This window comes from Panthera pardus, unplaced genomic scaffold (assembly GCF_024362965.1).
Source record: "Panthera pardus isolate Hobbes unplaced genomic scaffold, ASM2436296v1 HiC_scaffold_2, whole genome shotgun sequence".
Lineage (NCBI taxonomy): Eukaryota > Metazoa > Chordata > Mammalia > Carnivora > Felidae > Panthera > Panthera pardus.
In genome coordinates this window covers 146,163,021-146,235,109 of record NW_026526765.1, presented here as the reverse complement: position 1 = coordinate 146,235,109, position 72,089 = coordinate 146,163,021, and the positions used below count along the sequence as shown (strand labels likewise).

Below are 72,089 nucleotides of genomic sequence, written 5' to 3'. Positions count from 1 at the left end.
TGAAGATGCTGGCCTTGAAGATTGGAAAGCTGTGGCCATAAGCCAAGGAAATCCAGCAGCTACCGTAAATTAAAAGAGGCAAGGAGTGGATTCTCCCCTAGAGCCTTCAGAAAGGCTCACCGATGCCATAATTTGGGCTCATTGGTACTGATTCCAGCCAGACTTTTGACCTTCTGAACTGTGAGAGAAGTAATTTCTGTTATTTTAAGCCACTGAGTTTGTGGTGATTTTCATTGTAATTGTCAACCTTGGTATGTTGGTGAGTTTAGTGATTGAAGCCAGACCTTGGCCCGAGTTTAGTGATCCTTGATCATTTTTTACATCTCAGTGGGTACACAACTCAAAATGGTGTCAATCATGTTAATTACAAAGATTCAAACATACACTATCCCACCAATATGGAACTTAAGTGGGTTGCAAATGGCCTAGTTCGGTTCAGAGTTTTGGAAGAATTAGTGATAGTTGAGGTGTCTCTCTTGTGAAACACAAGGTATATAAAGGAAGTGGTGGGAAAAAAGGCTTAAAGAGAACTGGAAGCTCTACTACTCAGCTCTTTGATACTTGAATAGTAGCAACCTAACAACTGCATTGTGTATTAATCAATACATGATTCATTTTGGGCAGAGGGTTTGCACAATTCTTGGAGGGAAGAGGCATAATTACCAACCACAACCTGCACTAGGATGGATGCTTACACTGCAGTCAGATTTGGTTCAACTCAGAACCACGTATATACCCATCCCCTAGCGTATCAGACATTCTGCCAGGCACGGGGGATACAAGTTGGGTAACACGTGGTTCATTCTTCCGAAAATTAAGGGAGTCATATATTGAGCCAATGTTTAGTTCTGAAGTCATGATTAAGGTGAACTAACCCATGAGATCAAAATTACTCTCAAGAATTCCCTAGAAAGGCCCCATGTTTGTCGTCAATACATCATCTGTCAATTCAACCACGAGGTTTTCTTCCAGCATTCGATCAGGCAACTATTTCCTTAGTTAAGCACTTGAAGAAATATCTGGCTTGTATATAGGGACTATATCATGAAAGGATAGTTTTTATTTTTATTTTTTATTTTAGAGAAAGAGAGAATCTTAAGCAGACTCCACGCTCAGTGCAGAGCCCAACGACTGTGGGATCATGACCTGAGCCAAGATCAAGAGTTGGAAGCTCAACTGACTGAGCCACCCAGGCACCCCAGAAGGATAGCTGTTAACATTAGGGGCATACCTGGTGAGACTTAGACTGACAAAAGAGCATAACACATCCCTTGTTCTCTTCACTTCTAGGATATTCATGAATGACAGGTTGGGTGTCCCTGCCATATGTAAATTGTAGTCTGTCTCCCTATACTTTGCCAATTGTGGCTGGTGAATCTGTGATGGGATGACACTATCTGCCATTGTATTTGTTCATCCATTCACATTTGCTAATAGCTAGTAGGGTTGAGTAGTTACAGGTATTGCAGAAAAACTGATTTCTGTGTGTAAGGAGATTACTGTTTAGGAGGGAGATAAAATCCGTGCATATTTTGCTATGTGACAGAGTGTGGGCCTTGCCAACAAAATTCAGAGAAGGGAGATTACTTCTGGTGGATGCAGGAAAGACTTCACAGGGGAAGGTGGTGTTTCAGCTGGGTCTTACCTGCAGGATAGGATCTGAAGACGGGAGGAAGGGTGAGAAACAACTTTCTGGTTGGAGGTAACTGTGAGGGAGGCATGGAACACAGGTAAGCTCCAGGCTTGCTTGGGAAACAGCATTTTTAAGAGAAAAAGAAACATCTACTTTTTTTTTAAACATTTATTTATTTTTGAGACAGAGAGAGAGAGAGAGAGAGAGCGTGTGTGCACGTGGGGGAGGCGCAGAGAGAGAGGGAGAGAGAAAGAATCCCAAGCATGCTCCTTACCATCAGCACAGAGCTAGATGAGAGGCTCGAACCCACAAACTGTGAGATCATGACCTGAGCTGAAGCCAAGAGTGTGACGCTTAACCGGCTGAGCCACCCAAGTGCCCGGAAACAACAGAGACAGACAGAGCGTGAGTGGGGGAGGGGCAGAGACAGAGAATCCGAAGCAGAGGCTCCGGGCTCCGAGCTGTCGGCACAGAGCCCAACATGGGGCTTGAACTCACAAACTGTGATGTCATGACTTGAGCCAAGGTCAGACACTGAACCAACTGTGCCACCCCGGCACCCTGTAAAACATCTACTTCTAATTGAGGATGGGTAAAGGGATAAGGTTTGCCTGGAACAACTAATCAATGGGACAAGATGTAATAACACAATGGTTCTCAAGATATCAAACACAGGCATTGAAGAATAGTCCTTGAGAGAGGTGGTCCCAGATGATTGCTTGGAGGGTTTCCAGTCAGAAGTGCAGAGAGAGGTACTCAGGCTGAGCCTGCTGGTCTGCCTACTTTGAGAAGATGCACCTCTGAGTTCAGGGTGGTTAAAAGGGACAGAATTCTTAAAGGAGAGTCCTGGAAAGATAAAACTGCACAGAGCAACGCTGGATCTCTGTAGACAGTCAGTCTGGTACACAGGAGAGTACCGATTCACACATATGTGTAAGGGAACTGTCACGGCTGGGAAAGAACCAGCCTAACAGATCAGAGGGACAAATCCTAGGTGCTCACATTTGGTCAGGGGATACTGCCTATTCCCAATGCCCCTACTTGACAGTCTCATAAATCATAGGGTTTTGGCATACTGGGCCCAGGGGATCATGTTTCATGTGTCATGGAACAAAATTAACTGTAGACCACATGTTGGTCTGGTTTTTGCCAAAGCTTAGCTGTAAGAGCCCTGATAGTCATGGTGCCGCCAGGAAACTTACCTGTATCCCAGAATAAAGCTCAAGAACATGGACAGAAATCCGTAAATATCAGCACCCAACAAGGTAAGGCCGGTGTCGTGTGCTCTGTACCGCCGGATGTATCTCCTCCTTCTCTGTTCTCCATCCATCCCCAAACGGCTCTAGCTTCAAGGCCCTGTGGCTTGACCCAACTAAGCCCCAGGGTGATATCCGTGGCTTACTTTTAGCAATGGCGGCACAGACCATTTCTGTGGTAGATGCACTTCCTGGTTCATGAAACGGACTGGCACTCTGTTCACCTGTTCTTGGCTTCTGCTGCCTGCAGAATTGTATGAGTTGGCCCGCAGAGGTGGTGTGCTCTGACAGCGCTCCGGAACGGGAGCATTGAATTTAGTGATGTATTGGTACTGGGAACAGAGGATGCTCTGGCAGAGCATTCCCATTTCCTTTTATTATTCCAACGTTATAGGCATGCAGACCATCGGTCTTCACAAGGAAAACTTAATGGAGAAGCTGGAACAGTTATGAAGGCATGAAGATCTTGTAAAACAGCTATCGGGGGCAGCAAGGGGCAGCGCTTGCAACATTGGAAGGAATACGAGGCTGTAAAGCCTGCAGATGGGTCCTCTTCAAGCCTAAGGACGCCACTTAGCTCATTTACATACTTGTTGGCAGTTCATTTTGAAAGTATTGTGGGAGAGAGAGCAGTGTGAGGTATTTTTAAGGGGAATGGCTATTGGCAGGAGGTTCTAATAAATCCAACTGTATTGACTGGGGAGATAACACGCACAGGTGCAGAAATAAAAAAAAAAAAAGAGGGAGAAAAGTAAGAAGAGTGGTGAGGGCACAGGTGACAGTCAGTCCAGCCTGGCTTTGAGTCCTTGCACAGCCATTTATTACCTGTGTGAACTTGGCCAGTTTATTGAACCTTGCTGAGCCTCAGTCTCCTCATCTGTAAAGTTAAGGCATAATTGTTTATCTCAGAGTACTGCTGCAGAGATTCAGTGAGGTCCTACAAATAAAGCACTTAGCTGGGGACTTCGTAACAAATATTTTCTAATAACAATTTTTCTTGAATTTTTTAAAATGTTTTTATTTATTATTTTTGAGACAGAGACAGAGCATGCGACAGAGAGGGGGAGACACAGAATCCGAAGCAGGCTCCAGGCTCTAAGCTGTCAGCACAGAGCCTGACGTGGGGTTCCATCCCACGAACCATGAGATCGTGACCTGAGCTGAAACCAAGAGCTGGCCGCTTAACCGACTGAGCCACCCAGGCACCCCTCTAATAACAATTATTAAAGGAGAAATCCTACAAGCCTGTGTTCATTGATATTTGGGTATGCAATCACAATAATAAAAAAAAATAAAGGGCTTCACATTGTGTCTCATTCCATTTTACTGATGTTGCTGTATTAGAATTTTCTTGGAACCCGGCTTTGTTACAGGTAACATTATAAATTTTTTTTAACATTTATTTTTTTTGAGAGACAGAGTATGAGTGGAGGAGGGGCAGAGAGAGAGGGAGTCACAGATTCCAAAGCAGGCTCCAGGCTCTGAGCTGTCAGCACAGAGACCCACACGGGGCTCAAACTCATGAACCGCGAGATCATGACCTGAGCAGAAGTCAGATGCTTAACGGACTGAGCCATCCAGGCGCCTCACAGGGGCCATTATAAACAAGCCAGAAGGGGTAAACCTGGCAGAAATGCCTTTCTTAAATCTTTGTTGCTTTGCTTTAAAAATTTTGTCTTCACGGGGTATCCTGTTTTTGGGTAGAGTAGGTGGTTGGCCCGTGTTGGTAGCCTAGTAGAAGTCCAGAGCCTCTGATGTGTCTTATGGCTTGTCACTCAAGAGACAGACACTGACACAGGAGCAAGATGGTGTGTCATCACAGATGTCATGTTGATCTTTCAACGGTGAGTCTAACCCAGGTTAGAACAATGGGGAAGTGATAACGTAAGATTTCTACCAACCAAATGAATCTGTAGTGCTGCTCTCACAAAGAGCCAGAGTCTACACTTCTAGGAAAGAGAACTGAACAAAGAAACAGGCCAGAGGACTTGACACGAGAAGTCATAAACATCAGTTTTGAATGTCGTGTGGCCTGGAAAGAGGCCAGTTACATTCATTTGGCATGCACCTGGGTGGCTCAGTCAGTTGAGTATCTGACTTCTGCTCAGGTCATGATCTTGTGGCTGGTGAGTTCGAGCCCCACCTAAGGGCTCTATGCTGATAACTCAGAGCCTGAAGCCTGCTTCAGATTCTGTGTCTCCCCCACTCTCTCTGGCCCTCCCCAGCTTGTGCTGTGTCTCAAAAATAAATAAATAAACATTAAAAAAAAATTCAGCTGGATCTTGATATGATATTTGGAAGCCAGTGTACAAACTCCTAAAACTCAGGCCAATTCATTACTTGCTGTTCCTGGTTTTATTTCCTTTCTTGTTTATTATGAAATGACATATCTGGGAATTGAGAGAAAGGGATCCTTTTACTTTTCCAGATCTGTAATTAAAAAAGGTTCCAGGGTGCTCACCTTGGACTGGAATCATGAGTGCCTATTTGGGACCTTGCTTCCAAAACTTTGCCTTGGTTGGAAGAGAATTATGGAAGAGAAATGCAACTGTCTGCAAAATGAGCAAGGTTGGCTCGTGAGGGCCGAAAAGGATGATAGGCTTAAAAATTGCTAACAAACGACTCACAATGTCTGGAACTGAAGGAGAAACATGATCTGTGGTGCCAAGAACCAAAGAGGGGAAGAATTTGGGAGGGAGGCAGATTAGCAGACCCGAGTCTGAGGACATGAGCCTTGGGGATATGTGAATCAGAGTAAGATGGGGACTTCAGGAAAAGACTTGGGGAGCAACAGGACAGGTTTGGCCACATAGGGTTGGCAAACATTTAGTGATGGCTTTGTCAGAGAGGAGCAGGCAGGATAGTAAGTCAAGGGGGATCAGACCCCCTAGAGATGAGAGATGAACAGTTGGTCATAGAGGATTGGGAGAGCAGCACCAGACAGCAAAAGAGGGGCCAGGGAAATAAATGCGTGGTCTGAACATGGAAGCTATTCATTCTCTGAGCCCCACCCCCACCCTCACTTCCCTTCCTATTGGTCGTGGAGCCTCCTGGCCCATGGCTGTTAACTATGGCCAGGGATGAGCCAGAGGCCTTGGAAGAGCTCCACCCCTTATCAGGACAGAGGATGGAACCACATTACTGCCATCACTGCGAATCCTGAATTTGTAAATGCTTTCTCCTTGGAGCCCAGGTTACCATCTAAGAGTTCAAGGTTCACTTTTATGTACTTGCATCTAACTCGAAGCCAGCTGGCCATTATTTGGGTTTGGATTTTGGTGTTTGCATGGAGGGGTGGGAAGTGTATCTGTTTGTTTCGAGTTATGACTTCTATTCTAATTTGCTTATTATTATTTAGGATATCACCATTTTTGGTTCACAGATGTCCCTCATTATTTTCTCCTGTGGCTGTTATTGATTAAAAAAAAAAAAACAGACTCATTTTCTTTTTTGTAATTTCTGAAGATTTTAGATATGAGGACGAGGTAGGTGCCATCTTGATCCAATCTGCTTAGCTACTTAAAATTGTTTTTTTCTATTAAAAATTGTTTTTTTAAGTTTATTTATTTTAAGAGACAGAAAGAGTGAGCAGGGGAGGGGCAGAGAGAGAGGGAGACAGAATCGGAAGCAGGCTCCGCGCCATTGGCATGGAGCCCCATGACGGAGTGGAACTCACGAACCGTGAGCCAAAACCAAGAGTTGGATGCTCAACCAACTGAGCCACCCAGGCACCCCTACTTAAAATAGTTTTTATTTGTAAATAAGAAATAGTACACAGAATTTCAGCACACCCTTTTCCCAGATTCACCTATTGTTAACATTTTGGCACATTTTGATTTATTTGGTTTGACATTTGCCCTTTGAATATATGTGTGTGTGTATATATATATGTATGTATGTATTTCTGTATGTATATATGTATGTATGTATGTATCTAATTTTGGAACCAATTGAAAGCTGCATAGAGTATAACTAAATACTTCACTGTAGATTTCCGAAGAATAAGATCCCCTGCACTACGGGATCCAGCTTAAGATGAAGTAATGCATTTAACAGTCATGTCTTTTTAGTATCCACAATCTGGAACAATTCTTCAGTCTTTCCTTTTCTTCTATGACATTGAAATTTGTAAGACTGTGGTCCCCTTTCAAAGCAGAACGTTCCTCATTTATGGTTTGTGTATGTTTTGTCTTGATCAGTTTTAGGTTATGCACCGCTCCCCCCACCCCCAGTCAGAATACTACAAAAGTGGGGCGCCTGGGTGGCTCAGTTGGTTAAGCGTCCAACTTGGGCTCAGGTCATGATCTCATGGTTGGATTGGTTCCAGCCCTGCATCAGGCTCTGTGCTGACAACTCAGAGCCTGGAGCCTGTTTTGGATTCTGTGTCTCCCTCTCTCTCTGCCCCTCCTCCACTTGTGCTCTTTCTCTCTCTGAAATAATAATTAAATAATAAATTGTATTTTTAAAAAAAGGAATACTACAAAAGTGATACTGTGTGCTTCCCAGGGTGTGTCATCCAGAGACAACAGTTTCCATTGCCTTTCACTTACAATGCTTTTGATCAGTGTAGCTTGATTTCTCTACTAGATGATATTATTTTCTCCCTGGCTCCTAATAAGCAATCTTTGGTGAGGCGTTTTCAGACCATGCAGATATCCTGTTCCTCATCAAAGTTTACTCCCTACACACCCACTAGAAATGACTAAAATTAAAAAAAAAAAAAAAAAAAAAGAGTGACAATACCAAGGATACAGAGCAACTGTAACTTTCCTATATTACTGTGGGAATGTAAAATGGTGCAACCACTTTGCAAAATATCTGGGAGTTTTTAAGAAAGTTAAACATGCACTTTCCATATGACCTAGGACTTTGCTCTCTGTTATTTATCCCGGAGAAATGAAAGCCTACGTCCATACAAAGGCTTGTGCAGAAATACATACGTGGCAGCTTTGCTCATCATTGGCCCAAACTGGAAACAACTGTAATGTCCATCAGTAGGTGACCACAGATACAAATTGTGGTGTATTCATACCATGGAATAAGACTCAGCAATGAAAAGAAACAATATTCTGATACATGCCACAGAATGTATGAATCTCCAAAATGGTATGCTCCATGAAAGAAGCCAGAGACCAAAGAATATGGGATGTGTGGTTCCATTTACGTGAAATTTTAGAAAAGGGAAAACTAATATCTACTGAGAGAAAACATATCCGTGGTTGCCTGAGGCTGGGAGTGTGGGGGGCGTTGACTGCCAAGGGGCACGTGGGAATTTTTAAGGTGATGGAAAAGATTTTAATCTTGATTTTAGTCGTGGCCACCTAGGTATATAAATCTGTCACAACTCCTCAAACTCTACAAATAATGGGTACATCTTATTATGTGGCAATTTTGCCTTTATAAAGTTGGCAATTTCCCTCCTATATTTAGCACCCATTTATGATTCTGCCCTGAGCCGGTCTTCATTGTTAGGGTTAGAAAATGATGGTTTGTTGGGGAGTCTGGGTGGCTCAGTTGGCTAAGCGTCTGACTCTTGATTTCCGCTCAGGTCATGATCTCAGGGTTTGGTTAGTGAGTTTGAGCCCCAAGTCGGGCTTTGCACTAACAGCACAGAGCCTGCTTGGGATTCTCTCTCCTTCTCTCTCTCTCTGCCCCTCTCCTCTCTCACACATACGTTCTCACTCTCATAAATAAATAAATAAACATGAAAAAAATTTAAAAAAAAACAAGAAAATTATTTGCTAACTCCAACATTCTCTCCATGTTTGCTACTTGGTACTTGGCTTTCTTCTATTAGCAAGTGTCCGCCCTTGTGCCAGTATCATTCTTGCCTTGTTTGTTATCATTTTCAACTCACTGAGTCCCATTTCCCCATGAAAGGCTTATGATTTATTAATGCCTTTAACTCTTTTTGGCGCTTACATTGTCTTGTCTTTGTCTCGAGGTTGCCCCGACAGGCTGATGCCTGTGTCCTTGGGACACGCTCCATCCTTTGTTTTTGAGGACTTCTTTCTGGTGTAAGATGAAGTTTCAGACTCATCTTGTACTTTCTCTGCGATAGACCGGGAATAGCTATTTTTTAAGCCATCTTGCTTTCTCTTAGTGAGGAATAGTAATAATAGAAACCAGGATCTGGCTGTTAGATGTGCTCAATGCTCCTGGGCCACTTGTGCTTCTAGGCTCTTTCAGAGCTATTAAGTTTGTTTCCTTTCCTTCCTTCCTTCCTTCCATCCTTCCTTCCTTCCTTCCTTGTAGGCTCCATGCCCAGCATGGAGCCCAGTGTGGGGCTTGAACTGACAATCCTGAGATCAAGAGCTGAGCTGAGATCAAGATTCAGATGTGTAACCAACTGAGCCACCTAGGTGCCCCCATGTTTTCTACTAGAGTTCTTTTAGAAAGGAATGAAAGGAATAGGGATTAATTGCACTAGAACTCTCTGCAAAGAAGGTGAGGAAGAGGAATAAGTCCAAAAGGGGAGAAAATAATTCTTAAAAAAACCCTTTTTCTAGAAATCCTCTAAAATCCTAACCTAAAGCCATAATCACTTAATATTTGTGTGCTCTAGACTTTGCTTTAGCCCCTTTTACTAATTGCCATCACCTTGTATTCTTCATTTACTTTGTCTATTTTCATGTTTATTGTCTTGGCCAGAAAGCAAATACCATATTTTCATCAGAGCTCTGTTGGCCACACTGCTTCTCAGGAAGGCAGCTGCCTCTGTGGGGTGTGCATGTATGAATGTGGTTGAAAGTGTGTGTGTAATTTATTTTTTTTAATGTTTATTTATTTCTGAGAGAGAGAGACGGAGCATGAGTAGGGGAAGGGCAGAGAGAGGGAGACACAGAATCTGAAGCAGGCTCCAGGTTCTGAGCTGTCAGCACAGAGGCCAACATGGGGCTCGAACCCATGAACCATGAGATCATGACCTGAGCTGAAGTCGGAGAGTTGACTGACTGAGCCACCCAGGCGCGCTTTGTGTGTGTGTAATTTAGGAAGGAGACACAATGTGATCAGAAAATGGAGGTGGGATCTAGGACAGCAGGCTTTGGAATTCTGCTTCCAAGTAAGGTAGGGCAAAGAGAGAATCTGAATAACTATAATTTCACAAGCTTCTCCATACTGTTAACAAGGCAGCCTGACCAAGGATATATGAATGTTAAGAGAGGTGGTTCCTAGATTTTCTTCTTGTTACTTAAAATATCCATCAATGAGTCTAATCTATGGTACCATTGTTGCTTAATCAGATACCCAGGGAACTGTGGCATGCCAGGAGGTCCTCTTAGAACTCAATAATAAGGCACAGATGACCTTTCCTCACATCATAGCGTATTTGTCACCCTGTAGATGTAAGAGAATGGTTGGCTTCTATAATGGGAAATAGATGAAACCCTGACACTTGAGTCATTTAATACTGAACTAAGAGAACCCCGGAGAATACACACAGGAAACATTGACAGGAGATGGGGAGGCCTTCTCCAGATATAATTGGTATTATTGAATAAGAAGAAGACAGGGATGCCCATTAAGTGATTGGAATGGCTGTCTCAGCTCGTGTTTCCTGTAGCGAAATCAAATTTACAGAATGGAAACTCCATTATAGTGTTTTCTTTGACTCATCCAACAGACACACTGAGCACATTATAATGGAAACTCATCATGGTAATGCTAATTGTTTTCTTCTCATTTTACTCCTATTCTTATTTTTCATTTTGCAGACAGTGGACTTTATTGGTTTTGTAAAAAGGATATAAACTTTATTAGAAATTCAAGTCATAAAGAAAAGGAAAATGGAACCGCTTAAAGCCCCATTTAGGATTGTTCTTAATATTTGGTGAACCCTATTCTACAGGGGTTTTAACTCACATATTCAGGCAGGATAGATAGGAATCATCTGGAAAACTGAGATCATATGTTACATACTAATTTAAATAAGATATATCAAATAAACTTCCCTTGACTTTCACTTCATTCTGCAGAAGAGACACTAACGTTAAATGAAGGAATTGCTGAAATCCAGTAAATATTTTTTCACTCTGTGGGATTTGGAAAAATAAAGATGTACATGTATGTATGTATCTGTGTATGCACTTGGCACATGTGATGTTGTGTTTGCACGTGTCTGTATGAATGTATGCCTGTATATGTGTACATGTGTATGCAGGTATGTTTCTGTGTGTGTGTGTGTGTGTGTGTGTGTGTGTGTGTGTGTGTGTGTGTGTAGGTATGTGCACATGCATATTTGTAAAAATGAGTGTTTGGAACTGGAATCCCTAATTCTTACATACATTGAAAATGCCTTTTGGGGCACCTGGGTGGCTCATTTGGTTGGGCGTCCGACTCTTGATTTCTGCTCAGGTTATGATCTCACAGTTGTGAGACTGAGCCCCGCATTGGGCTCCATCCCGAATGTGGAGCCTGCTTGGGATTATCTCTCTCCCTCTCTGCCTCTCTCTCTCTCTCTCTCTCTGTCTCTCAAAATAAATAAATAAAACTTAAAAAAAAAAGAAAGTACCTTTCTTGCAAGAAGTCTTGAGTCAAACTTTCTTTCCTTGGGAGATTTATGGACATCACTAACAATAATCTGTTTTTTCACTCTGTAGGGCTTGCTTCATAGGTGTAAATGTCTATACAATTTTTTTTTATGTACTTGAAGCCCAGAAACTCCTTCGATAGTCTATCATTCACTGTTTTTCACAGCACTTGGTATAGGCTTTTGAGTTGCACATTCAAACATTTCTTGCTTTCAGGAGAAATACTAACGTACATTTGCTAGGTCAGTGTTGATTTTGGTAGATTGTCATATTTCAGGAGTTTCCTCCTATTCCTGTTTCACCTCAGTTTTTATCTGAAATAACTATTGGATTTTATAAATTTTCTTTCCTTCAGTTTGCTGATGTAATCATTGCACTGGTGTCTTATATGTGTTTGCATCCCTCCAACAAAATACTTCTTGGTCATGGTGTCTTGTTGTTTCAATATGCTGCTGGATTTAATTAGATGATGTTTTATTTTGAATTTTTGTACCTACATTCACGAGTGGAGTTTACATACTTTTAACTAATATTGATGTGAAGGTATTATTAACTTTACAAATAACTCTCTTTTTGTGCTGTTGTCTGAACTAGTTTCACTATTATAAGACTAGGAATTGTCTGTTTAATGAAGTTTTATTTTAACCTGCTCACAAAGCCCACTGATAAGAATACTTGAGGCGAGGATCTTAAATGGCAGATCTTAAAAATTGCTTTTCATGGGGCGCTCCATTGGTTAAACATCTGACTCTTGATCTCAGCTCAGGTCTTGATCTCAGGGACTTGAGTTCAAGCCCCGCATTGGGCTCCACCCTGGGAATGAAGCTTACTTAAAAACGAAGCAAAACAAAACAAAAACAAACCCTTCTTTTCAGACCTACTATTTTTTTTTCTAGAAAATCATCCAAGTCCTTTGGCTCTTCAGCAATGTTGATGTAGAATTGCAGATGATATTCTTTTGTAAGTCTTCTGATATCTTCTATACTTTATAGCATTCTTTTTTTGTAGTTAATATTGTTAATTTTGTGTTCTCCCTTTTCTAGGAATTGATTTAATTCACTTTCTTTGTGGTGCACCCAGCTGGCTCAGTTCGTGGAACATGCGACTCTTACTCTCAGGGTCATGAGTTCAAGCCACATGTTGGGGGTAGAGGTTACTGAAAAAAAATCTTTTTTTAAAAAAAAATTTTTTTAACGTTTATTTATTTTTGAGACAGAGAGAGACAGAGCATGAACGGGGGAGGGTCAGAGAGAGGGAGACACAGAATCTGAAACAGGCTCCAGACTCTGAGCTGTCAGCACAGAGCCTGACGCAGGGCTCGAACCCATGGACCGTGAAATCATGACCTGAGCCAAAGCCGGCCACTTAACCAACTGAGCCACCTAGGCGCCCCTGAAAAAAAAATCTTTAATTCACTTTCTTTTCTAGAGCTTTTGTTTTGTTTATCCTTTCTACTGTTTGTATTTTCTCTTTTCTTAAATCAGCTTTTAAACACTTTATTAATCTCTTCCTACCTATGTGTACTTTCTTTTTCCTTATTATATATATTTCCAGTTTGTTATTTTGCATGTTTAAGTTATTCTTTTATTTTTTCTCATCAATTCTAGTCTCTGGCTTGAGTAATGAACACAAATTATGTGTATGTTGAATCCAGTTTATGTGTGGCTTTTCTTTGTAATATTTTTATCTCTTTTCCCCCTTTCTTTCTCAAATTCTACCTGCTTGCCTTTTCATCCATTCATGCTAACTCATAATATCTTCTTTGAACTATGGAATCTCTAATTTGAGCTCTTTTTTTTTTAAGTTTATTTATTTTGAGAGAGAGAAAGAGAAAGAGTACGAGTGGGGGATGAGTAGAGAGATAGGACGAGAGAGAATCCCAAGCAGGCTTCGTGCCGAGTATGGAGCCTGATGTGGGGTTTGATCTCACAAACCATGAGATTATGACCTGAGCTGAAATCAACAGTCAGATGCTTAACTGACAGAGCCACCCAGGTACCCCTGACCTCTTTTTCAATAATCAGTAAGCTTTCTGCAGTTTCTTTGAGGCTATGAATGACTATTACTCTGGATTCATTTTGGCTTTCTTTTCAGCTGTTCCCCTTTTAAATGTGTTCTCTACTTGCCTGTTGCTTGTGTTTTATTCCACCTTTACTCTCTCCTCCTTTTTTTTTTCAGATTAAAAAAAATTAGAGAGAATGCAAGTGAGGGAGAGGGGTGGATGGAGAGAGAGAGAATCCTAAGCAGGCTCCATGCCCAGTGTGGAGCCTGACATGGGACATGATCCCATGACCCTGGGATTATGACCTTACCTGAAATCAAGAGTCAGATGCTCAGACGACTGAGCCACTCAGGTGCCCCACAGAGTTTTAAATGCACATGTCCAGGTTGGTTCTTTTGTGATTGTTATTCATCTCTGAGTTTGCCTGGCCACCTGTACGGGGTGTGGGGAAGGAGTGGGTTGGTGCCCAAGAGGAGGAAAAATTATCCGGATAGTCCTAAATGTCTACTGTGTTTTTCTATCTTAAAATGTCCCCCTGAAATGTGTTATTTCTCGTTTTTTCCCATGAGTCCTTTAGGTGAGAGTCTTTCAGTACTGTGATTTGTCAGCTCCTGACCCCTGCCTTGTCTTCACGCAGCCTCGTCTATGGGAGCTTCCTTGGCTCGGATGCTAGAAGTAGCCTGGCAACATGGTTCCTCCTTCAGCCCCGCCTCCCCTGCCAGGTGTCTATAGGAGCTTTCACAGTTCCTCCATGGTGTTGGGCATGTCCCATGTCACACACATGTCAATGTGTGTGCTGGCTGTAAACTTTTGAGGAAATCTGTACTGTAGGGGCCAAGGGCAGGCTGCCCCAAGATGGGCCACTTTGGCATGGAACTTTACTCTGAGTTAAAAGCAATCAAAACCCAGCAGACTCAGGAAAAGCTCTTTACCTCCCCCTCAACTGCCTGCTTCTACCAGGAAAAGAGCTAGTAACACAGACTCCCCTTTACCGAAGCAACGTATCTACGTAACAGGGCAGAACCTCTTTGTTTTCTAAACATTTCCCTTCACCTTCCTGCTCATGGTCTTTCTCCTGTTTGTGTCCTTGGGCCCCAACCCCTCTCCTTAGCTCATGGAAGCATCATATTGCCTCATTGGTTTTGCAATTTCCATGTCTGTGTAGATTCCCTTTACATATGCTATTACATTTGATTTTCCCTTGTTAATTGTTCTCATGTCGATTTGACTCATGGTCCAGCTGGAAGGACCTTGAAGAGTAGAGGCAATTCTTCCCCCCAAGACAGTATGTTGCTTGAGACATGGGTAGGGTATTTTGCACACTCCCTTGTCTTAATCCTGACTTCACGGGATTTGGCTGGTAGGCCTCTGAGTTTGTAGTCAGTGGTTCTGTGATCGTTCCCACTGAGCCTTTCAGAGAGCCCAGGATGAAGCAGCTGAGTGGGTGTTCAGGTCTGCCAAAGAGAAAGGCAGTAGGGGAGAAGAGAAATAAACTGTGAAAATCTACCACCCAGTTCATCAGTCCTTGAATTACTGAGCCATCTGTATTCACTTTAGAGCAGAGAGGAGAGGCAGACCATTTATACTGGGACGAAGTGACTTACTGGGATTGATTTTGTTATTCTTTGAAGTCTCAGAGTGGTACAGCCCAATTTATATTTATATTTTGGCAGGTAAGATGCTTCATATGCTCAAGGTTGTGTTTATCTATCTCTGGCGTCAGCCTCCTTGCTTCTGTTGGTGGAGATTTAGTGAGTGACTCGTGTGCCCTGTTTCAACATTAATAACTAGAAGTCCACATCTGTTTCCAGAGGTAAACAAGTTGAACTCTTCAACCAAACGCCCTCAAGTAGCTGCCAAGCAGCCACCAGAGTGAACACGTATCTGAGACCTGAGATCAGGTGGGAGAGGGGTGTGCTGTCGTTTCCCAGTTCCAAATGCACCTGTCTGTACCCCTGCTTTGTGATGCTGTGGAACAGCTTTCTCTTTTGGATGCTAGCTTTCCCGTAGGTCTGCCTATAGGAGGCACTAGAGAGCAACCGGAAGGCTGGTGGAGGGAGAAGGTGTACATTGTCCAGTTGGCTCCTTGTGCCTGCCAGCAAGGCCTCTTCATCTTGGCAGTGCACTTAGTTCAGGTCTCCAGCTGTTTTTTCCCAGCTTTCCAAGAACGAGCCTCATCATGCCTCTTGGGATATAGTAGCACCAGCCAGGCGGCTCCCTTCCTGAGGGGATTTGAGTTCTAAGAAGTAAAGTTGGCGTTGTGCATTTCACGTGACATATTTATATTGTAACCAAAGTTTATCATTGAAGGTCGATGCTTTACTGACCTTAAAAGGAGTCATGAGTAGGGAGCTCTAGGAAGACTTAAATTAATAAATAATAAGGGAGAAAGGGAAAGAGGGTGGTCGGATTCTGATACTGAAGTTCTTTGGCTCTTCAGCTGGTTGTGGTACAAACCCAACAAATAAATGCTTTATATATATTTATAATATATATTATTATAATATATGTTACATATTATATAATATATGACATAATAATATACATTATTATATTGTATATATACAATATACATAATTCATAATATAATATATAATTTGTGACATATAATATATAATAATATAATATATATTATATATAATGTGTAATATATAATATAAATAATATATAAATAATTATATACAATATATATAAATGTATATTTATATAAAATATATATTTATATATTTACATATACATATATATAACATATATAATATATATTTCTTTTTTTTGCTTATAGCTGCTAGCAATTGCATTGTTATACTTGGGGTGATGTTTGAGTATACTGTAAAAGAAATGCAGCACTATAGCTGAAGGTGAGTGTAGTGTGTGCAGCTAGGGGAAGAGTAGGATCTAGATTCAGAAACAAAATCTTCATACAAACTGAAAGTATGAAAAGTGTCAGTAATTGCACAGGCTACCCCCCCCTCCCCCACCACGTGTGAAACACTTGACTAAGACACAAGGGTCCTAGTTCAGGGAAACACCCTTTCCAGAGTGTCTGGGTATCAAAGCCACCATTTTGTGGTGGAGCAGTGGCCATACGCCCAAGGGCCTTATGGGCTTGGAAGTTTGATATTGTTACTTTTTAAAGACACATTTTAAGCATTTTTGTTCCCAGTGAAATTTGTCAGATAGTAGTTTAAGGTTCTCACATGAGAGGTGTGACCTTTCCTTCTGTATCTAGACTGCTGTTGTGTGGCAGGCAGTGTTGTAACTTGGAAATTCTTGTCTTGCACATGTACAGACACAAAAACACATCTATGTCTGTTTTTTTAAAAGTTTATTATTTATTTTGAGAGACAGAGAAAGAGAGAGAGAACCAGTGAGGGAGGGGACAGAGGATCCAAAACTGGCTCTGCACGGACAACAGAGAGCCTGATATGGCGCTCGAACCCACTAACCATGAGATTATGACCTGAGCCAAAGTTGGATGCTTAACCAACTGAACCACCCAGGTGCCCTACATCTGTGTGTATTTAGTGAGAATTTGACGACTTTCCCAATGACCTTCCTTTGTGGTAATTCATCGTTAATAATTTAACTTTCCTCGAGGGCATGATATTTACAGGGTCCTTTGGAACAATTTTGATTTTCTTTGTAATATCAGCTTGGTGGAAGTGATTTATAAAATGTTCGCTTTTATGAAAACATCCAAATTGTTTGTGCTGATATGGAAATGAGACCAGTCTGTGTTACTTTCCTGGATGAATTGGAAGAGTGCAGACCGACTGCCTTCATCTGGCAAACTGGGTTGTTTGTGTGGCTTAATCAATGAGGTCAGTATATTGGCTGATTTCTACATCCCGCTCCATTTCAGAACTTGGGGAGCTCATACTTCTCTGTCTCTATATTGACTACTCTAAATAGCTCAGGCTATGTGATTACATTTGAAATTTCTGGAGGGTACAGTTTGAATAATGCCTCCTTATGGAGAATGTCTTGCTTTATGGATTTTTTACTTAATTTATGCAACAAATCTGGTCAGTTGTAGTTGTGTGTTAGGAACTATGTGGGAAGCAGACAACACACAGATAAGATCTCTGTGCTTATGGAACTAATGTTCTAGTGGAAAGTAGTAAAAAGCATACTAAAAAGATTAATGATTGGGGCACCTGGGTGGCTCAGTTGGTTGAGCACTGACTTCGGCTCAGGTCATGATCTTGTGGTTTGTGGGTTCAAGCCCCGTGTTGGGCTCTGTGCTGACAGTGCAGAGCCTGGAGTCTGCTTCAGATTCTGTGTTTCCCTCTCTCTCTGCTCCTTCCCCACTCATACTTTGTCTTTGTCTCTCTCTCTCAAAAATAAATAAACATTAAAATTAAAAAAAAAAACCAAAAAGGTTAATGATAATTGTAATAAGTTCTTGAAAGGAAAGGAAATATGGTCTTGGGAATAACTATGTGGTGACATGATGGTCTGGGAGGTCTCTCTGAAGAGGTGCCAGTAGAGCAAAGGCCTGAGAACAGGAGGACTCAGTCATGCTGAAAAACCTTAAGGAAGACTATTCTAGTGCAGGCTGAAGAAAGAGCAAATTCTAGGATATCAAGGCAAGAAAGAGCTTGGGATACTTCAGTAACATGAGATAGGGAGACAGAGCATGGGAAGCAAGGAGGAACATGAGAAATAACAACCATCATGCAGGAACTTCTAGAAATTTAGAGTTTACTTGTAGGGCAGTAAAATGCCAATAAAGGAGTGTAAGCTGGTGAAGGACAAAATCTGACACATGGCAGCAGTTTTGTTCCTAATCAAAGCAGAAGGGTAGCAAGTGGACGTTTGTCCATGTTTTCATAATTGAGGAACATAACTATTAAGTTTCTATTCCCTAAAATGTGTTTAAGATCATTATTATTTCATGTAAAGTCTAAAATCGGGTTGGGACGCTTGAGTGGCTCAATCGGTTAAGTGTCTGACTCTTGAATTCTGCTCAGATCATGATCCCAGGGTTGTGAGATTGAGCCCTGTGTTGGACTGAGCATGGAGCCTACTTAAGATTCATTCTCTCTCTCTCTGTCTCTCTCCCCCCCACCCCCCTGCTCCTCCCTTGCTTGTGCACTCTTTCTCTCAAAAAAAAAAGGTCTAAATTCAGATTGGATGAGATCTTGAAAAACTGAGGACTGTGGGTAATGCATGAATATTTTTTCCATTGCCTATCTTCTGTGTTTTAAAAGTAGAAACATCCATTATAGAGCAGGCATTGCTAATGCTTAATACTCTGATGAGGACCTCAAGGAAGCCTCGGAATTCTCTGGAATAACTTGTTTACCTGTGGGTTGAGGGGTGGGGGAGCATGGGAAGTGGCAGATTTATCCTCATGTTGACAGCTGCTCCCTGCTAAGAGTGTACCCTTGGCGTAGCTGGTAGGACTTTGAATCAGGACATTATGTCAATACCCCCTTTCCTTCTTCCTCCTTTCTCCACTAGGTCTATTCCCAGGCCTTGGAAGCTTCTGACTGATGCTGTAGAATGTCCTTCAAGGAAGACATGGTCTAGTCTCCAGTTTCTTTGGAAATACAAATACATATAAAAAAGAAGTTTACTTCCTGTTTATTGTCATCAGGCACACAAATGTGCCAGCTGGGCATTAGAATTAGGTTGGATTGGGGAATTAGCTTGTATGGTGGAGCTGGGGGCAGAAGACGGGTGACCAGCAATCTGCTGTCTAACTTTGACGTTGTGGAAGCGTGATGGCATTGTGGAAACTTTAGTCCTACTTGTTGACCATGGTAAGGAGGAACCCAAAAGGTCAACTTTCCCCACACATTTAGGGGAAGTAAAATAGACAGGAGCAGCACCCTGAATCTTTTAGAACAGGGTTTCCCAGCCTTGACATTTGGGGCCATATAATTCTCTGTTTGGTGGGTGAAACTGTCTTGTGCATCGTAGGATACTTAGCAACATCCTTGAGAAGGACCTGCTAGGAGCATCTATGTCATTGTGACAAAAATGTCTCCAGCCACCGCTGTTTTAGATCCTCAGCCAGGTTATCCCCAGGCCCACCCCTCTTCCTCCTGTGTCTTGACTCCTTAAGCTGTCACTTAATGTTGGTGAACATCCAGGACTTTGTCAACTTTTTTCATCAATCCCTTCTCTTATATCCAGTAAACCTGGGCATTGGTGCAATGTGTCTGCGCTTGAAGTCATTCCAGCTGCTCTCTATTTAGTTTATTTTGTAGGTTCAAGGCCCTGAATTTTCTCCGATTATCAGCAAGGAGAATTTAGAAAAAAAAAAATTGCTTCCAAAGGTGTTAAGTGTTATCACTGGTAAACATGAGGTGAGAGTGAAGAGAACGAGGTGGGGGAAGCATCTTTTTTATCTTATCAAATAGAGCTAACATTTGGTCATAAATTCCTTAGGGTGAATGGAACCAAATTTTTATTTTTATAGACTTCACTTCTATCAGATGAAAGAAAGAGAAAGCAACTTGAAAGATGAACTCCAAGGTTCTAGAATATTTTGATAAAGCCAACCGTAGCTTCCTAATTTTATAACAACAAAATTCATCCCTGAATATGTTTAGAAATTGATGGCATTCAACTGATGACCTTAAATGTGTAATATGAGGATATTCTGAAATGACAAAATGGGAAAACCTGATTCTGATGAAATGTGATTTGGGGACTTAGTAGCTGGGTGACCTTGGACTTTCATTTTTCAATTTAGGGATAAAAAGTTACTCATTAGGTATGCATATACATAATACCTTTGGTTTGGATAACCATCCTTTAGAGGCTCTTAGTAGAGGTCATATATGTAATATTTCCTAACTAGTGAATATGTAATAATATGGAGAGAAATTTACTTTCTGTGTATGTCAGGAGCAGGACTTCGAGGATTTAGTGTCTAATTGACTTCACCGGAGTCAAACATTGGCAGTATCATAGACAAAAGTCTTATTGGATTGACTCAATAAAATCAAACTTTAGTTTTTCAATTAATTTTTTAAGCTCAATTATCTTAATAAGTATGCACATTTAACTGATCAGCAATCTAGGTGAGAGATTTAAAGTTTTTCTAGTTCCAACCTTGATAACCAAGTTCAAATAATGCCACTAGGCAGTTCTGACTTGGAAGGAGCTTTATCGCTCTTCCTGAGGTACGCTTACTTCATTCAAAGATTTAGTTTTTCTTTTCTCAACAGGATAATTATGTTTGTTACTATGGAAAATGAGATACCCCTTAGTTTCCTCCAGGCCAAGTCTTTGTGTTTCTAGTTATCTTATTGGGGAATTTGGTTTTCCAACATGGCGACATGAGTTTGTGAAGTCAATGAAATCAAATGGGAACCTGACCTGTTGGTGGCTTGGCAATTGTAGGCCATTAAGAAATTCCCTCCCACCTGGCACTGTATGGCCTTTGGGTATCTGACCCTTACCCTAAGCATTCCATACTCTATCTATTCTATTCCCTCTCAACTCTCTTGGCTTCCCAACCATGGCTAGTTTTATCAATGCATTCATGGTTATTCCAGTACCTCATTTCCTTGACAAATGCTCCAGTCTGTCTCAACTGTCACTTGACTCTCCTTCTGCCACACTCTTACCACCTCCCCCAGTTTCCCTCCCTCTTCTCCCTCAGCTCTGATGGTATGTTTCACCCCATGGCCTATTCTGGTGATTGTGCAAAAGGGGCAGGAATTCTCACTTAGCACAGTGGCCAAGTTAGCCATTCATTATGAAATACTCACAAGTTCTTAGCATGTTTCATGCACTGTGGGTGATTTAGTGGCTCGTCCTGGAGCCTATGCGTAGTGGGGAAAACAGAAATCAAACAGGCATGCAAATAACATATATAATGACAAAGTATGTGGGTGGAGGAAGACATCACTACAAAAAGAATAGCACAGATAATGGCCCTGAGGTGGGACTCAGGATAAGGAGAGAGGCCAACTTAGTTGTGCTGTAGTGAGCAGGGGAGGGCAAGTTATATTCCACTGTAGACTGTCCCCCTTACTCATTTCACCTGGCTGTCAGTCAAGTAAACTCAGATTCAACAAAGCAAAGAGATTCTGAAGGATGGACAGGTACCCTGGGAGATGGGGCATCTTTGGGGAGCCCTCGCTATGGCTCTGTCAGGGCTCTGCTTTTATGTGAGGCTTAACACAATCTTGGCCAAATGTCCTAAATGGTATTCCTGTCTGCTTTGTACCTCACATTCTGAATCCATTTCTCTGTGAATCCATTTCTCTCTCTCCTTTCTACCCCCTCTCTGTCCCTCCCTTCCTTCTTTCTTCAAGTGATAATACCTTAAAACTTCCCAAAATTTATAACAGAAACCAAACTACAAATTCAGGAAGCTCAGAGAATGAGAAGCAGGATAAATAATTAAAAAAAAAAATCGATGCATAAACATACCGTATTCAAGCTGCAGAAAGCCAAAGCCAAAGAAAGAATATTGAGTGAAGCCAGAGTGGGGGAAACTTTACCTGTTGTAATATTGTGATTTATAATAAGAAATATATTGGGGACACCTGGATGGCTCAGTCAGTGAAGCTGAGGCTCAGGTCATGTCTTTGGCTCAGGTCATAATCTCACGATTCATGAGTTCAAGCCATGCATTAGGCTCTGTGCTGACAGCTCAGAGCCTGGAGCCTGCTTTGGATTCTAAAAAATAAACAAAACAAATAAACAACTTTATAATAAATATATTAGGGCGCCTGGGTGGCTCAGTCTGTTAAGTGTGTGACTCTTTTTTTTTTTTTACTGTTTATTTTAGAGAAAGAGAGAGAGAGAGACAGAGTGGAGGCAGAGGAGGGGCAGAGAGAGAGGAAGACACAGATTCCAAAGCAGGCTCCATGCTCTGAGCTGTCAGCACAGAGGCCAACGTGGGGCTCGAGCCCATGGACTGTAAGATCATGACCTGTGCTGAAGTCAGTTGCTCAACCGACTGAGCCACCCAGGCATCTGACTCTTGATATTGGGTCAGGTTATGATCTCATGGTTTGTGAGATCAAGCCCCATGTTGGGCTCTGTGCTGACAGCATGGAGCCTGCTTAGGATTCTGTCCCTCTCTCTCTCTGTACCTCCCCTGCACACTCTCTTTCAAAATAAATAAACTTAAAAAAAAAAAGAAATATCTATTTGGTCTTCACCCCATATAGAGAAGAGTCTTTTGCTATGTTAATTAGGTGACTTTTGGACCCCAAATGAGGGGGGAGGCTGGTTGCTGGGGAAACCAACCATGGGACTAGGAACAGGGCTGGATTTCGAATCAGTCACCAGTGGCCGATGATTTTAAGCAACAATGCCAATTGAAGCCTCCATAGAAACCCAAAAGGGTGTGGTTTGGAGAGTTCCAGATGGGGAGCTTACAGAACTCCGGAAACTCATTTACTCACTAGAGTACCCATTTAGTACAAATGATATTAGATGATATGAATCAATAGCCACATAAAGAGATACATAGGGCAGGGTCCCGACCAAAGGAGCTTCTGCCCTCTTGGAATTTAGGGCCCATAACGTGGCATGTGGAATGTGTTTTGGTTCATCCACCAGAAGTGTAGAAGATAGTCTAATAGATAACTGCTCAAGGTAATTATAGCATAATGTATTAGTTGAATATAGGATATGGATAAGTGGAAGGATGGAGACCATGTTGCAAGGGATGGGAAGGAGGATTGTGAATGCTCTCTTATGAGATACCCTCCATAAGGTGCCGTTTGAGAGTGGACTTCGATTAGTTGAACATGTATACTGCAAACTCTAGGGAAACCACTAACAAAATTTTTTTAAAAAGCTACAGAAGTTGATATAATTCAAACATTTATTTTATCTGCTGCTCATACATGAGAAATACCTTTAAATTTAAGTGTGAGCTCTTTTTAAGAGTGAACCCTTGTCGGGTAGTGGAAAGTGACGTACCTGGCTTTGGGGAATGTGGGCTCCTGTTTGGTCTGCATTTTATGTTTCAAGGATTAGGATGTAAAGAGGAAATGGAAGACGGTACATTTCTCTCTGTGTGCTCTGATGTTGTCACTTTCACCTTTCCGAGCCCTGATTCCTCGCTTGCCAGTGCACTACCTGCAGAGGTAGCCCAACGATGCTGTTGTCAGCTTACATGAAACAACAGATATTTAAGCTTTTGAGGAATCCTAGGACTTCCCTCAATTCTTTTTTCTGTTTTATATTCAGTTTTTAAAAAGAAAAATGCTTTTCGGGCAAAGGGAAGTTCTCAACAAATAATCACCAAGCTGTCTATCTTTTATGGTTGCTAAGCAACTGTTAATTATTTCCTTCCATGCCGAACATGGAAGCCATATTCATGAAAGAAATGCACTGTTTTGTCTGGAAAGTTTTTGCCACCTGTTCCCCCCTCAGCTTAAACTATAAATGCTAAGGGTCCTGGGGTCTAACAGTCTAGTTGTTGGCTTTGCTGCAGAAGTTTTGTTCCTCATTTCCTAATGAAATATGTGATGAGTTCAAATGGGATTGAAAATCTCTTGGGGGACCTGGGGGGCTCAGTCGGGTAAGCATCCAACTTCGGCTCAGGTCATGATCTCATGGTTCATGAGTTCAAGCCCCATGTCTCAGGGCTCTGAGGAGCCTGCCTCAGATTCTGTGTATCCCTTTCTCTCTGCCCCTCCCCCACTCATACTCTGTCTCTCTCTCTCAAAAATAAGTAAAACATTAAAATTTTTTTTTAAGTATCCAGTGAGTTTTCAAGGATAAATTCTTTACTTGTCAAAATGAATCAGGAATAACTACTCCCATTTGGTTTTGTTTGGTTTGTTTCAACTGTTAATGGAAAGAAAATCTTTCAGAAAGGCATATTAGTCATCAAGACACTCTACTCCCACTTTATTAGATACATACCTTGTTTCTTGAGTATGATGGTGACATCACAGAGAGCGGAAGTTTGCCTTTCCAAGTGCTGGCTACCAGCCAGATGGGGCCACGCACAAGTTCACAGGCTCTGCACCTAGGAGGTAGTGCACTGAAGGATTGAAGGAGGAGGACACGATCAAGTAGGTAGGTCAAACTTTTTGCATATTTAGGGAGCTCTAAAGTCAGAGCTCACAGGCTTGCAGCCCCTAAGTCTCATTTCCATGTTCCCAGTGAAGGAAATGGGGTGGAGAGTGACCCTGAGCAGGGCAGAGCTACTCTGCTATTCCTCTCAGATGTGGGCATGCAGACAGCTGCCCAAGGAGCAGAGCCTAGACATGCTTGGAGATGCCAGCTGCTGTGGGTCATGATCTCCACCAGGGAGGTGATATCATCCAAAGGATATGTAAATATACAACAGTCCCATTGCAAAGCCATGGGGTCTCAAGGGACCCTGAGGCAAGGAGCATGAAGAACTGGGGAAGGTCCAAAGTCAGTCTCAGGAAACAGCTCAGATCAGAATAACTGTGGAGACAGAAAATACAGGGAGAACAGAGGGTGCCTTTTAAGTACGTCTTGTTTTGTAATTTCGAAGTTACTGGATTTCAAAACAGCTGCTTATGTCTTATTAGCTAAGCAGACACCTCATTTTGTAAATGCTGGAGTGACTTAATTAAGCCAATGGATTTTAATGTTTGATGATGGAAGAGGCTGAAGTTACGGGCATCGATTGTAGGGAAAATGAAAAGCTATAGTCAGGGACCTGGGAAATAATTACCAGTCCTGTCCAGGATATTCCCTGAAATCAATGGGTGGAAGCGTGGTGTTCGTGAGATGTATTCAATTCTGTTAACAGGGAAACTCTCCCTCATCATAAACGCAGACCTGAGTCCCTAGCATGAAATAATAACTAAAGCTTTGCCCAAGAGCTGCCGTGACTGCAGAGGTCACGCAATCCCGGGAAACTCCCACAGTGATCCTAAATTTTAGGATACTGATAAGATAATCCCTACAGGTTTTTTTTTAATGTTTATTCATTTTTGAGAAAGAGAGAGCATAAGTGGGGGAGGGGCAGAGAGAAGGAGAGGGAGAGAGAGAGAGAGAGAGAGAAAGAGAGAGAGAGAGAATCCCAAACAGGCCCTGCACTGTCAGTGCAGAGCCCGACGTGAGGCTCAAACTCACAAACCATGAGATCATGACCTGAGCTGAAGTCAGACACTCAACCAACTGAACCACCCAGGTGCCCCTCCCCACAGTTTTTAAAGCAGCCTCCCATATGATTGCAGAAGTATTCGGACACAGGACATCATCAGACTCATGACATAGTACTGTTTATTGACAATACTTTATTTTGTAATTTTTTAAAATATTTATTTATTTATTTTAGAGTGGGGAGGAGGGCAGAGAGAGAGGGAGAGAGAAAGAATCCCAAGCAGACTCTGTGCTGTCAGCCCAGAGCCCGATGTGGGGCTTGAACTCATAAACCGCGATACCATGACCTGAGCTGAGATCAAGAGTGAGCCAAGTGAGCCACCCAGGTGCCCTGACAATACTTTAAATCCCGAGGTTGGGGCGCCTGGGTGGTTCAGTCAGTTAAGTGTCTGACTTTGGCTCAGGTCATGATCTCATGGCTTGTGAGTTCAAGCCCTGCGTTGGGCTCTGTGCTGATAGCTCAGAGCCTGGAGCCTGCTTTGGATTCTGTGTCTCCCTCCCCCTCTCTCTGCCCCTCCCCCACTCACGCTCTGTCTGTCTCTGTCTGTCAAAAATAAATAAACATTAAGAGAAATTTTTAAAAATCCCAAGATGCATGGGTATCCATCCCCTGGGCATAGTCCCCCAGTAAGACTCAATGAAATTCTCTTCTGGAGGCAAAGAGAAGTTCAGGGTCAGCTGATCTGCTCAGTCTTTGGTTCCCTATTTACATGGTAACACTTGGAATAGTAAACAGAGACAAAGTGGCCATGCTGGGCCACTGGTGCTCCTCCTTCTCCTCGTGGTTCTCTCTTTGCTATGCCCTGGTTCTGGTGGGCAGAAGGAGGTAGCTGGCCCGCTGGCTCCTCTGGGTTTCCACTCAAGCATGACTCCCTTAACGTGGAGATCACAATCCATTTGGAAATTCAAAGTAGTGCAGAAACCTTCCTTAAACCTCTTCTGCTTTTCTTTCACCGGGACACAAATGACCACCTGTTGTCAAGCTTGGCTGGTGCTTTGCTCTGTCTTCTTCATATTATCCCTTCTGGCTTTCCTCTCTTATTTTAATCTCCAGTTCTCTCTCTCTTATCCTGTTGGTCAGTCAGCTTTTCCCTTCTTTCATCTGGATGAAATCTACTTTGTGTCTGGATGCAGATGTTGTAGAATGTGTATTTTAAGGCCCCCCCCCCACTTTTATAAACCAGATCCTAGAAAAGTCAATTATCTATTTATATTTGGTTCTCTGTTTATAGCCAGGACCAATATGCTGCCTCATAATTGTTTTTGAGAAAATGATATATTAGTAGCTTGGTGGTATGTTTTTCCATTCCGTCAATTCAATCTTCTGATGAAGGTTTGGATTTATTTTTCCTGACCTGTTATCTACAGATTTAATTACAAGTGAATCCTGTATCATTTTCTGTGGACTTTTGCTGGGGGGGAGGAGTCACTTGCCATGTGCAGCAGTAAAACCACAGGGGAATTTTTTCTCTGCTTTGAACAGCAGCAAGGTTAGGAAAGGAAGCCACATACGTCCCCCGTCTCCAGCAAAAGGGAGAGGGAAATTTTGCCAGACCAAGCTGTAACTCAACAGGGGTACAAGTACTTGTTCGTTAGAAAGAGAGTTTTTCGGGAGTGTTTTAAAAGTGATTTTCTCCCTCATATAAAGTAAGGGAATGTATCATGCACGCGGGAGCCTGGCATCTTTTTTCTTGGGCTTAAAAAGTTTTTTTTAATGTTTATTTATTTTTGAGAGAGAGAGACAAACCATGAACAGGGGAGGGGCAGAGAGAGAGGGAGACCACAGAATATGAAGCAGGCTCCAGGCTCTGAGCTGTCAGCACAGAGCCCCACGCGGGGCTTGAACTCACAGACCATGAGATCATGACCTGAGCCGAAGTCGGACACTTAACCGACTGAGCCACCCAGGCGTGGGCAAGAAGTTTCCTTAACAGGAATTTCACATCTGTTGCTCCATCTATTCTGGACTTGTATTTTCATTATACTTCCTGCAGGGAATTTTATCCCAGTGTAGTATATTTTAGGCTTGGAATTCTTTTACTGATCATTCTACCACATGTCTGTGCAAGAAAATATTTATATAAATTGAAAGTAAATTGTTCTTCCTAAATTTGACTTTACTATGATATTCTTTGTGAATGATTTCTGGGGAAAAAAAAGTTTCTTTCAGATTGATTTAACCATAAATTTGATTATTTCTGCACAATTAATCAAAGTAAAATAAAAATATTGATGTGTGACTTGTAAACACAAAAGATAATATTTTTGAAGACACTTTTCTCTTAATAAAACCAATAAGACTTGTTGTCCAGTTCGTGTATGAATATCGATAAATATTACTTATTGCTGGAATAAAAATAGGACTGAACATCACTTTTATTTATATTTTTCTTTTCTAGATACGAGCACCAAAGCCCTGTTCCCATACCCAAATCCCATAACTATATAGAAGGAGCTGTGTTATGTGTATAGCAATGAATTTTTGAATTCCTTCCAAATTGTGCATCCAAATCACATAGTTATAGGTCATCAAAAATTAATCTTAATGTATAAATTATAAGTATATAATATATAAAGTTTTAATGTACCAGCTGATAACTTGATTAGGTGCCGCTTCAATTTTGTTGAAATCGAGGAATGGAAAACTATCTGATTTCCTTCCAGGTGGATTTATTACCTGCTCACTAGAGCTATCCTCCCTCCCAATTTCAGGAATGCATATCAAAAAAAACTTTATCAAGACTTACCAATGATTGTTAGTTGTACCCATGATTCTTTACTTTTTGGGACCTTGTTGAATGTATCCCCAGAAAGGGTTGGAAAACAGAAATATTATTGATTTAAGAACACTTTTGTCGGTTTAATACTTTTAAAAGTGCCCAGAGGCAGTAAGGCTCTGGGATCTGCAGTCTTCTGTACAGTGTCCTCCTGGCCTTGATCTCTAGGGATTCCCTCTCAGGGAGGACAGAATTGTGGGGCATGGAAGAGGTCATGTCCGGGGCTCCTGGTTGGCTCAGTCAGTGGAGCATCTGACAAGGTCAGGTCATGTTCTCACGGTTCGTGAGTTCGAGCCCGCATCGGGCTCTGTGCTGACAGCTCAGAGCCTGGAGCCTGCTTCAGATTCTGTGGTCTCCCTCTCTCTCTGCCCCTCCCCCATTCATGTTCTGTCTTTCTCTCTCTCAAAAATAAATAAACAACAACAAAAAAGAAGAGGTCATGTCCTTGGGCATCCTGGACCTTTTTATTTTATTTATTATTATTTGGGGGGGGGGGTAGGGGCAGAAGGAGAGGGAGAGAGAGAATCTTAAGCAGGGTCTATGCCCAGCACAGAGCCTGATGCGGGACTTGATCCCATAATGGTGAGATCATGACCTGGGCTGAAATCAAGAGTTGGATGCTTAACTAACTGAGCCTATCAGGTGCCCCTCCTAGAGTTTTTTTTTTTTTTTTTTTTTTTTTTAATTTTTTTTTCAACGTTTTTAATTTATTTTTGGGACAGAGAGAGACAGAGCATGAATGGGGGAGGGGCAGAGAGAGAGGGAGACACAGAACCGGAAACAGGCTCCAGGCTCCGAGCCATCAGCCCAGAGCCTGACGCGGGGCTCGAACTCACGACCGCAAGATCGTGACCTGGCTGAAGTCGGACGCTTAACCGACTGCGCCACCCAGGCGCCCCCACCTAGAGTTTTTTAAACCCTGCAGTGATGCACCCTAGTAGAATTGGGGGTGAGAGATACTCTTTCCAATTGTAAAGGGTAAAGGGTGTCTGGGAAGGAGGAAGAGGGTTGAAAGGAGAGAATCAGCATGATGTCTCCAATCGAGACACATTCTTAGCTGCTCCATTTTTTAAAAATTGAGATATAATTAATATAGAACATTTTATTTTATTAAAAAAATTTTTTTAAGTTTATTTGGAGGGGGGAGGAACAGAGAGAGGGAGAGAGAGAGAGAATCCCAAACAGGTTCTGCACTGTCAGCATAGAGTCCACCTCAGGGCTTGAACTCACAAACTGTGAGATCGTGATCTCAGCCAAAACCAAGAGTTGGATGCTTAACCGACTGAGCTACCCAGGTGCCTTAGAACATTTTATTAGTTGCCGGTGTACAACATGAGGATTCAGTATTTGTATATACTGCAGTCAGCTGATCCATTTATGAAACAAGAGGTAAGAATTGAGTCTGGATGGATTTCCCTGAAAACCCACCATGCTGGTCGCTCGTTTTTCCCTTGGAAAAACTTAATAGCCCTCAAAATGTACGTGTTTTCAAGTTTGCAGGCCACTGCTGTAGGGAGCCACCAATATCCTTAATATCCTTATTCGTTATATGTTTTCCTCAAGGTAAATACGTAATTATCATTCATAGAAAGTTTTGTGACTTTTGGCACACTTTCCTTGGGAACGATGAATAACGCTTACAGAATTCACCTTCACTTGTCTTATGAGAAGGAAAAATGGTCATATTCCTGGCACCAGAGGAATTTCCGCTTCTGTGGAATTTACCCGGAAAATGCCTCCATAATATTAAAGCTGGCCCCTGGATAAATGACCACAGTAACAGACATGAAATCTCCAAACCCTCCTTTCCAACAGTTTGCCCGACCCTCAGTTCCATTAGTGCTGATGATCCTGCCTAAGGAATGATAACAAAGTACAGTGCCTGAGCCAGACCTTGGCAGTAGCCTGCCTGAGCTCCTCATTGCACACGAAGTTTCTCCCTTGGCAATTACCCTTTGCTGGTCGACATTTCAGGAGACATAAAATCCCAGCAACCCTGAGTGACTCTTAATGTCTCCAGACAATCTGGGAGCCAAGCTTATTTTGACACACTCCTGACTCTGTGATTGCCCAAATCTGTTCATTTTGGGTTAGAGCCACAGGCCCTTTTTGAGTGAACATTTGAAAAGAGGAAAGCAGAACTGCTTTATTGTAACTATGGAAATGGGCCTGGAGTCCTGCCCATGTGTCTATCCCTACGTTCTGGACAACTAGGTTTATAAAGCAGTGTCTCAGGTGGCTTCTCATGGGCCAGTCTTTCTTGCCTCCAACACCTTTGTCACAGAGCAAGCATGGTTGTTATTATGTGGATGCTTATTGAAATCACCTGCAAGCTTTATAAGATACTGATGCTTGAGACTTGTTCCCCCACTGCCAAGAGCTTCTGTTGTTTTTTTTTAAATGTTTATGTACTTTTGAGACAGAGAGAGAGAGAGAGAGAACATGAGTGGGGGAGGTGCAGAGAGAGAGGGGGACAGAGGATCTGAAGTGGGTTCTGTGCTGACAGCAGATCATGTGATCTCATGTGAGATCATGACCTGAGCCAAAGTCAGATGCTCAACAGACTGAGCCACCCAGGTGCCCTGGGCTTCTGTTTAAGAGCTCTTGGATCTCCTGGCCTAAGTGATTATATAATGTGCAGCCAAAGTTGAAAATCATTGCACCAAAGAGTTTTTTTTTTTAATGTAAATTTGATTATGTCACACTCACTCTTGATATCTTAGTTTTTTTTTTTTAATGTTTATTTTATTTTCAGAGAGAAAGTGGGAGAGAGAGGATTCTAACCGGGCTCCGAGCTGTCAGCGCAGAGCCCGACTCGGGGCTCAATTTCATAGTGAGATCATGACCTGAACTGAAATCGAGAGTCAGTCGCTTGACTGACAGAGCCACCCAGGCACCCCACTCTTAGTATCTTAAAGCTTCTTGGTGGTTCTCAAAGTGTGGTCCCCAGCCCCACAGCTTCAGCATTGCCCGCAACCTGTTAGAATTACAAATGACTGGACTTAAACCCAGAATCAGAAACTTAACCCCTTAAATCAGAAACTGCGGGAGTGGGATTCAACAATCTAGTTAACAAGCCCTCCAGGTGGTTCTGAGTCATGCTGAAGTTTGAGAACAACTGGCCCACAAAATAAAGTCCAAGCTGGAGAGCCTGGCATGCGAGAATGTTACCAGGCCCCCAGATGAGTCCCACCAACAGAATACTTACTCTGTGGTCTGTTTTCTGTCAATACATGTTTATGTTTATAAACATATCTTTATAAACATATTTGTTTTTGTTTATAAACAAATCTTTATAACATAAAGATATTTAAAAATAAGATCCTTTCATGTAATCATGGTTTAATATATCCAACGTTCTTGTGATTTTCAAACGTTACTGAGTAAAAACAACTCTCTGACAAACTTGTACATGCGAATGCCTAAAGCCATCCCCAGAGACTCTGATTCAGTAACTCTGGGTGGGACTCAGACAGCAGTTTTACTTTTTATCTATTTATTTATTTATATTATTATTTATTTTTATTTTTTCATTTACACCCAAGTTGGTTAGCATATACTGCAATAATGATTTCAGGAGCAGATTCCAGTGATTCATCCCCTACATATAACACCCAATGCTCATCCCAACAAGTGTCTTCCTTAATGCCCCTGACCCATTTAGCCCATCCCCCCCTCCCACAACCCCTCCAGTTTGTTCTCGGTAACTAAGAGTCTCTTACATTTTGTCCCTCTCTCTGTTTCTATATTATTTTTGCTTCCCTTCCCATATGTTCACCTGTTTTGTGTCTTAAATTCCACATGTAAGTGGTCATATATTTGTCTTTCTCTGACTAATTTCGCTTAGCATAATACCCTCCAGTTCCAACCACGTAGTTGTAAATGGCAAGATTTCTTCTTTATCCATTCATCCATCGATGGACGTTTGGGCTCTTTCCATACTTTGGCTATTGTCGATAGTGTTGCTAGAAACACTGGGGTGCATGTGTCCCTTTGAAACAGCACACCTGTATCCCTTGGGTAAATATCTAGTAGTGCAATTGCTGGGTCATAGGGTAGTTCAGACAGGCAGTTTTAAAAGCACCACAGCTCAGGTGGTACCTGGCTGACTCAGGCGGGGGGAGCATGCAGTTCTTCATCTCAGGGTTGTGGGTTCGAGTCCCACACTGGGTGTAGAGATTCCTTAAAAATAAAGTCTTTAAAAATAAATACATGAAAGCACCACAGCTTGGTTCTGATTGTAGAGAAAGCCACCACTCTGAGGGTCACACCAAAGGAAGCACAGCAACTTTAGCTGTGCTCTCCTGATGACCATGTGGGTGAGCCCGTGAGATAGTTTAAGAGAGGGCATCTGGGTATCTCTGTCAGCCTCTCCCTACATGAGCGAAAAACTAAGCCCAAGAAGACATACCTTTCAGCATGATAGCAATTTGTGAAAATAACTGGTCACTCAAGCCTATTGCCTGGGCTTTTTTGTAATTTGCATTTTTGAAAACAACAATGTCAACACTAACAACAACAACAGGAGAGAACGTAGGTGACGACATTAAATGTCAAGTGAGTAAGGCATACTTTAAAAACTTAAGAAGAGAAAGAAAGGTCTTTCCGTTTAAGCTATGTGAGAGTCAGGCTTAAGTTACTGGAGGTGGTTCCTAATGTCGCAACTGATTTATTTTGGAAACCGAACGAGTGTGAGTTAAGAGTCAACGCTCTTTATTTTAATTTAATTTTTTTTGGCACATCCAGTTGTTACAGCATACTTTGCGGAATTACCTTTGCATCTTGGTCGAAATAGGTTGCCTGTATATATGCTGGTCTATTTCTGAGCTCTGTTCTGCTGATCTCTGTGTTGGATCTTCCCCTGATGCCAAACTGTCTTGACCAAGGTAGCTTTTTCATAACTCAATTAGTGTAAGTCCTCCAACTTTATGTTGAAAAAAATTAGTCTGGCTATTCTAAGTTCTTTAGATTTTCATATACATTTTAGAATCAACTTGTCGATATCTCTAAAAGAAGCCTCCTGGCACATTGGGGTGCTGAATCTTCAGATCACCTTGTGGAGAATTGATGACATTGAATCTTTCCATTTATGGACATAACTCTCCATTTATTTAGGTCTTTTAATTTAATTTAACTTAATTAAAAAAAAATTTTTTTAAGAGAGAGAACACATGTGCTCACTTGAAGAGGAGGGGCAGAGGGAGAGAGAGAATCTTTTTTTTTTTTTTAATGTTTATTTATTTATTTTTTTAGAGAGAGAGTGCACGCATGCAAGAAGGCACATGGAGGGCGGGGGGTGCAGAATATCCCAAGCAGGCTCCACACCGTCAGCACAGAGCCAGAAGCAGGCCTCGATCTCATGAACCATAAGATCATGACCTGAGATGAAGTCAAGTACATAACCTACTGAGCCACCCAGGAGCCCCTATTTATGTCTTTTAGAATTTCTTACCAAGATCTTTGATTTTCAGGGTCCAGCTCTTACACAGAGTTGGTTACATCGGTCCCAAATATTTCTTGTTTTTTGATGTCGGTTATATTGTTAATGGTTTTTTAAAATCTGTTTTAATTCAAATTTTGCTAATCTATGAATAATTGATTTTCATGTATTCACCTAGTATCCAGCGACCTTGCAAACTTGTATAATAGACCTAAAAAGTTTTTGTAGACGTGTTAGGATTTTTGTTTATTTATTTTTTATTTTTTTAATGAAAATTGATTTTATTTATTTTCATTTTTAAAATTTTTTTATATTAAATATAATTTATTGTCCAATTGGTTTCCATACAACACCCAGTGCTCATCCCAACAGGTGCCCTCCTCAATGCCCATCACCCACTTTCCCCTCTTCTGTTTTTTATTTTTATTAAAAAAAATTTTTTTTTTAATGTTTATTATTGAGGGACAGAGAGAGTGCAAGCCGGGAAGGGGCAGAGAGAGAGAGGGAGACACAGAATCTGAAGCAGGCTCCAGGCTTTGAGCTGTCAGTGCGGAGTCTGATGTGGGACTCAAACCCACAAACTGTGAGATCATGACCTGAGTCGAAGTCAGATGCTTAACTGACTGAGTCACCCAGGCACCCCGACGTGTTAGGATTTTCTATGCAGATATCCTGCTGTCTGGGAATAAAGACAGTTTTACTTCTTTCTTTCCAATCTCTATGTCTTTTTTTTTTTTTTTTTTTTTTGCTTGCTTTATTAAGGTGACTAGAAATTCTAATAGAATGTTAAGTAGAAATGGTGAAGGGCGTCTGGGTGGCTTAGTCGGCTGAATGCCTGACTATTTTGCTTAAGGTCATGATCTCATGGTTTGTGAGATCGAGCCCACATTGGGCTTAGCACCAAGCATAGAGCTGGCTTAAGATTCTCTCTCTCCTCCCTCTGCCCTTCCCCCGCACTCATGCTTTCTGTCTCTCTCAAAAAAAAAAAAAAAAAAAAAGTGGTGAGAGTAGGCATTGGCTTCTTCCTGCTCTTAGGGGGAGAGCATTTTTTCACCATTAAGTACAATATTAGTTATACTTTTTTTTAAGGTAGTCTTTATCAGATTACGGTAGTTCCCTTCTATTCCTGGTTTACTGAGAGCTGTCTACCACTAGTGACTATTGAATTTTGTCAGATGCTTTTTCTGTACCTGTTGAGATGATCCTCTGGTTTTTCGGCGTACGTATGTACTGTTGGTATATTGATGGTGTTGATGTTCTAGCAGCTATGCTTTGGTAAGAGAAATCACCTGACTTGAGAGGAAATTTAAAAAATGGAACTACCACTGACAATCAAGAAACCTCTTCTTGTCATAGATTATTTCCCTCTGCTGTGCTTCATGGCTTTAAACAATTGCAATGGATTAAAAAAAAAAAAAAGTTGGTTTTTCCTTTCATCTATGCTAATGCTTTCCATTAGGAATCAATGATATTGGATTATCCAAATTTAGTACTGGCATTTTTGCAAGGGAGAATAATGAAATGTTGTCTTCTGCCAGAGAGGAAAGGGAATTAATGTTGATTAAGAATTCATTATTCTTATATAAGCTCTTTGCATGTAGTTTATCATGTAAAACTGTCCTTACAAATACCTCGTAGCTGAGAATCATCTTCATTTTTCAGATGAGATGACTCAGAGAAATTTACTCATACAATGAATCAGATTCATGCATTTTTAGTTTTAAAAACAATAATAAGGACACCTGGGTGACTCAGTTGTTTAAACCTCCGACTGAATTCAGCTCAGGTCATGATCTCACGGTTCATGAGTTCGAGCCCTGCATCAGGCTCTGTACTGACAGCTCAGAGCCTGGAGCCCTCTTTGGATTCTGTGTCTCCCTCTCTCTCTGCCCCTCCCCTGCTTGTACTCTGCCTCTCTCTCTCTCTCTCTCTCTCAAAAATAAATTTAAAAAAATTAAAAAAATTAAAAAAACAACAAAAAACCCAACAATAAAACATTATAGAAAGTTTGGAAAAAAAGAAGTAGTAAATCACTCACCATCTCCATGCCCTTATGCAATAAGTATTTTTGGGAACAGATGTTGATTTTTTTGGTCTAAGTATCAATATGAAGAGCCACTGTGTTAAATGCTTATATATATTCTTCTAATATTTACCATTTACCACGTGTGTATGAGGGAGAAATGTAGGTAAAACACCTGGAACTATATCCAGCACTTAATATGAACCAATAAATGTGGTTATTAAAAAAAAATAATTTTATTTGGTTATTTTTTTCAAAATTTTTAATGTTTATTTATTTTTGAGACAGAGACAGAGCGTGAGTGGCGAGGGGCAGAGAGAGGGGGAGACACAGAATCTGAAGTAGGCTCCAGGCTCTGAGCTGTCAGCACAGAGCCGATGGGGGGTGTGAACTCACGGACCATGAAATCATGACCTGAGCTGAAGTCTGATGCTTAACCGACTGAGCCACCCAGGTACCCCAAATGAGGGTTATTTTTATTATCGTTGCCATTTTGTGTCTTGACCACGGCATGGTTTCCCCAAGGGTATAGATAGTGTTCTCAATAGTAGTCATTCATAGTGCCCAACATGAGATGTGGCTTTTAAGCAATACTGTGGGATCAGTGGCTGGTTGATGAACTCACCAACCGGGACCTTAGTTTGGCAGAACAGGAACACAATCTGTCCAGCCTGCTCATGAAAGAGAAGGAGGAGTAAGAAAGACTGAAATCTTCTGGTGATGGCAATAAACAAAAGCACGTAATATTGCCTGTTACTCAGAATCTTCAATTCAGGACAAAGGAAATGCTCAGTTGGTCGCTCAGAGCATGGTGCTTATGGCTTCATGATCCTAACTCACCCCCAGCCCTTTGATTCCTCCACCTGCAGGCATACCCATCATCAGCTTCAAAGTCACGTTCTCAGTCCTGACCCACCAGTGAGCGTCGTGTTAACTCCAAGGAGGAGGAAGAACATTGAACGGTGGGAAAACAGGTGGAAGGCTCTCTGCTGGCCTGTGCTGGAATCCTGGTTCTGTGTTTCAGGAAAAGTTTAGGATGCTTTTCGTGGCTAGTTGAAATAAAAATCGGAACACATGAAAGTGCTCTCAACTCGTCTACCAATAAGGTAATTCCTCAGTTCATGTAACGGGACTTCCCAAAGGGAGTAGGGCTTCAGAGATGGCGGTTGGCTCCTCAAAGATGCAATTGAGAACTTAGGTCCTGCCATCCCTCCGTTCTTCCACCCTTGTGTTAATGGCATCCTAGGCCCAGCAGCTTGATGGCCATGGTGTTCCTGGACACAGCATTCACATCCAGCAATGACCAGGGGAAGAGGGAGACTATGTGTCTTTTAATTCCCTCTTACGAATCACAGGAGGCAGGCATCGCAGCAGGACTGGACAGAATTGGATGAGTTACCGGTGAAGGAATGTATTATCACAAAGCTGTCAGGTGTACCCTGGATGTGGGGTGGGACCAGCTTCCCGGAAGACCCTTCTATACACAAAATCTTGGCTTTCAGGAGAAAAAGGGGCAGGGATGGATGTTGGGTAGGAAAGTTCTGTGTTTGCATTACATGGTCCCTTCGCAACTGGGTGTCCTGAGGCTGGAGTCACAGCCTGAAGTGATCTGAGTTAGTTTATCACCTGTCAAGTGGGAATATTAATGCACTGCTCCCAGGGTTTTTATGTACGTCAACTGAAATTATATACGTAAAAGAGCCATGGAAAGTGGTATCATTGTTGTCTTATCTCTTTAACTCACACCGGATATCCTAATGAGTTTAGTAGTTCAGTAATGGTTTTCTGTGTCTTAGTCCTATCTCCAGTTAGATTGTAAACATCCTGAAATTGCTTATCCTTTGGTGATCTATATTTTCTAGAATATTGAGCCCATAGTATGTTCTAAATGTTTGACTGCAGTATTCTCCATTTAAAAAGCATCTTTTACAGACAACAGAAAGAATCCTCATAAAAAAAAAAAAAAACATTTATAGGGTTCCTGTGTGACTCAGTCAGTTAAGGATCCAACTTTAGGCACAGGTTGTGATCTTGCAGTGTGTGGGTTTGAGCCCCACATTGGGCTCCGTGCTGACAGTGCTTTGGATTCTTTCTCTCTCCTTCTCTCTGCCCCTCTGCTTGCATTCTCTCTCTCCAGAATAAATAACCTTTAAAAAGCCTTTCTTTTGGAGTGTTTCAGTCTTCTTACCTTTTGCAATGTATAGATTCATTTATTAGCACTTTTGCAAATAAGGGAAAAGTACATTCAGTTCCTCCATGATTTTAATGGCTCCATAGAGTTTCCGTTAGGGTCAGTGATAAAGTACCAGACAGAAATCAGGATCAACAATGTGAAAAATGATCAGGGTCAGGGCCTGTGTCTAGCCCCGTGCAGGTTTAATCCTGGTAAAATTGTGGTTAGTGATACACACGGCTTCTGAGAAACATGATGCATGGAACTGGACAGAAAATGAGCTCACACAGCACCCCAGGAGGCCAGGAGATGTACCGTGGACATAGAGGGTGGAGGTCAGTCTACTCTTGTTTTAATCAGAGACTACATGGGCTTTAGGCTTTATCTCTTAAGCTTCTTGTAGGAGCTGAAAAAGCCATTTCTCCTCCCGGTCTCAAAGTTACTCTCCTCGTTCAGGGTCACCACCCCATTTCACAGTTTATCCAATATTTTCTCAACTTCAGATCCGATAAAATTTCTTAATGATGGAATACAGTCTGTGGTATTGTAATAGCGTTGAATGGTGACAAATGGCGGCTACCCTTGTGGTGAGTACTGCGTAAGTACAGAGAAGTTGAGTCAACGCGTTGTACACCTGAAACTAATGTCATTGTGTGTCAATGATACCTTAATGAAAAAAAATTTTAAGTTATTTTTAGCCTCCCTTTGCACTTATATTTTGCCACTTTGCTACTTAAAGTAGCAGCACCTGCTAGGTTACCAGGCACATGTGATAATAATTGGTATCATAATTAATTGAGAGCTTGTGTTCACTAATGTTCCTACTCATCTTTTTTTTTTTTTTTTTCTTTTTTGATGTGTATTTTTGAGAGAGAGAGAGAGAGCGGGAGTAGGGGAGGGGCAGAGAGAGAGGGAGAGAGAGAATCCCAAGAAGGCCCTGGAGTGTTAGGGAAGAGCTGGATGCAGGGCTTGACCCCATGAACTGTGAGATCATGACCTGAGCTGAAATCAAGAGTCCAACACTTAATCGACTGAGCCGCCCAGGTGGCCCTCTCCTCATCTTAAAATGACTTTTAAGTTAACTTTTATTAGTCCGGTTTTATAGATGAGGAAGCTGAGCCTGAGGGGTTTTTGTAACTTGCTCAAACTGACTGGTAGATGAAGGACCTGAACCCAGGTAGGTCCTTTAGGCTTGGAAGCTGCCGCTCTCATCTGACTATATATCTCAAATACGATCTTGCTGAGTCTCTGTGTTCTTGTCGTTAAACTAAAGTTGGCCAGTAAGCTTACCAAGATTTTCCATGCCTTGAGGCTCTAAGTTTTATGAATTCTAAGATTAACTCATCAAAATCTTGCAGGGAAGTAACATTCTTGGCATCCCTCCTCCTGATTTAAATACCCTGGATCGAGTGGGTATGTTCAAAAGTAAAAGGGCTTTATTTACATGTGAATATGTACATGAGTATGAATATAGATGTATAGAATATCTTCTTTAGTATTGAATATTTACAGACTTAACCAAGATTTTAGAAGTTGTGAGGTTTGGAAACCTCCCCCTCCCAATATGCCATTAACAGTAGCTTTCCTTGAAAATATAGGAACATTTGGTAATTATTTGGTAATTGACATTATAAATATTAGATACATTTTCTGTGTGATAGAACAAGTAGGTACTCTCATTAATAATCATTTTTATTTGGGGCGCCTGAGTGGCTCAGTCAGTTAAGCATCCAACTTAGACTCAGGTCATGATCTCACGGTTTGTGGGTTCGAGCCCTAAGTCAGGCTCTAGGGTGACAGCTCAGAGCCTGGAGCCTGCTTCAGATTCTGTGTCTTCCTCTCTCTCTGCCCCGCTCCCGCTTGCACTCTGTCTCTCTCTCTCTCTCTCAAATATAAATAAACATTAAAAATAAAAATAATGATCATTTTTATTTATTGGGTTGATGGGCTTTGCTAAGGGCCAGCATTTAAATGCCCTAAGTTAATAAAAACTAATTTATTTTGGGGTGCCTGGGTGGTTCAGTCAGTTAGGAGTCCCACTTCGGCTCAGGTCATGATCTCCTGGTTCCTGAGTTCGAGCCCTGCATCAGGCTCTGTGCTGACAGCTCAGAGCCTGGAGCCTGCTTCGGATTCTATGTCTCCTTCTCTCTGTCTATGCTCCTCCCCTGCTCATACTCTGTTTCTCTCTCTCTCTCTCTCTCTCTCAAAAATAAATAAACATTTAAAAAATTAAAACAAAACTAATTTATTTCAACAAATCACTATTAAGTGAATCTCAATATTTCTGGAGTTTATGTAAAATATAATCATGAGCAGTTGGGTTTACTTTGGCAGAGGAAGGCAATGTATCCTGCTAACTAAAAACCTTATCTCTTATTTTGAGAAGTAAATTGGTGAGCAAAACCAGATTTAAGCTGGAATAACTTCGGTAGTCAATGAAAGAGAAAATACAAATCCTGTTTCCAGGGAAAGTGTATTTGGTGATGACTCAGACGAATGCTGGGGCCTGATAAGAGGGCTCCTTTAGGGTTTTAATTGAAATGTGACTACAACAAGGGATTGACAGAAATCACTTCTGATTTCCAGATAAATGCATACATCCAATGTCACTGAAAGCTGATAAGACAGATTTCCAGCGAAGAGATTTAAATAGTACCTCCTGCCCGGCTTATTCTGAAAGAGGAGGACGCCCTTGCAACTTTGTTTATTTGACAACTGAATTTTTAATGGCCATCCAGGTGTCACTGGCAGTAGAGTAGTATTATTTCCATTTTCTCAGACGTTTTCAAGTGCCTTTGTTCTCTGTGGCTATTGAAATGTGAAGTAATAAGATAATATCAACAGCTAGCTTACAGGCTTCCATTGTCATTGTTAGAGCAGAACACTGACCTCTAAGGTTGTTGGTTTCCCAATGTGCCAAGAAACGCATCTCTGAAAGCAAGGTCTAACACCTGCATTATCTTACCATGCTGCATGCGCATGCACCTCGGGGCAAATGGTGCCCAGCAGGGCTAGCGCATTGGGAAGCCATGGGTCTTCCTAGTACTTTGTTCTCCAGGAATGCAGCTTCTGGTACTCGGTGCAAACCAGGTAGTATTCTGTCACCTCCCTCCAGTGTGGCCACTGAGACTACTTCATTCACAACTGCAGGAAGGAAACTTCTGATTCAGTGGAAGGAGCTAACTAACTATAGAGGCATGGGAAGAGGATCCTGTTTGGGGAAGAAAGGATCAACGGCCCCAGAGCCTTTCCCTGCCATTAGAAATTGGGTTGCTCTGGTGGAGCCACTCTGAAAACAGTGTGGAGGTTCAAAAAATTAAAAATAGAACTAACCTACAACCCAGCAGTTGCACTACTAAGAATTTATCCAAAGGATACAGGAGTCCTGATTTGAAGGGGGCACATGCACCCCAGTGTTTATAGCAGTGCTATAGCCAAATTATGGTAAGAGCCCAAATGTCTATCAACTGGTGAATGGATAAAGAAGATATGGTACATATACACAATGGAATACCACTCAGCGATGAAAAAGAATGAAATCTTGCCATTTGCAACAATATGTATGGAACGGGAGGGTATGATGCTAAGTGAAATAAGTCAGTCAGAGAAAGACAGATATACATGATTTCACTCACGTGTAGAATTTGAGAAACTTAACAGATGGCCATAGGAGAATAGAAGAAAAAATATGGAAGGAAAAATATGAGGGAAGCAAACCATAAGAGACTCTTAAATACAGAGAACAATTGAGGGTTGATGGGGGAGGGGGAGATTGGTGACGGGTATTAAGGAGGGCACTTGTTGGGATGAGCACTGAGTGTTGCAGGTAAGTGATGAATCATTGGATTCTACTCCTGAAGCCAAGACTACACTGTATGTTAACTAACTTGAGAATATAAAAAAAGAAAGAAAGAAAGAAAGAAATTGGGTTCCTCACCCACATCCATGTCCCAGCAGACTCTGAGATGGATACTGGTGTGTGGAAGATTCCTTAGGGAATACTCAACGCCTGGGGAAGGGAGGAAAAGGAGAGGAAGCAGGACTGGTCAGAGGAAGTTGGGGTGCAAAGCAGTATCAAGAAGATTCTCCACTGACTTCATGGGAAGTTCTGAAACTAACAGGGTGTTATTCCACATGGCAAAGGGGCATCACCTGTATGTTTCCTGCGTTGACCATCACTAGATTCATGCTATGCCTGGAAGGAGGTGTGGCCAGGGCTAAGGTGCTGTCTTCAGCCAATTTCTGGAGCTGACCCTGGAGATCTGTCAGCCTCTGCACTTTCCAGATCATCGGATCCTTCAGTCCTGTGGGAAGATCTGTGGGACACATCTCAGCCATCAGTTGTCCACAGCCATTCGTTTTGGACTGAGCCTCAAGGTGGGACCAGTGGGTGGGAAAGATGTACTTTTTCCAGGAGTTTCTACAGGAAGAATCTGGAGACCCTCACATACATATGAATTACTAGTAAGTCCTTTCTATCTTGAGATAAAATAGTGTTAACAAGCGCTCTTCTGTATTTCCGGCCTGATTGCATATTGTCCTTCATGACTTGTTTACTTTTTAAGGTCCAACCTTGATACTTGTTTTGTTTTTTGTTTTTAAAATTAAGTAGCCTCCACTCCCAGCATGGGTCTTGAACTCAAGACCCCAAGATCAAGAGTCGCATGCTCTGCTGACTGTGCCAGCCAGTCACCCCTAAGCTCAATATTTTTTTTAACCAAGCTTCTCGTGTATGAAAATATTGAGGAAATATAGTTTTCTCTTGGTTAGTAACTTGTTACTAACATAGTAACTTGATAGTAGCTTCCAGTAATAGGAGCTTATGCGTCTTCTAGGCCTGGGAGTATGCCATTTAATGTATTTTCTAGGTAAATCTTTCATTTGGTAGAGTTTGAAAACCATAGGCCTGGAAGAATATGTTCTTTAGATTGTTCAGAAGTATGGATATGATGGTTTTTATACCTCCACTTGACTACACCACGGTACCCAGATATTTGGTTCAACATTATTCTAGATGTTTCTAAATATTTCTGTGAAGCTATATTTACATAAGATTAATGTTTTAGATCCATGGGCTTTGAGTAAAGCAGATTACCCTCCTAATGGGGGTGGACCTAATCTAGTCCTGTGAAGGCCTTAACAGAGAAAAGACTGACCTCCTCTTAAAGAGGGAGGTTCTGCCAGCAGACTGCCTTCAGACTCAAACTACAGATCCTCTCTGGGTCTCTGGCCTTCTGGCTTACCCTTGCTGGTTCTGTTAGGTCACAAAGAAAACCTTGATAAATTTTTTAAAACATGGAAACATAGAAATCGTGGGATCTTACTCTCAGATCACACTGCAGTAAAAGTAGGAGTTAACACAAAACAAAAACCTCTCCCATACAGTTGAAAATTTCAAAAAAGAATACAGTTATCATTGTCACATTCCATATAGAAACTCCTAGCAAAGGCCACTTATGAGTTCAGAAGAGAATTTGTAGCTTTACACTCTTCCTAAACAAGGACGAATGGAAATAAATTACGCATTCTACTCAAGACCTTTGAAAAAACATCCCATGGAAAATCAGAAGAAAAGATGTAACAAAGAAAAGGCAAAGCAGGAGTCAATAAATAAATGGAATCTAGGGGCGCCTGGGCGGCGCAGTCGGTTGAGCGGCCGACTTCAGCCAGGTCACGATCTCACGGTCCGTGAGTTCGAGCCCCGCGTCGGGCTCTGGGCTGATGGCTCAGAGCCTGGAGCCTGTTTCCGATTCTGTGTCTCCCTCTTTCTCTGTCCCTCCCCCGTTCATGCTCTGTCTCTCTCTGTCCCAAAAATAAATAAAAAAAAATTAAAAAAAAAAATAAATGGAATCTAAAAACAAAGTAGATAGAAATAGACTCATAAATACAGAGACCAAACTGGTGGTTGCCAGAGGGAAGGGGGTGGAGGGATGGGTGAAATGGGGGGAGGGGATTAAGCAGTACACACTTCCAGTCATAGAATAAATAAGTCACGTGGATGAAAAGTACAGCCTAGGGAACACAGTCAAGAATAGAGTAATAAAATAGTATGGTGACTGATGGTGAGTACACCTGTTATAAGCCCTGAGTACTGTATAGAGTTGTTGAATCAATATGTTGCACACCTGAAGCTAATATAATGTCATATGTCAACTCTATGTCAATAAAAAAAATCTCAGGTAAATGACTTTATGTCTCAAGGAACTTGCAAAAAGAGAGCAAACTAAACTCAGGAGTTAGCAGAAGGAAATAATAAAGATTAAAGCAGAAATAAGTGAAAGAGAGAATAGGAAGACAAATAGAAAAAGTCAACAGAACTAAGAGGTGGTTATTTTGGGGAACAGATAAACAAAATTAACAAACCTTTAGCTAAGAAAGTGAGCTAAAATGAATTCAAAAAGGAAAGAGGAGATATTGCAACTGATGTCACAGAAATTAAAAAGGATCCCAAGAGACTACAGGGAACAATTATACCCCAATAAACTGGATATCCTCTAAGAAATGCACAAATTGCTAGAAACATCAACCTTCTAAGACTGAATCATGAAGAAATAAAGTCTGAACAGATTCATAATAAATAAGGAAATTGATTCAGTGATCCAGAACATCCCAGAAAAGTCCAAGACCAGATGGCTTCACTTGTGAATTCTTCCAAATATTTTTAGAAGTATTAACATCAGTCCTTCTCAAACTCTTCCAAAAAATTGAAAAGGAGGGAACATCCCAGACTCATTTTACAAGGCCAGCATTATCTGATACCAAAGCCAGACAAAGACATTACAGGAAGAGAAAATTGCAGGCCAATATTCCTAATGAATATAAATGCAAAATACTAGCTAACAAAAATACTAGTCATCATCCACAGAATACTAGCAAACTAAATTCAATAGTACATTAAAAGGATCATACCCCATGACCAGGTGGGATTTATTCCTGGGATTCAAGGATGGTTCAAATTAGGTAAATCAATAAACACAATATATTACATTAGTAGAATGAAGGATAGGGTGCCCCAGTGGCTCAGTTGGTTAAGTATCCAACTCTTGATCTCAGCTCAGGTCTTGATCTCAGGGTCATGAGTTTGAGCCCCATGTTGGGTTCCATGCTGGGACTGGAGCCTATTAAAAAAAAATAATAATGAAGGATAAAAATCTATATCTCAATAGATGCGGAAAAAGTATGTGACAAAATTCAACACCTTTTTATGATAAAAACTCAAAACAAACAAACAAACAAACAAACTCAACAACACTGGGGATAGAAGGAAATTATCTCAAATTATAAAGGGTGTATATGAAAGCCTCCAGCATGTACTATGGGGAAAGAGCATTCTCTTTAATAAATGGTGCTGAGAAAATTGGACAGCCACATGCAAGAGACTGAATCTGGACTGCTAACTCAAAATGGATTAAAGATTTAAATTGAAGACCTGAGACTATAAAACTTCTGGAAGAAACAGGGCTGAGTTCCTTGGCATCAGTCTTGGCATTGACTTTTTGGGATTTGACACCAGAAGCAAAGGCAACAGAAGCAAAAATAAGCAAGTGGGACTACATCCAACTAAAAATCGTCTACACAACAAAGAAAACCATCAAAAAATGAAGGCAACCTACTGAATGGGAGAAAATATTTGCAATCTACACACCTGATAAGGGCTTAATATCAAAATATGTAAGGAACACTTAAAACTCAATAGCAAAACACCCCTAATAACCTGACTTAAAAATGGGCTAAAGACTTGAATAGATGTTTCTCCAAAGAAGACATACAAATGGCCAGAAGGTATATGAAAAAATGCTCATTGTCATTAACAATTAAGGAAATGCAAATCAAAACCACAATGAGATATCGCCTCACACCTGTCAGTGTGGTTGTTATCAAAAATACAAAAGACAACCTGTGTTGGTAAAGATGTGGGGAAATTGGAATACTTCCTTGTACACTGTTGGTGGGAATGCAAATTAGTGTAGATGCTATGGAAAACAGTTTGGAGTTTCCTCAAAGCGTTAAAAATAGAACTATCATATGATCCAACAGTACCTGTTTTGTACTCCGGGGTATTTATGCAAAAGTATTGAAATCAGAATCTTAAAGGGATATTAGCACTCCCATGTTCATTGCATTGAATAGCCAAGAGGTGGAAACAACCTAAATGTTCGGGAACAGATGAATGGATAGAAAAATGTGATAAATATATATTATATTATGCAGATTATAATTATTATATATTATTCAACCTTAAAAAAGAAGGAAATTCTGTAATATGTAGCAGTATGGATGAGCACATTATACTGAGTGAAATAAGGCAGTCACAAAAGGACAAATATTGCATGATTGCAACTTACATGAAATATCTAAAATAGTCCAGCTCATAGAACGAGAGAGTATAATGGTGATTACCAGGAGCTGGAGGAGAAGGAATTTCTAGAAATCTAATATACAATAGTATGCCATCATTAACAACACAGTACTGAACACTTTGTTATTAAAAATTTGTGAAGAGGGTTGGGGTGCCTGGGTGGCTCAGTCCATTAAGCATCTGACTTCAGCTCAGGTCGTGATCTCGCGGTTCATGGGTTCAAGCGCCATGTCAGGTTTTGTGCTGACAGCTCAGAGCCTGGAACCTGCTTTCGATTCTGTGTCTCCCTCTCTCTCTGCCCCCTCCCGCTGCTTGCACTCTGTTTCTCAAAAATAAATAAACATTAAAAAAAATGTTAAAAGGTTAGATCTCATGTTAAATGTTGGTACCACAATAAAATAAAAATATAAAAAGTAAGAAGGGGGTGCACCTGGGTCACTCAGTTGGTTAAGCATCTGACTCTTGATTTTGGCTCAGGTCATGATCCCAGGATTGTAGGATCGATCGTTGTGTTAGGCTCCATGCTGAGCTTGGGGTCTGTTTAATATTCTCTCTTTCTCTCTCTCTCTCTGTCCCCCCTCGCTCCCCCTCTCTCTCTTGCTCCCTTTGTCCCTTTCCCCCGGTCATGCTCTCTCTCTAAAAAAAAAAAAACAAAAAAACCCAAAAACTTAAAAAGTAAAAAAGGTAAAAGAAATGCCCCCTGGAACCAGAAGAAGAGAGTCATTTAGAAAAAGCCTTCTTTGTGGGGCGCCTGGCTGGTTCAGTTGGTTGGGCGTCCGGCTTCGGCTCAGGCCATCATCTCATGGTTCTTGAGTTTGAGCCCTGCATTGGGCTCTGTGATTATAGCTCAGAGCCTGGAGTCTGCTTCGGATTCTCTGTCTACTTCTCTCTCTGCCCCTCCCCTGCTTGTGCGCTGTCTCTTTCTCTCTCAAAACCAAAAACAAACCTTACAAAAATTAAAAAACAAAAAAAGAAAAAGCCATATTGTGAGGAGTTGTAACTTTTAGTTCTACCCTACAAGGAGGAAGAAGGAAGATACCTATTCCAGTGTGACTTTCCTCCCTGAATATCACCTCCTGCTGGGACCCTCTATTTGCTAAGTCCAACCAGTAACAAAGAACCCAGGCTACAGGTACCCAACTCTCTGCTCCAAGAGGTAGGCTCTCTACCTCTTGGAGCAGAGAGTTGGGTGGAGAAGGTTGAAGAGGGGACTTAAAATGGCAAATGGAAGATACACAGCCCAAGTAGGGCCTCTCAGTAAGGTAGGCTTGTTTGGATAGTCTTTACATCTTTGTCACCCCAGGCAGCTTATTGTAGGAAGGTGCTCACACAGATGGATTGAAATCAAAGACCAGCCTTCTGGCTGGGGTGGTATCCTCTCTAGGGTTTTTTTTGGGGGGCTGGCCTAGTTGAACTGAATCTGACTCCACTCATCCGGTGAAGGACGCTGGGTCAGCCGGTTATATGAGGCCAAGGATAAGATGAAGTCAATCTTGTTGAAGAAAAAAGACCGTTAGTTAACACGGTGGTTATGTATACATCCTTTGTTCAAATGGAGTTCCACCTTGAGTTCCAGGTCTTCACATGTGAAGGTGGAGCTGCTTGGGATGAAGAGGAAAGGAAGTATGGAGGCCTCTAGGAATTTGGGGCTGGAGTTTTGAGGACAGTTTTAAAACAGTGGGTCCATTAATTAATTAATTAATTAACTAAGAGAACATGTATGCATGAGCAGAGGAGAGGCAGAGAGTGAGGGAGACAGAGAATCCCAAGTAGGATCCACACTGTCAGCACAGAGCCCGACATGGGGCTTGATCTCACGAACTGTGAGATCATGACCTGAGGTGAAACCAAGAGTCAGATGTTTAAGTGCCTGAGCCACCCAGGTGCCCTAAGTGGGTCCTTTTATTTTTTTTTTTATTATTTTTTTTTAATATATGAAATTTATTGTCAAATTGGTTTCCATACAACACCCAGTGCTCATCCCAAAAGGTGCCCTCCTCAATACCCATCACCCACCCTCCCCTCCCTCCCACCCCCCATCAACCCTCAGTTTGTTCTCAGTTTTTAACAGTCTCTTATGCTTTGGCTCTCTCCCACTCTAACCTCTTTTTCTTTTTTTTCCTTCCCCTCCCCCATGGGTTTCTGTTGTTTCTCAGTATCCACATAAGAGTGAAACCATATGGTATCTGTCTTTCTCTGTATGGCTTATTTCACTTAGCATCACACTCTCCAGTTCCATCCACGTTGCTACAAAGGGCCATATTTCGTTCTTTCTCATTGCCATGTAGTACTCCATTGTGTATATAAACCACAATTTCTTTATCCATTCATCAGTTGGTGGACATTTAGGCTCTTTCCATAATTTGGCTATTGTTGAGAGTGCTGCTATAAACATTGGGGTACAAGTGCCCCTATGCATCAGTACTCCTGTATCCCTTGGATAAATTCCTAGCAGTGCTATTGCTGGGTCATAGGGTAGGTCTATTTTTAATTTTCTGAGGAACCTCCACACTGCTTTCCAGAGCGGCTGCACCAATTTGCATTCCTAAGTGGGTCCTTTTAAAGGCTCTCCCCATGCACACAGGAAAACCAAGAACCAGTGAGTGGAAGTCTGGTGCTCAAGGTCAAACAAGGAGCTAGTAGCTACAACATGTCCAAAGCCAGGTCTTCTCACTCCCAGTCTCACGGTCTTCCCATCTTTCCTTGCTGCTGTATCATAGCTTGGACTGTTTTTACTTTTAATTGCACATGTTCTCTATGCATAGGCTGCCTGCAGGATATATTTACTCCTTGTGCTGCTAAAGGAGAACTGCCTATGTTCTTTGCTCATAGATGTCAAGGGGAATGGATCCCCTACTTCCTTGAGGTTGTGTATGGTTAATATGGGCACGGCAGCCTTCGACATGGTGTCCTTACAGGGTGATGTTGGCTTGTAATTGCCACATTTTTCCTCATAGTAATTCTCTTAATTATATTTTCTGGGGCTTGACTCACTGTGACATTAGCTATCCATTTGTCATCTTAATTTTGCAGGTTTTTTTAGAGAGATGCTACTGTGAGATCCTGATGCTTCTCCAGAGGGCTCGACAGAGTTCCCGGAGGCAGGTGCACAGCCAGGCCTCTGTGTGCCTGAAGATTTGGTGGGTGGCCTCCCAGAGGAAGTGGAACTACTCCCCTGTATCTTCACACTTTGAAATAGTACTTTTTAAGAACGAAATGGCTAGACTTCCCCAACTTAAGATGAACCAAAATAGTGCTTTTAGAGCAACAATTTATTGAAACCAAATCCTGGGGTACCATATTAATTTGTACTATTTTCAAGCCAAAAGAAAGTATTGGTATTTATTTCTATTATTCATTATTTTATTATTAACATGATCGATGAGACTTTTGTATTAAGCTAATATCTTAATAAATGAAAGAATAAAAAACCATAGTTTCATTCATAGTCTTTTTTATTTCTGTCTGTAGTTGAAAAGGAAAGTTGATAATTTTTCCCCCTCACTCAGGAAATCCCTCTTAGCATTTTTTTTTTCCTGAGAGAGACAGAGTATAAGCAGGGGAGGGGGGCAGAGAGAGAGGGAGATGCAGAATCTGAAGCAGGCTCCAGGCTCCCAGATGTCAGCACAGAGCCCGGTGCGGGGCTTGAACTCATGAACCATGAGCCAAAGTCAGATGCTTAACCAAGAGAGCCACCCAGGCACCTCTCTCTTAGCATTGTTAATCTAGACATGTCTTCGTGCAAAGCGGGCATAAGATATACAATTGTTGTGGTGCCTTTTTCTTCTATCTTCTGAAAAGGGAATCTCTCAGGGATTGTAACTTCAGGTGTCCTTGTCATTTATCCTGTCTAACCCCAGGAAGAAGAGTAAAGTGCTCAGGGTCACATTGCAGATGACCTTGAATCTCCAGAGTCTTCTATGAATGCTAGCAAAGAATCTTAAATCTTTTTTGTCTTAAATCTATTTTAATCTCTTTGAAAGGAAATCATTGTCAATGTATGCACTCTGGCATTTTACCCATTTACTGATTCAACAAATATTTTCTCAGGGCCCATTAGAGGTCAGACACTGTGCTAGATGCCAGCCACATAGCAGAGCAAGATGATGTGAGATTGACTACTGAGACAATCTAACAGACTATTACTCAGGATAGACTAAACTACGTTCTGCTGAAAAACCCCAAGGTTACCATGGCTGAACACAACAAGGGTTTATTTCTCACTCATGTTAAAATCTTACAATTCAAGGGGTGCCTGGGTGGTTCAGTCCATTAAGTGTCCAACTTCAGCTCAGGTAATGATCTCATGGTTTGTGAGTTCGAGCCCTGCGTCTGGCTCTGTGCTGACAACTCGGACCCTGGAGCCTGCTTCGGATTCTGTGTCTCCCTCTCTACCTGCCCCTACCTGCTCTCACTGTTTCTCTCAAAAATAATAAACAAAAATAAATAAATAAATTGTAACACCTTACAATTCTACTATCATGAAGGTCTTTGCTTTCAGCTATATTAATGAGAGCATATGGCGAAGTTTCTATTAAAGACCAGAGCGTGTCATACCTCCCAGCCAGTGGACTGAAGCTAGTTACCAAACTCTATTCTACAGCAAGAAAATCTGGAAAAATGTGGAGGGAATACTTGGAATATGTAGTAGGTGATACGGTCTTTGCCACACTCTGGGTAGGGATCAAGAGCTACTTCTCTGAAGAAGAGACATTTATTTAAGCTAACACATTAAGCAAGAGTGAGGGTAGTCAAAAGAAATAGTCAGAAAAGCATTTCAGGCAGAAGGAGCTACGTATACAGAGGCTGTGAGGTGGAAAAGAGCCTGATTCATTACAGGCACTGAACAATGTCCAGTGTAGCTGTAATGTGGAACGAAAGAAGCAGGGTCGGGGGAGCTCATGTTAGGGAATGGACATAAGCCAGATTAGGCAGGACCATATCATACTGGTGATGTTCAAGATTTTGGATCTCCTAGACTAACTGTAATAGAAATCCATTTAAGGGTTTTAAGCAAGGGAGTGACATTGTGACTGTGTTTAAAAATATCACCCTGCCCTCAAGGAGAAGGCTTTATTGGAGAAGATAGGAATAGGTGTGGGAGAGGCACCTGGGTGGCTCAGTCGGTTGATCATCCAACTCTTAATTTTGGCTAAGGTCATGATCCCAGGGTCTTGGGATTGAACCCTTCATTGGGCTCCATGCTGGGCATGGGGTCTGCTTAAGATTCCCTCTCTCCCCCTCTGCCCCCGCTCTCAAAAAAAAAAAAAAAAAAAAAAGCTCTGGTAGACCAGTTAGAAGGTTTTCCAGAAGTCCAGGGGAGAGGAGACCATGGCTGAGGTCAAGAACAGAGCAAGGAAAGTGGAGAGAAATAGATGCATTTGAGAAATCTAGGAAGTAGAATTAACAGAAGTGGGTGACTAATTAGTTGTAGGGGTGAAGGGAAGAAGGGATCGGCCATGGTTCTGGGTTTCTTGCAAGAGCAACTCTGGAGCCTGGACATGTTGGAAGATGTTGGAAGCACAGCTTGCAGATTTGCCAGGGGTGTAGGGGTGCGCTGTGGGGAAAGTGGTGACACCTTCAGTCTGAGACACGTAGAGTTGGGGTTGCTTGCTAGATATCTAAATGGAGCTGTCAACAGTTGGTTAGTTATATTTTTATGGGGCATCAAATAAAAGTCTGGACTGAAATTATGCATTGGAAGCCCTTGGCTCATATGTGGTAATTAAAACCATAGAAGGGAGGGCTTCAAAGAAGAGAAGAGCAGGTGGCCCAAGATGGACTTTGAGAAACTCAAGGAGTCAAAGTTTACAAGAAGAGTTGGAGGTGTGGGTGACAACAAGAAGAAATAGAGGAGGGGGAAGAGAGAAAGCTAGAGTATGCAAGGGAAGAGCTATTTCAAAGAAGGATTCCTTTGGGCATGGCTGATGAGGGGTCAAATAAGATGAAGTCAGAAAGTGTCATTAGATCGGGCACATGGTTGTCCTTAGTGACTGGGCCAGAATAAGAGTAGCTTTCCTGGACCATCACTGTGCTTCTAGGTTTGCAGTTAAATTACAGCCCTGTTTGGCAGGTTCCCTGAGCAACAACTCTAACAACTGGATTTTTTTTTTTTTAATATTTCAGGATTTTTTTTATAGAACAGAACACTGTTTGACAGAATTGAGCACTTAACTGTTTCAGCACGCAGCAGATGCATACAATTGATAGAGAGTTCCAACGCTGAGCATTAATGAACAATGACATTCTCAAGAAAGTTTCAAAATGAGTATGCAATTGGGACAATTGTGATCTAAAAGTGAAGCTGTGTATATCTTCTTAGTGTGCCTTCTTATTGGTTCTGAACTTCTTGTCTCCAGTTTGCTTTTTTATTTAAAAATGGCAGTCATGTGGGCTTCTGTCATTCTTTGATGGGGTTCTCTGGAGATGGGAGGTCATCATGTATCTCTAAGAGATGTCACTGGTAGGGGATTCTCTTGCAGTTTTTTTCCTGCCTCCAGAAAGCTTTTCTATATTGTTGAGCTGTTTCTCTGTGCATAGGTACAGCCCTTCCAATGGATATGAGAGATTTTAGATAGACTGTATAGATGTCAGGACAATAAGGAGGAGTGGGAGAAGTGGATTACACTGCAGGAAAGGAAGACAAAACTGGGTATCCATGTTGCTGCTTCAGGAGTCTGTCCGTGCACAGCACACGGGCCCCCTTCTGATCATTTTCCTTCTTGCTCCTGGACTTCCGCCATGTTGTTGGAGGCCATTGGTCTCTTGCGCACTTTCTCATCTCTAATTTTGGGGTCTCAGAGGCCCCCACCCTCTTCCTTATTTGCCTTATAAGGAAGCAATAAACAATCCATGTCCAGATTGTCAGCTTTTTACACTTTAAGTGTGGCTGCTTGTTGACTTAACTGTGGTTCCAGAATAGCATTTGTTTTCCTTTGCAGAGTAAAGCACATCTAGATGTTCTGTTTTGGCTTTTGTTTTTTTTTTTTTTTTTAAATCAATACAGCCCTGACTCTTAAAAGAATGAATTATTTTAAAGACTTTGAAGGTTCTGAGGCACCTGGATGGCTCAGTTGGTTATGCATCTGACTTTGGCTCAGGTCATGATCTCACAGTTTGTGGGTTCGAGCCCCATGTCAGGCTCTGTGCCGACAGCACAGAGCCTGGAGACTGCTTCAGATTCTGTGTCTGTCTCTCTCTCTGCCCCTGCTCCCAATCATGTTCTCTCTTTCTCTCAAAAATAAAATAAAAACATTTAAAAAAAATTAAAAATAAAAAAAGACTGAAGGTCCCAAACCAAATTACTAAGTGGAGTCAAATACTTGACACTTGCCTTCCCTAAATCAGTTTCTGCCGGTTTTAGCTAGTGGAAAGTTTGTTTCCCCGAATTGCCAGAAGTTAAAATAAATTTCTCCCCCTTACATTAATATTCCTGATATCGTACAATCTACATTACAATGGTGCTTGGTAGAGGAGGATATGCAAAAGCATATTCACACAAAAGCTTCTAGAAGAACCTGGGGAGGAATTAAGGAGAGTGAACTTCACTTCCGATCTGCCATATCCATGGACCCTCGGGTCCTGTTGATGTTGCCTCCTCGATGTCTCTCAAGTATGCCTCTTCTGTCAGTTCTGCCCATTACCTGCCCGTTACAAACAGTCTCTGCTGTTTTTGTATTCCCAGCTTCTAACGAAGACTGGCAAATAGGAGGTGTTCATTCAAAGACTCATGAAAGTACTCATCATAGTACTCATGATTGGTTGGGTGGACGAATGAATGAGAAAGGACTCTTGATTTCAGCTCAGATCATGATCTCATGGTTCATGAGATCGAACCCTGTGTCAGGCTCCTAGAAATTTGAACCTAGAAATTTGAGGGATCCTAGAAATTTGAGGATGGAATCCTATGTAAACGGGACTGGAGAGACTATTGTGGTTGTTGCTGTTTTATCGGAAAACTGGAAGAGAGAGTAAGGGAAGTAAACAGAGGGCTCAAAAGAACAAAGTGAATTTGAAAAAGGTAGAATCTGAAGACTGCAATGAATTTTTACACATCAATGAGAGACTAAGAGAAAAATTACCAGGTGTACTCACAACTGCAAAGAAAAGACCTCTCCCCGCCCCCCCCCCCCCATTCCCGAAACCAGCCAGGGCGGGCCCAGTTGTGGTCTGACCTAAAGGCGGGAACCAATCAAGTTCTGCTGAGTGGTTTGAAATAAAGGCAGGAACCAATCAAGTTCTGCTGAGTGTTCAAATTTAAGTGTCAACCAATAACAGCTCTGTAACCTCGAAAAATCCCCAACTTGTTTGTGTCTGTCTATAAAAGAAGCTGTAAGATCCTCGCTGGGGGCCTCTTAGCATCACCGGCAATGAGTGCACGGAGGACCGGGTTCGAACCTGCAATAAATGACCTTTGCCACTTGGCTTTGACTCTGGACTCTGGTGGTTTGTTTTCGGGGGGTCTTTCGAATGGGGGCATATCATCAACTGGGCAGAGAGGAGAAGTGTGGTTCAAGTTCCTGTGTGAAGACAGCAAATTTGTCTTTATTTACAAGCTAAACTTGAGCCATTATCAGGATGAGGGAATAAGAACCAGCACCATTGTGTATCAGATGCTCACTAGTACCTAGCATAATACTAAGCCTGTAGTGAACATCACCGTGCCTGTCAGCATGATATTGATGAACATCAACGTCATTAGTCCTTATACCAAATGTATATAGGCAGAGAATATTATCCTCATTTTTACAAAGGGAGAAATTGAGATTTGGAGAAATTAACTAACTTCCCCAGGGTGACTTGGGATGAAGTTGGAATTCAAACCCAGATCTGTCTGAATCTAGGTATTGTGCTATTAGCCTCTGTGCTGTGTTGTGCAGAAATACAGTTCGGGGGCACCTGGGTGGTTCAGTCGGTTGAGCGTCCGACTCTTGGTTTCAGCTCAGGTTGTGATCACACATTAGTGGGTTTGAACCTCGCATTGGGCTCTGTGCTGATAGCACACAGCCTGCTTGGGATTTTTTCTCTCTCCCTCTGCCTCTGTCTCCCACGCGCATGCTCTCTCTCTCCAAATAAATAAATAAACTTAAAAAAAAAAAAAGAGATACAGTTCATACACAGCATAAGGTGTAGAGATGTTGAATCATATGTTAAGTACCCAAAACTAATGTAACATTGTGTGTCATCTACAGTAAAATAAAAAATAAATAAATACTGCTCATATGTTGTATCTCCCTCATTTTAGTGTGGCTGGATAATCCCGTTTGTAAGAAGGAAGCAGCATGAAGGCAGGAGTATAAGCTTAAAGGACAATGAAAAACCCAGGGAGAGGGGCTTCATCCTGACTTATTGCACAATTTTGCCTAGGGTTGCTGTAATTATCCTGGAATGTAGGCTAAGATTTTTAATGGTAATTATATATCAGGTACACACTTAATTCTCCCCTAAATTCATTTCTTAGATGAAGAAGCTAAGGTTTAGGGAGCTTCCTTGTATAGATTCATGTAGCTAATACCATAACTGGGATCCAGCCCCCAGCCTGTCCATCTTGAGGCCACATTCTTACTGTAACTACAAAGTGACCTTTTGTGTGATAGCCAACATTTATTAGGCAGTTAGGCATGAATGAAGAGGGATGAGGCAGGTGATGCCACACCCTCAGGCCACCCCCTGAAGGTTACAGCCGCACCTTCAGAGCCACATCTGAGGGCTAACCAGACAGGAAAGGCTAAGTAGCCACAGAGCTGGCTCAAAAGCCACCAGGGGACTTCCAAGAGCTGAGCCAATGCGCACAAAGGGTGCAAGTAAGCCCTTAAATACCTTTGAAGGTCACAACAGAAGCTCATTAGACACTCATAAGAATACAGCACACGAGTACATCCAGTTATAACAGAATGCATCATGGGTAGGCTCATGCGTGAAGCCAAACTATGAAAAAACCACCAGCTGCCAAGTAAAAATGTCAACCAAAGCCAGGTTTATGTGTACACAAAGCAGACTTAAAAGAATGCACGTGGAGCTTCTTGGGGTCACCGTCATTCCTGCTCCAGCAGTGCATCCGCTTTCAGTCTTGCAAAGTGTACTGTACTTACCTACTCAAACTCTGTCTTGCCATTCTGGTCTTGTGTCTCCGATTCTTTGCTGAATCTAGGCCAAGAACCCAGCAACCTCTTAACGGATTCATAATATATATTTAAGTTTATTTATTTTGAGAGAGAGAGAGAGGCAGAGAGAGGGGGAGAGAGAGAGAATCCCAAGCAGGCTTCACAATGTCAGCATGGAGCCTGACGCAGGGTTTGATCTCACGAACATGAGATCATGATCTGAGCTGAAATCAAGAGTTGGATGCTTAACTGACTGAGCCACCCAGGCACCCGGATTCGTAATATTTTGTAGTGAAAGGATAGCAAAGGGATTACATACCTCAATTCGTTCATTTTGCACTTGAGGAGACGGGGTAGTAAAGCAAATTGACTTGATCGTGATCGCAGAGCTAGTCAATGTGAAAGCTGTGCTAGGATCCAGGCTGCTTGCATTTTATCTAAGTCTTCTTGCTCCCGGAATAAACTGCCTTTTTGAATTTCAAGGACATTCTTTGATGAAAGCCATATCCAGATCTGTAAACCAACACAGTACAAGGAAGGGTGAATCTTTCCTTGTCTTGGGGCAGCACTCTCAGGGAAAGTGTATTACAAAGAGCCCCAATGTGGGCTCTGATCTGTTTTCTTTGGTGATGCCAGGTGTGTGGAATTAGATACCATTGACATGCCCTCAGGCCTTCTGTTAGACTTCTAGGAAAAAAAAAATCTGCCTGTCAGCTGCTTCGAAACCAAGCCTAATTATTCTTCATTCTGCAGTGACAGACATCATCAGGGATGGCGGGTTTGCGTTCAAATACTGCAAATACTTGACGTACATTATATTCTAAATATATGAATATATTGCCCCCAAGCAAAGAGTGTTTCCCTGCTAATAGCTGCTGAATTGTAGAATTCAGGGATTTTATGAAGTGGAGGGAACCCTGGAGAAATTAGCTTGGGAACAACAGACTGCTTTTCAAGGATAATCCTCTGTGTCTAAATTATATATGTATTATTGTCCTTCATTTGCATGACCAATTATAGGGAAGTTCCTTATTGTGAGATGCCATAATTTTATATAATTGTAGTCATCTCAGCAGTTTTGAGGGAGGTTTCCTTAGTAGAATGCAGTCTCAGGGAAAGCAAATTATGTTGATTTACTAGCAATTCTGCAAATGGATAGGGTGTCTTTTTTATGCAGCACAAAGAAACTGCACGCTGTTTGACATTGTAAATTGCTTGCTTGGAATATGTCAAGCTGCAGACCTATAATTGCATGGTGTTGCCTCTGAGGGGCCACCATTTTGCACTTGGATTTGGAGGCTTTCTGTGTGATGATTCAGGGAGAAAAATGGTACTCATTTACCCAATAGCAGAGGGCAGGGCAGTGGCTATGAACATCCAGGAAAAAGCAGAAAAGAACCAAGTCTACGGTAAATTCCTGTCTAAGACAGCTCCGGTATCTCTGTGGTTTTACTGAAATTAGCTTATATGAATATTGTCACCAAATGAACGGGAAGAGAAGGGACGTTAACTGGCTACCTCAAAATCTCTCCTAGCCTCATAAGATCTAGGAAGAGGTGGGTTTTGGAGCTAATCTAGGCTGTGCTGCTGTCTGCGCCCTGGGCAGGAAAGCTGAGAAGTTAAATGCTATGTCTGGCAGGTGCACAGCTGGATGGGGGAGGAGTCCAGGCTGAATTTTGCTGGCAGGCCATTTCAGGTTCCATCAGGGTGGAGGATCCTTGGCAGGATGATGGTATTGGATAGGGTCTTGCAGAATTTTACAAGCACTTGTAGGGCTTTTTATTTCTTTCCTATGACACCCTAGAAATTGGTGATTTTCAGAGGGCTGAATGTGAGCAGTTGCTGAAGGAGACCAGGGAGCTGATTTCTTTTTTTTTTTTTTTTAATGTTTAATTATTTTTGAGAGAGAGAGAGAGAGACAAGAGTGCAAGGGAGGAGGGGCAGAGAGAGGGAGACACAGAATCTGAAGCAGGCTCCAGGCTCTGAGCTGTCAGCACAGAGCCTGACGCGGGGCTTGAACTCATCAACTGCGAGATCATGACCTGAGCTGAAGTCGGATGCTTAACTGACTGAGCCACCCAGGTGCCCCTTAACCTGCTGGATATTTTAAGCTTTTTATCGGTTTTACTCATGTGGGACTTCTCTGTGACTTTTTTTTTGTTTTACACTAGATTAGAATATTACAGAGGTCAGACCCTTAGTCTGAAATAGCTTGACATCTTCTGTCCTGCTTGGCATGGTGGTGCCTCACACACAGTGGGTTCTCAGTGTTGCTAAATGAGTGGACACATCCCTGATCATCTCCGGACCTTTCACTCTCTGGATCTTTCCTGTGCCTGCACAAGGAGGGTTTCTGCCCATGATTTCTCTTCCTCCCAGATATGGGGCATAATGGTGTGGAGACCTCTGCTTTGGTCCTGACATCCCCCTTACTCACTCAGTTTCTTTTTTCAGAACTTGTCTAGTAACAAGAAATCTCCAGGCAGTCCTCCAGACTTGGAGCTTTGTGCACATCAATTTACTGAGTTCAGAAACTCAGTAAAAAATTTTTTTCACTGCTCAGACAGTACAAAGTATGCCTATTATATTTCTAGTGAGTTTGCTTAATGGGAAATATAACTGTCATCATTTTAGAGAATTAGGTCCCTTTTGCATGACTGTGCAATTTTTTTTTCAAGCATCTTGCTAGCATTATCAACAATAGCCTAACTATGAAGAGAGCCCAAATGTCCATTGACTGACGACTGGATAAAAAACATGTGGTATATAAATACAATGGAATATTACTCAGCCATCAAAAAGAATGAAATCGTGCCATTTGCAATGATGTGGATGGAACTAGAATGTATTCTGCTAAGTGAAATAAATCAGTTAGAGAAAGAAAAATTCCATATGATTTCAGTCATATCTGGATTTTAAGAAACAAAACAGATGAACATATGAGAAGGGGGGGGGGAAGAGAGGGAAACAAACCATAAGAGACTCTTAAGGGTAGAGAACAAATTGAAGGTTGATGCAGGGACATTGGGGAGGATGGACATTAAGGAGGGCACTTTTTGGGACGAACACTGGGTGTTGTATGTAAGTGAGGAATCACTAAATTCTACTCCTGAAACCAATATTGCACTGTATGTTAACTAACCAGAATTTAAATAAAAATATGAAAAGGAAAAAAAATTCTTCTAGAACAGTGAATTGTTTTTAGTGTTTAGTTTTTCTGGAGCCACTATCATTCTTCTACCCCTTAAAACATAGAACATTGTAGAACCATTATTTTGGCAATCTCTCTGTGAAGTACATTAAAGGCTAATAGGCCGGAGGCCGATTTTATTAAGTAGGTTCTCAAGAAAAGTTAGTTTTAGATTTGTAAATAAATCTTATAATGAAGTACATATGATTCTAAATGTATTCTGTGTGCACTCCTATGTGAGAACAGAGTCATTTGACTATATCTTCACAATTCTAAAATAGAATTTTAGTAAGTCATTGCAATATTTTAGGTGGAGTAGGAGGAATTTGAGAAGGCCCTGGAGGTAGAGCTGACGACCAGGTTGGATAAACTTGTCACCAAAAAAGCAGGAAGTGAAGGAAAAAGCTGAAGACGGAGGAGAAGAGAGAATTGACTAGAGCATGGGAGGAAGGGTAGTTGTGGTGGAAACTGAGTCAGTGTGTTAGAAATGACAGCGAGTGTAAGATATGTGATCTGGGAGAGGGGAGGAATACGTTTGTCTATGTTAGGTAGCTGTGGAGGTATGCAGTTGGAATGGCGCCTGGGAATTGTGTCCAGAGTTTAGCTGAAAAGGGCTGGGCCCCCATCAGGTACTTGGGCATTGAAACCAGGGGCGCCTGGGTGGCTCAGTAGGTTAAGTGTCCGACTTCGGCTCAGGTCATGATCTCGTGGTCTGTGAGTTCGAGCCCCACGTTGGGCTCTGTGCTGACAGCTCAGAGCCTGGAGCCTGCTTCAGATTCTGTGTCTCCCTCTCTCTCTCTCTCTCTCTGCCCCTCCCCACTTGTGCTCTGTCTCTCTCTGCCTCTCAAAACTAAAGAAACATAATTAAAAAAAAAAAGAAACTGATTCAGAACCATTGAAACCTTTTGCTCTCTAAGCATAAGCAAGGATAGAATCACTCTGTTCTAGAAATTTTATAAACCAGAGTGCATAGGACTCCCAAGGAATAAATATTCATCCTTGAAGATGAACTCGTGTTTAAAATTGACAGATTACATAACTGAGATCCAGCAGATGCAACCAACAAAATAATTGGTATCCAAAAATGCAAACATAAATTAGAGAGAAATTATACACTGATAATATTTAGTATGAGTGTACAGATAAAAAAAAAAGTATTCACTCACACCATGAAGGAACAACATAGTATGAAAAAGAGCAGGTGGAATAGGAAAGAGGAACTGAACAGATGTGTAGGTGTAAAAAAACCAAAAATGCAGTCCTTGAAATTCACAGATTGAGAGATGAGTGAAATAGGGGATTAGGTACAGAAGAAGAGAGAATCAGTTAAGTCACTAACATTAAAGGGAAATCCCTAGTGTGTCTGACAGAGAGATAAGGTGGAAAGAGGCAAAGAGCAATCAATAGACAAGTAATTCACAGGAATAAAAGGCACAGCATGGGGAATGTAGTCAATCGTATTGTTGCATGGTGACAGATGGTGGCCACACTGGTGGTGAGCACAGCACAATGTCTAAACTGGTCGATTCGCTCTGTTGTTCACCTGAAACGAACATAACATTGTGTGTCCACTCTACTCAAATAAAAACATTTTTTAAAGAGTAGCTCATAGAAAAGATGACCGGATAAGCGGTATAAAGTATGCAAGAAAGAGAATGGAGAAGAGATAACGTTTGAAGGGACAAGAATTTTTTACGTGAAGAAAGATAGAAGTCACGTTTTAAGAATCACAGTGTATTCCTAGTAGAATAAAAAACCCTGTCCCCTACTATTCCTGTTATTTAATATATCATCCTCTTCATTGCAAACCTCATAATTAATTAATTAATTAATTAGCTTTTTGAGAAGGGGGAGGGGCAGACAGAGAGGGAGAGTGAGTCCTAAGCAGCTTCATGCTCAATCTTATGATCTCATGACGGTGAGATCGTGACCTGAGCCGAAATCAAGAGTCGGATGCTCCACCGACTGAGCCATCCAGGTGCCCCGCAAACCTCATATTTTAAAAATATATCCATGCTACTGTAAGTAATGTACCATGAATAAAAGATGGACTAAAACAGCCCCTATACTTGGGGAGCTCACAGTCATTCTCAGCATCATCAGCAAGAACATATATCAAGGGTCAGAAACTGAACTAAGCATTTAGGTCAATTACTTTATTTATTATTTAAGTCCTATTTTACAGCTTGGCTAGACTAACTGAAAGATGACATCCTATATGTCTCCTGAATAAAATAAGGGGACCAAAATTAATTTTGCAGTAAAATGTTTTATCTTTTCTGACATTCCATGGGAAAAATCATTTTGCAGATGCATTTAGTGTAATTCAAATGGATGACCAGCACAATTAGATTAGTTTCTTTAAGAAATTCAGTAGGCATTTATTGGTCACCTACTATGTACATTAAGTGGTGTAGGCACTTTAAGGTATGAGGGTTTTTTTTCTCAGTTTTTTAATTCCAGTACAGTTAACATACAGTGTTATATTCATTTCAGGTATACAGTATAGTGATTCAACAATTCTATACATTACTCAGTGCTCATCATGATATGTGTGCTCTTTAATCCCCATCGAAGGTCTAAGGGTTTTACCAATTATAGTACAAGTATCAATATAGCAGGACTTACAGGCTCAAAAAGCAAACATTTATTTGCTTATAATTCTGTAAGTTGACAATATGGGCTGGGTTCAGCTTGGGACAGTTCATTTCTGTTCCCCAAGTTGAAGGCTGGGCTCACACATGCAGTTGGGCTTTGGCTCAGATGTCTGGCATGGCTGGGATGGCTGGAAAAGTAGGGACCTTACTCTACATGCTGTGACACTCCCCAAAAAGCTACCTAGGCTTTTTTCCATGGTGGTGGAAAAGTTCCTTGTAGGCAAGCACTTTTCAAGCCTCTGTTGTATCACATTTGCTAATATTCCATTGGCCAAAGCAACTCACATAGTCAAGCTCAGTGTCAATATGTGTGTGTGTGGGTGGGTGGGGGGGGGATAGCCAATGGGCATGGATACAGAGAGATTATATTCACGGGCGCCATTTTTAAAAAATATTTATTTATTTTTGAGAGAGAGCTGGGGAGGGGCAGAGAGAGAAAGTTTCAAGCAGGCTCTGTACTGTCAGTGCAGAGCCTGATGTGGGGCTCAAACTCATGAACCATGAGATCATGACCTGAGCCAAAAATCAAGAGCTGGTCCCTTAATCAATTGAGCCCCCAGGTGCCCCCATTGGGGTGGCCCCATTTTTAAAACAGTTTACCTCAAAGGTAATTAAAATTTTAACTGGAGTTGAAACCTCAACCCAAAATTGTAGGACAAACAACATTTGAGTTTTATTACCTTTTAGTTTTAAAATTTTTTTAAATGTTTATTCATATTTGAGAGACAGAGAGACAGAGTGCAAGCGGGGGAGGGGCAGAGAGAGAGAGGGAGACACAGAATCTGAAGCAGGCTGCAGGCTCTGAGCTATCAGCACAGAGCTCCATGCGGGGCTCGAGCCCACAAACTGTGAGATCATGACCTGAGCCGAAGTCAGACGCTTAACCAACTGAAAACACCCAGGTGCCCCGAGACTTATCACCTTTTAAGATTATAAACCTTAGTCATTTCTTAGATGATGACAGTCCATCATGAAGCATTCGTCTGGGCAATTTCGTCTAGATGAGCAGCCAATCTGAATTCTTAAGTTAAAGGCAGACTCTTGTAAAAAGAGCATCTGAGAATTTATCCATTTTAGCTGAGTAGATTGGTCTTATACAGTCCCTCAAAAGGGGTCCTTTGGAGAGCTTACCTTGGAAGCAGTGAATTATTGCTTCTGTGGAAGGATCAAGTGACTAACCTTCCATTCATATCTCACTGCCACAGGCAAAGAATCTCTTGACCTCCTTAGGAGCTGGAAGAAAGATGATGCCCTCTAGTACATTGGACAGTTCAGCCTGCAAGAATATAATTAATCATTACTTTCTGGGTCAGCTCTTGAAACGGCTCCTTTATCATCATCCATCTTTTTCTAGAAGGGATCTTTAAATTCTACTTTGTTAAAGAAAGAATAATGTGGCTGCTTTTTGTGGGGGTGGGATATGAGTTTGGGGAGGGCATCACTCTTTTTCTTTTGAGAGAGAGAAAAAGATCTTTATTTTTATTTTAAAAAAATTTTAAATGTTTATTCATTTATCAGACATGGAGAGAGACAGAGCATGAGCAGGGGAGGGGCAGAGAGAGGGGGACACAGAATCCAAAGCAGGCTTTGGGCTCTGAGCTGTCAGGACAGAGCCCGATGTGGAGCTCGAACCCATGAACCATGAGATCATGACCGGAGCTGAGGTCAGAAGGTTAACCAACTGAGCCACCCAGGCGCCCCGAGAAAGAGATCTTTGAACATCCATAACTACATTTGTTAAAGTCTTAAAGTTTTTCAGGATACTCGCGTCTCCAAAAATTATCACTGTACGGACTGTAACAGGCATTTGCTGCCAACTAGCGTTCCTTTATCTCTTCCCAGTAACTCCAGATTTCCGTGAGGGTACTGACGTGTTTCCTGGAAAACTGGCTCGATCCCTAGCTTCAAGAACTAAAGCCTGAGATTCCAATCAGACAAGCAATGAATTTTATTCTACTGGCATCAGTTCAGATGTGGGCAGGTAATGCCAACTATTATCATCAGATTGCGTTTGTGGGAAGGTTAGGGCAACTATTTTCTTTTCTGCAAGGAAGAAAAAGCATACAGCGTGTGGAGTGGTAGATAGCTGTGCCTCTTAAGACCACAAACGGGGCCAGTGCTGGATGAAGAAAGCCATGCCGAAGGCAGAGTGGCAAGATAGGAAGAGGTCAGGTTCAAAGTGTCATCAGGGAGCTGTTGAATCAAGCTTTACCTGAGCAACTTTTCAGTTATGTGAACCGATAAATTACCTTTTTTTTTTAAAAATCTAATTTGAGTTAGGCTATTATATTTTCTGTAGCCTACAGCATCCCCACTAACGTACAGCCGACATCAAAGAATAGATGATATTCTCCTTTTGTGAAACCCCTTGAAGCTACAGGGTAAAAGGATACTTTTAAAGGATGTTGATGAGGGAGAGGATGATTATGACCTAGAGGAGGAGGGAGAGCTTTGTCTAATACACTGTTTCCAGCAGATCCTTGACTAAGAAAGATCTTGACAGAGGGTATTTAAAGTTGCAAGCACTATCAGTGATAAAAAACTTATTCAGAAATTCAGAAAAATTATTCAGAAATGGAACTATGTTCTTGTATGGAATAAGGACTGTTTTAGTTGTTTTTTGTTTGTTTGTTTGTTTGTTTTTGTTTTTGTCTGGGACCAGTCTGCCTTGGCATTCCTCTTACACACAGTCATTTGTATAAAAATTGATTTCACAGGGGCGCCTGGGCAGCTCAGTCGGTGAAGCATCCTACTTTGGCTGAGGTCATGATCTTGCGGTCTGTGGGTTCGAGGTTATCATCTCATGGTTTGTGGGTTTGAGCCCCTCCTTGGGCTCCATGCTGACAGCTCAGAGCCTGGAGCCTGCTTTGGATTCTGTGTCTCCCTCTCTCTCTGCCCCTCCCCTACTCATGCCCTGTCTCTCAATAATAAATAAATGTTTAAAAATTTTTTAAACACTTATTTCACAGACATTTATTGAGCATCTATTATGTGCTGGATGCTTGGCATATGGAAAATAGTAATAATCCCAATACTCAAAAATTCAAAAATTAGTGGAAAGAGAGTGGGAGAGGTCCAGTAAAATAAACACAACTCAATGTTGCAAATCTGTAGAAAGTGTTACAAGATGATGGAACAGCCAGTTCTGTCTGTAGTCTGGGACAGTGGTTCCCAGTTATCCATGGCTGGTTTTTTTGGTTACCATTGTTTTCCTGTGGCAAAAGGAGAAAATTAAGAACAACCAAATGAATGAAATTTTCCTAAAACCAAATTCATGAAATTGAAAAACTCTCCTTTATTCTGAGGTGATATTCTTCTTGGGCTTGTTTGTTTGTTTTTGGTTCTAACTTATCCTCCATATTGTGGTAGGTACCTGTTTATGTGTGCATGAACAAAGTCAAAGCAGACAATACTATATTAGAACTTCTTTTGTAAATATTGATAATGCCTATATTACCAAACTTTGGCAATCGCTCATCTAGATACTTGGAGAAGCTTTGGAGGGGTTATTCTGGAATGGATCTTGAAGAATAAATACAGTTTCAGCAGACAGACTGAAGAAGGCAGGGGCTTAGCATATGCAAACACACAGATATGAAATGGGAAAGGGCTGTTTGGGGAATGGCATGTATTTTGGCATATTTAAAGAGGGGAGGGGTGCCTGGGTAGCTCAGCCAATTAAGCATCCGACTTCAGCTCAGGTCGTGGTTAGACCTGAGCTCACGGTTCGTGGGTTCAAGCCCCAAGTCAGGCTCACCGCTGTCAGCACAGAGCCTGCTTTGGATCCTCTGTCTTCTCTCTCTGTCCCTCCCCAGCTCACATGCACATTCTCTCTCTCTCAAAAATAAATAGACATTTTTAAAAAAATGGATACTTTTAAAGGATGAGAGAGAGAGAGACAGAGTGTGAGTGGAGAGGTGCAGAGAGAGAGGGAGACACAGAACTCAAGGCAGGCTCCAGGCTCTGAGCTGTACAGAGCCTGATGGGGGCTCAAAGTCACAGACTCCCGGATGGTGAGATCATGACCTGAGCCAAAGTTGGCCGCCCAACCAACTGAGCCACCCAGGCGCCCCTAAATAAACATTAAAAAAAGAATATGAGGTGAATGGTGGCACTGGAGTTGAAATAATTGGCTTCATTCCAATACTAAAAAGCCTTGAATGTCATGCTAAAGAACTTGGATTTGATCTAACAGGCAGTTGGAGCTACTGAAGCGTTTAAAATAGGGGAGTAACATGATCGGCTACGTGATTTTGAAAGCTAATAAAAGTAGTAGGGAAATGTGTCCGCTTCTTTGACAGTTACATTTCTTAATGGATCTAAAAGGAGAAATGGCGTTTCCAATATAAAGAATAAAACTCTTAAGAGGGCTCTGATATTTATCAGCGCGCACAATTGATTAGTGATTCGTGAAAACATAGGAATGACAAATTTGGCATTTGCTGGTTATTTTTCAAACAGTAAAGGGACCCCGATCTCCCCATCCCACCCCCTCACACACACACACAGCTCCAGAGCAGAGCTCTTAATTTTCTGAGTGGTTCCCTTTCTTTTATTTTATCTTAGAGTTAGGAACAGATCCTCGCCTGATTTGTTGCAGAAGCCAAACTGTGTTTCCAAGGGCGCACGTTCGGAACCTCTGGAAGGCGTCTAGTCACTGTTACGAGAAGCCTGGGAAAGACAAGCTGGTAGACTCTGGGTCTCTCTAAGGAGACACTCAATTCAGATTAGGAGACAGTCGTTGGTGTCATTGGCCCATTCCAAATGAAAATAAAACCGAAGAGCAACTCAGCTGCCATTTGTATCCACATCTCAACACTAGCTTAAATCGAGGCATAATCGAGTGGAAAGAAAATCCTTGTGATTGACAAGAATTCTGTGGGAGGTCCAGGTCCTTGATTATTAGCTCTTCGATCTTGGCCAAGCATCTTAACCTCTTTGGTCCTCAGGTCATGAGCCTACACTGTCTCAGAAAATTGCTAGGAGATTTCAGTGAAATGACATCAGTAAAGCCCAATCCCTGGCCTGTCATGCATGCCCACAGACTGGCAGTTGGCTTCTCACAGAATGGTGGGCTATTCTCATGTTACATGTGCAGGGTCCGGGCAAGAGTGCAAATGGAAGCCTATGTCCCACCTGTCTAGATACTTAAAAGTTCTAAATCAAACGAGCAAACTTAAATACATCTGTCATAAGCTTCTAGGTTGGCAAGTATACCTTCATAGCGAAGAGTTGAAAACTTTGTTTAAAGAAAAGTTCATAACAGGGGCACCTGGGTGGTTCAGTCGGTTGAGCATCCGACTTCAGCTCAGGTCATGATCTCACGGTTCGTGGGTTCGATTCCCGCGTTGGGCTCCGTGCTGACAGCTCAGAGCTTGGAGCCTGCGTCCGATTCTTTGTTTCCCTCTCTCTCTGCTCCTCCTCTCCTTGCACTCTCTCTCTCTCTCTCTCTCTCTCTCTGTCTCTCAAAAATAAATTACGCCTCCCCCCAAAATTAGTAAAGTTCATAACAAATCACTGTGGATATAGTGCAAATTTCAAATTAATTTCATAGTTGGCAAAGGCCACACTTCTTTCCAGGAAGACTCACTGGCACCGGGTGAGGAGAGAAAGAGGAGAGATTTCTCCTTCGCTGGCTGGCTAGCTTGTGCATGTCCCTAGGCCCTTCTTGACTTGTCTTCCTCTTCACACAGGGGAAGCTTCAAGATTTCTCTTCACCTCTTCAGTCTTATCCTCGTTAGCTCTTACCCACAAATTGCTATCAATACCCCTCCGCCCACCAGCATGTCCCATTTAAATCTTTCAAAAGAACCTGAAGCTGGAAGGCCCGGCTGTCACATTCCCTCCAACCTCTGGCCTATTGTTTGTCTCCTTGCCTTTCCATATTTGTCTCTACCCTGAAATAGGGTTTCATGTGCTGGACACACCAGCCTGTAGGTCCAAGCTCTACCCACACATAGCTGCCCTTGCCTGTCCCCTGTGCCGAGGGGTATACACAGTGGTGGCCTTTCAGGAAGCTGGATCAGGGGAGAGGCCCAAGCAGAACCTGGAATTGGAATTATGACCACTGGGGCAGGAATCTCAGAGTCCCTGTACCCTGTATTATAGAGAAGGGGAGGCCCAGCCTATAGGTGGGCACATCACTTCTCTGTGAGCAAAGGTATAGAAACAGAAGGGCAAGAGGGGGCCCTTTAAAGCCTAGGGCTCAGCATAGGGGAGCTTCTTCCTTTTTTTTTTAAGTTTTTATTTATTTTTTTAATTTTTTAAATGTTTATTTTATTTTTGAGAGAGAGATAGCGTGCGAGTGGGAGAGGGGCAGAGAGCAAGGGAGACACAGAATCCAAAGCAGGTTCCCGCTCCAAGCTGTCAGCACAGAGGCCGACATGGGGCTCAAATTCATGAACTGTGAGATTATGACCCGAGCCGAAGTCAAGAGTCAGACACTCAAGTGACTGAGCCACCCAGGTGCCCCTGTTTATTTATTTTGAGAGACAGCAAGAGTGAGCAGAGGAGGGGCAGAGAGAAAGGGGGAGAGAGAGAGAGAGAGAGAGAGAGAGAGAGAGAGAGAGAATCTTAAGCAAACTCCATGCTCAGCGCAGAGCCTGACATGAGGCTTAAACTCACAAACTGTGAGATCATGACCTGAGCCAAAATCAAGAGTCAGACACTCAAGTGACTGAGCCACCCAGTTGCCCCAGAAATCCCACTCTTAATCGTAATGCGGAGGACACATTCGGCAGGGGGTTCATTGCTGTGTTGTGTGAGAGAATGATGTGGAGGAGGTAAAACTTTACCTCTCCCCATTGAGTTTTCAGTTCTGTAACCAAAAGACAGATTAACAAGAGAAAAACCAACAGTTTCTTGAGCAGCTCACATCACGTGGGAGAAACCTAAATGAAAAAAGCAAGTCGAAGCCTGTGGCTTAAAATTTTGGCTTATGTGGCATCTTCAACAAAGAACAGAAGTGCATTTGTAGAAAAGTGACAGGACAAAGGAAAGCAATTTTAGGCCTCTGGGGGCAGCACATTGTGGGAAGGTAAATATACAGGAAGGAACTAATGAAGTCAGGGTTGTTGGCAGATTCCTCTGGTTACATCTCTGGGCTGCTAAGAGTCTGTCTCCAGTGAAAGGAGAATTTATATTCTACTTTTAGGAAGAAAAAGGGGAACTTGCTTTGTGTTTGTAGCTTCTTAAATAACTTTGGTTCAAAAGATTTAAAACAATTTTTTAAAAGCTTATTTATTTTGAGAGAGACAGAGACAGTGGAGTGGGGGTGGTGCAGAGAGAGAGAGAGGGAGAGAGCGAGAGAATCCCAAGCAGAATCTGTGCAGCCAGCGCAGAGCCTAACGTGGGTCTCGAACTCATGACCTGAGCCGAAACCGAGAGTCAGACACATAAGCGACTAAGCCACCCAGGCGCCCCCAAAAGATTTTTGGTGTCAAAGAGACATCTTTTGGGGGTGATACTCTCTAATTTCCCTCAATGGGGAGCTGGAGGTGGTTTGGAAGTCTATTACTGGAGGAGTGGATAGGCAAATGTGGTGGGTATGCATACACAACACGGATGGATTCATAAAAGCATGTTGATGCATGAAGTTGTAGAGCAGTCATACTATTATGTCAAATAAAACTTCATATATAAAAATAACATAGATTTCATGAGAACAAGAAAATCGAGGAGCCTCGTGTGGACTCATGATAATAGGCCATGGACAACAGTGATTAACTCAACTCTAGGCACCTGAAATTCAAAACAACAACATGGCATTTTTTGGGGGAGTTATCCACCCATGGTCATTGAATCCTATCTCTTCAGCTGGCCAGCAGCCATAGTCTCTAATGGCTTCTTGTGGTCACAGCCTCCTTGATATTTATTGTGCCCTTGATCCTTCACACCCTAGTAAGGGTCATGGGGAAAGGGGGCCAGATTACACCCTGCTGGGGAATCATCTGGCTCTCCCCTGAGGACTCTGGGAAGGCTTTACCATACTTGCCTAAAAAAGAAAGTCAATTTGTAGCTCTAGTTTCTGCCAGGTATGGTGGCCTCAGGACCTTGGCCTAGAGTGTACCTGGTCTCATTTACTAGTTTTAAAAAATGATAGTAAAGGTTGCTTTGGGTTTCCCTTTTCTATCTCTCCCTTCCACTTTAGCACTGTGCCAACTAAAATAAAATAAAAATAGAATTATCAATGGAGCCATAGTGAGAGTCAACTGATTTATACAGGACTGGCTTGTGGTTTTGTGCAGTGATCTCCAAGGTTGGGTGTGGAAGAGAATCCACTGAGTTGTCAAGAGAAAGTTAGAAATGTCCATTTACTTTTTATTTTACCCTTAATTTTTTATTTTCCGTATTTTTAAAAAACAATAACCGCAATACATTAAAACATATTAATTTTTTTTAATGTGTATTTATTTTTGAGGGAGACAGAGCACAAACAGGGAAGGGGCAGAGAGAGAGGGAGACACAGAATCCGAAGCAGGCTCCAGGCTCTGAGCTGTCAGCACAGAGCCCGATGCGGGCCTTGAACCCACAAACAGTGAGATCATGACCTGAGCCAAAGTCGGACACTTAACTGACTGAGCCACCCAGGCGCCCCAAAGCATGTTAATTAAAGGTGCAAACTAAAAGGTAGTTGGAGACCACTGCTTTAAGGAGACATTTATTTGCCTGAACCCTTTGGACCCTTTGATATGGGTGATTTGGCATTGGCCTACACAGAGGAAAATTGTGCAGTTTTCCACAAGCTTTTTTGGGTGATTTACACTTTTGGCGAGGAGGTTTGTGGGAAGGAGTTCCCTGCTGGCTCCCAAGCATTTAATCGTTTGCCTGTTATTGTCTAAAACGTAAGCTCTTCATTCCAGGACATCTCTTGTTGGTCCCATAATGTTTCTCCATGGAGGGAGCTGGTGGAATTTTGGGAGGGCATTCCTCCCTGGTGTGGGACCTCCTGAATCTCAGGACGTTTAGCACCCACTTGAAGGCAGAGGGTCTTTCCCATTCTTGGTGATAAACCCAAATCCCCCCAATCATTTCCTCCAGCCCGTGGGGGTAGGGGTTATTACCTACCCCTTTAAGAACAATTCTCCTTGGGGTCCCTGGGTGGCTCAGTCGATTAAGTCCGACTTCAGCTCAGGTCATGATCTCACTGTTTGTGGGTTCAAGCCTCGTATTGGGTTCTGTGAGGACAGCTCGGAGCCTAGAGCCTGCTTCAGATTCTGTCTCCCTCTCTCTCTGCCCCTCCCCTGCTTGCTCCCGCACTCGTTCTCTCTCTCTGTCTCTCTTAAAAATAAACATTAAAAGAAAAAGCAATTCTTCTTGATGCTCTGCTTGCCTTTCTGGACTTGTTGCAAACACCTGCTCTTCTGCACCTCCACCAGGATCCCCTCCCTGATTGAACCAACCCACAAAGATCTCTCCCTCCTGTGAATGCACAATATCATGTATTTGGCTTTATATATCATCTCGTGGCTTCTATTACACTGTTGTCTTAGGTCATTATTTAGTACACATATGCTTTATAAACTTTCATGTGTCCAGATATTACTTTCTCAACTGGCTTACAAAACAGGGATTCCTGAAAGGTGAGGGAGGGGAAAGAAAAGCCCTCACCATGTTTCCTTTTCTTTCTCTCTCTCTCTTTTTTTACTGTATAATCATAACCAGAATTTTACTTTTTATTTTTATTTTTTAATTTAAATTTCAGTTAGCATACAGTGCAATATTGGTTTCAAGAGTACACTTCAGTGATGCATCACTTCCATACAATAGCCCGTGCTCATCACAAGTGCCCTCCTTAATACCCATCACCCATCTAGCCCATTTTTTTAAAAATTTTTTTTTAACGTTTATTTATTTTTGAGATAGAGACAG

General features: G+C 41.9%; 1 long non-coding RNA gene across 1 annotated transcript; it reads left to right on the top strand.

The window, feature by feature from the left end:
• Positions 1 to 24,358: 24,358 nt before the first annotated feature.
• Positions 24,359 to 49,694, top strand: LOC109279013 (uncharacterized). The gene is made up of 3 exons (XR_002085954.2): positions 24,359 to 24,432; positions 36,607 to 36,843; positions 49,303 to 49,694. It is a non-coding gene; the product is annotated as an uncharacterized LOC109279013 (long non-coding RNA).
• The last annotated feature ends 22,395 nt before the right edge of the window (positions 49,695 to 72,089 follow it).